Source organism: Halichoeres trimaculatus, unplaced genomic scaffold (genome assembly GCF_033239565.1).
Source record: "Halichoeres trimaculatus isolate MK-OKI-2021-1 unplaced genomic scaffold, fHalTri1.1 fHalTri1_scaffold_24, whole genome shotgun sequence".
Classification (NCBI taxonomy): Eukaryota; Metazoa; Chordata; class Actinopteri; order Labriformes; family Labridae; genus Halichoeres; species Halichoeres trimaculatus.
In genome coordinates this window covers 114,148-186,236 of record NW_027437202.1, presented here as the reverse complement: position 1 = coordinate 186,236, position 72,089 = coordinate 114,148, and the positions used below count along the sequence as shown (strand labels likewise).

The 72,089-nt window shown below is 42.3% G+C and overlaps 1 protein-coding gene and 1 long non-coding RNA gene across 2 annotated transcripts; both read right to left on the bottom strand.

Annotated features, from left to right (window-relative positions):
- Window positions 1-22,171: 22,171 nt before the first annotated feature.
- Window positions 22,172-40,447, bottom strand: LOC141786214 (uncharacterized). The gene is made up of 3 exons (XR_012597644.1): window positions 40,375-40,447; window positions 22,428-22,496; window positions 22,172-22,234 (listed from the first exon to the last, which is right to left on the bottom strand). It is a non-coding gene; the product is annotated as an uncharacterized LOC141786214 (long non-coding RNA).
- A 16,466-nt stretch (window positions 40,448-56,913) lies between these two features.
- Window positions 56,914-65,013, bottom strand: LOC141786226 (5-hydroxytryptamine receptor 3A-like). Its single transcript, XM_074664977.1, has 4 exons — window positions 64,871-65,013; window positions 63,587-63,747; window positions 57,219-57,429; window positions 56,914-57,107 (listed from the first exon to the last, which is right to left on the bottom strand). The coding sequence occupies exons 1-4, from the start codon at window positions 64,962-64,964 to the stop codon at window positions 56,914-56,916; spliced, it is 660 nt and encodes a 219-aa protein (XP_074521078.1). The 5' UTR covers window positions 64,965-65,013.
- Window positions 65,014-72,089: the final 7,076 nt, after the last annotated feature.

The window sequence follows — 72,089 nt, the reverse complement described above, 5'->3', positions numbered from 1 at the left end:
GCCCTCCACCTTTTGCATGTTGGTTTGACTGACTCACAATAAGCTGCACCAGATTATAGTGAGGATTGTGGTGTGTGTGTGTGTGTGTGTGTGTGTGTGTGTGTGTGTGTTTGTGTTTGTGTGTGTGTGTGTGTTTGTGTGTGTGTGTGTGTGTGTGTGTGTGTGTGTGTGTGTGTGTGTGTGTGTGTGTGTGTGTGTGTTGTCCCTGCACTTTCCTCTGTGTAGTCTGCCTCAACTTGCTTTGAGTTGATTTTGTTTGTTTGGATTTCTTCTAGTTTAGTTCAGTTGGTTAGTTAGTTTATCTTGGGGAGAGTCACAGTGGTTTTAAATTTTTCTACTGAATTTGTTGTAAGCCTACATAAGTATTGTAAAACTGTGTTCAACTGTGAAAATCTTAAATATTACTCCGCCCTGCCACACGTGTTTTTGCACAGTTCAGATGGTCAGTGTGACTGCGCTCTGAGAGACAGCTGTGAGCCAGAAGTCTGTCTGTGAGTGTTTTGGATAGAGGAGGGTTTCAGCACGTGCTGCTCGTTGAGAAGAACTGGTGACGCAGATCAATTCATGCTTTCACGTCTTCAAACTCCAGAGAAGTCACTAGATTTGCTGCTTGTTGCATTTTTTCAAAAAAGTGGTACATGAACTATTGGCCAGAATCATCACAGCTCAAAGAAATCAATGCTGAAACATTACACTCTGTGTGAACTGAACCTAGAGAATATATGAGCTGACTTTTATGAAGTGAAGCACTGGAATGAGGGAACTTTTCCATAATGAGCTCATTTATTGATATGTTCCTGTAGTTCCACAGCACTACATGGATTTGACCTTTAACATAGACTGGTTCACATTAGTCTACTTCAAGATGTGTTTGTGGCCTTTTTCTGGACATGAGGACCACACATTGAGAAACCACACTTTAAAGGGCCGTTTACATAACAACGGTTTTAGGGTGAAACGCAAAAGTTTTGTTGCGCTTCGGCCTCGCGTTTACAAGGAAACAGCGTTTCAGCTGTCCTAAAATGCAAACTTTTGAAAACGGCCTCTGGAGTGGAATTTCTCTGAAACGCTGCCAACACCGCTGCAGTGTAAACAGTAAGCCAGAATTTTCAGTGGAGCAGATACAACAGGACAACAGTACCGTTGTTATGATCTTTGCTAACTACCCTGTTGAGCTTGTGCTGCTCAGTCTAGTGAATCTGCTGACTGTCTTTTAACATAATGTGCATCTGTTGCTTCACTTCAGCAAGTGAACGAGAGCTCAGCCAAGCAGATTGACCCCGTGCCTGTCTGAAATAACGCTTTGCTCGATATAGATAGATAGATAGATAGATAGATAGATAGATAGATAGATAGATAGATAGATAGATAGATAGATAGATAGATAGATAGTTAGATACATACATACATACATACATACATGCATAAATACATAAATAGATAGGATATGGAGATATTGATATAAATATAGATATAGATACAGATATGTACTAACAGTGTTTATGAGGTGTTGTTATCAGTAGTTGATGACTACGGTAACTGCTCGTGCTTGGCTTTGATTTTCTTTCTCAAAGCAACATTTTCATGCTCCCTTCATCCTCTTTGACAGCTTCTATGGCCTGTAGGCCACAGATGGCAGCTTGCTGTGCATGCTGTACAATGAGAGACAGTGAAATGTCTCATCAATCCAATCCAGCCTTCAATCCAGGCTTGTTCATTCTCTTGATCACTTTCTTCTTCTGCTTCTTTCTAAGATAAAGATGTTGGTTTGTTTTCTACCTTTGTTTATCCTCCATTTCTCCACTTCCTTTAATCTCTTTACATCACATTTCAGATGTCTCTGAAAATATTCTTCCTCACAAATAAACCTGTCAGTGACAACACTTGTTGGAAAGTGACCCTGTTCTTCTACTTCCTTCTGCTTCATTATTTAGTTACTTCAATTAGAGGGAAAGTGTTTAACATGGTTCTAGTTCAGAAGATTAAAGTGTGTGCTGAAGCCTGCATTATGACACTAGGTTTACATTTACAACATGGTACAGGACAGAAAGAAATACAGTTTAAGAAGCAGAAAGCATACTGACCACACATGGAGAATCAAATCAAATAGAAACACCACTGGTTCACAACATACAATAACTTCCATCCATGCACCCTGGCGGGATATGAGCTAAATTTCTTGCCTATGAATTCTGTGATTTAGCAATTTTAGCTTGACACTTCAGTTTAGCTGGACATAGTTTTCATTTGATAGCTAAAGAAAAAGTATTGTCCAAGTTAGCTGTGTTTGTTGTTAGCCTGCTAGCTCAGTGAACATGTTGAGCACAGGTGGTCATTGCAAACTCTCTTCACTGTCACTGCTCTGTAGTGAATGAAAGTTGGTCAGCTCTCTGGGGCCCCCTTCGAGCTCGGGGCCCCAAACACTTGCCTGTCATGCTTTTTGGCATGTAGCACCACAGCATCTGTCGGTCCAAGACCAGTTCTGGATGTCTACACAACGTTCAAGTTAGGTCAGCTGTTTGGACATCTAACTATGACCCCACTTGGACGACAATGTGCAGTTCAACATTTGAACGTCGGCTTTTTGGACGTCAAGTGGACGTCTGAGCAGGAGAGAGTGAGTAAGTGAGTGAGTGAGTGAGTGAGTCCACTGAGCAAACAGACGTTCAAAGGACGTCCTTTGATGGTCCCTTTGCTCAGTGGGAAGGCTCTGTGAGGACCATCTGTTAGGGGGGATTAAAGTGACACCTGAGAGGCAGGGTACACCCTAGACTGGTCGCCAGCCAATCGCAGGGCTGACATAGAGACAGACAACCAGTCACTCACTCACTCACAATTACGGACAATGTAGAGTGACCAATTAACCTGGTGAGCGTGTTTTTGGACTGTGGGAGGAAGCCAGAGTACCCAGAGAGAACCCACGCATGCACAGGGAGAACATGCAGACTCCACACAGAAAGGCCCACCGGCCAGGCTGGGAACCAACCGGTGACTTTCTTCTGCGCAGCCCCTGATTTAGAAATTTAGAAAGAAGCAGTTATTAACTCCTGAATGACCAACAGGCAAATAGAAAAGACCAAGACTGTTTGAGGATCAGGTCTAGAGTCCTCCCAGGGTCTTTAAGGAAGCAGGACTGATCCTCCAAATCAAGCCTTTAACTCTGACCTGTTGAACATCTGGACTCTATGACTCTCTGTACTGTTGGTTTCACTCTTTAGATGTTCTAGCGGTCTTCATGGAGCCAAACTGAAAACACAGATACCAGGAACACACTGGCAGCTAGGAAATAAACAATGAAGTAAATCCGGTTCAGTGTTTTGGTCTTTGTGGTCCAGTAGCCGGGCTCCTTTTCTTCCTTCCTGCTGCTGAGAAGCAGAACCACTGTCTTCAAAATCTCCCTCAGCTCGTCACTCAGATTCTCTGAGTCCTGGATCTCCTGGGTCAGCTGGCTGCTGCTGCCCTGAAAAAACAAACCATGGTGTATTAGAGCAGTTAGAGGAAGAAGACGATGGAAAAGAGGAGTCATTGAGATGAAAGTCAACAGTGGACCTAACACTCTGTCTGAGAAGCTGCTGATGGGGGGAGGTGTTGAATGAAGGAAGAAAATGTCAAATCAGCCTTTCTGAGGCTTTCAGATGACTCAGACAGTTACACTCCAAATGATTCAACCCTGACAGGAAATGAGCTCCATGAGCAAAATGTACAAACTTCCATCTGTTAGCAACAACAAATCAAAAGCTATGCTGTCACCTAAAGCTGAGTCAAGGTTTGTTCTAGGGGCTCTGGATCTATGGAATGAAGAGAATATGGGGCAGAGAAGGATGAGGGCTCAAGACGAGAGGGTAACGGCTGCGGCCTGCAGGAAGGCAGGGCTAGACGTCCAGCCCCGTCCACAAAGGTCCAGCCCTCCCCAGGTTACTCCACCTCTTCCCATGGTGCTTTGGTGTCAAGATGGTTCATGTCGGTGAGTGAAATTACGTTGCTACAATAAATGCAATGAATGAAAAGCTTTGTTCATATCTCATGGCGATTCTGTTGCTGTATATTGCTGTTGTATAGCTTCAGGTTATTTTGGCAGGTTAATGGTCAACATTTAGCTTGTGTGGTAACATTATCCTACGCGATATTAGCGTCAGCGTTGTGAGTGTTAGCGTTAGCATTGTTGTTGTAACCATAGGTTGCAACCCCAATTTAGCGGTGTGTGTGCGTGTGTGTGTGTGCGGGGGTGTATGTCTGTGTTTGTCATTTTCATTGCGTATGTCAAAAGTGACGAACTTGGAAGTTACATGAAATAGTTACATTATGTAATGTAACAAAAACGTTATCTAATGTGTTAAAGTTGTAGTTACAACTTATTTGACTGAATGAATGAATGGGAATGTAAAAGAACACTAATGCTAATAGGCCTTGTGTGTCTTGAATCTAATGGTCAGTTGTTTCTTTTTTTGTGTGTGGATATTTCCACAGCATCCCACCCATTTCTGAGTGACTGAAGAACCTGTTTTTCCTCCAGCAGAGTACCATAGTCCATGTAGTCCTTACCGGACCCAACAAAATCATAAATGTCTTTACCATCTACAGAATCATTTATCTGGAGCAGTCCACCATGGAGGTATGGTCTAAATTTACTGATTTCATTTATTTAACTTTAACATATCATGTAATAACTTTTACTCCTACCCCTCCCTTTTCATCTCCCCATTACAAGTACATGTGCATCGTGTGTGAGGCTGTCAGTGGCTCTAATGTAATAAATATTTTGTCTTTCAGAATACCCCATCTGCAAATGCAGCCTCCAATGCAGACCTGTTGCACATAGAAAAAATGAAGTCGGGCTTCAAATAAGAACCGTTAGTTAATTAATCTTTTATTTGCCCACAGGCTGTGCAGGAAGGGGGAAGAAAGGGGAGCTGCAGGGAATCTACTCTGAATGTACTCACCCTGGCTTTTGTTCTAGTTCTGCCAAATTTGTGCTGGTGTTCCTGAGTGAAGACTCTTTGATAGCTCAATACAATTTTTATTTTATTTTTTAGAAATGTTCCCTTTTTTTTTACTTTGAAAACAAAATGTTTTGTATTATTTTGTGTGAATAATTGTTGAAACATCTGTAGTAGATGATTTATCAGTCGGTGGAGGCAAGTGTGTTGTTTTATGCTGCAGTCTGTTAGGAAGGCTGCATCATACACGAAGATGCAAGGCAGCTGGGTAAACTACTTGGTGGTGGAGACATGTACACAGAAGGTGTGAGAGGCCGTTCAGGACAACCACCAGGATCATCCACTTCATAACATCTTGATGGATAAAAAAAAAAAAAAAAAAAAAAAAAACACCAGTGGTGGACGTCTTCCCTTCTTAACTGCAGAATGAAAAGATAATAACTGTACATTTTTTGCAGGGATATCGCTCGGTCTGCTTGGAGGCTGCACCCATAGTATCATGTTTAGCCTGACCTGCTTTTGCTTTCATAATTTGATCAGAAGAGTCTGTTCATTGTTGCTAACAGCTTTTCCTTTAGTTTCCATTATTTGCTATCACTAACACTTGTTCACACATTCTGATATTAGGGCAGATATAATAAAATTAAAATAGTACAAAAGATGGTGGTGTACTGGATGCCCTCTATAGTAATGCAATTGTAGAGAGAGGGCTGGTCAGGTGGTTGGCAAAGGTAAGCTCTGTTGGTAACAATTTGAATAAATAAAATAGTCAATACCTAACTAATACAGTTTAAACAGAGGTTAATATTAATAAATTGATGTTGGCTAAATAGTGGTAAAAACTTTTTTTCACTCTGATACATCACTGGAAGATAAGTAAATTATATAATGTGATCTTTTACTGATTATTTAAAAACGTGTTGATTGATGTAGCCTACATGATTGTGAGTAACTGATTAATAAAATGACAGTCACTCACTTCTCCACCCCTTAACATTCTGCTAGACCATTCTCCTTGCGGGTTTCCGTTAGTTTGATAAACAGTGAAAAGCGTTTTGTTATTTGCAAAAACACAATGTATCGCTGCCAAAGACAAACAGTTTTCATGTTCATTCATGTTCATTGATTGTTTATTCTTTCTAAGTCAGCCTTCAGTCAAATAGTACACTGTTTCAATCGAGTTTCTGAAATCCCAACTGTCCCTGAACAAACCACAATGGCGTAGTGGATGTGGTCGGGGCTGGGCGTGTGAAGTTGGTGACATAGGTGGGGCTGAATGTCTAGCCCCACCTCCCTGCAGGTTGCAGCTCTTAGTGCTGCTCAAGACTGCAACCAAAATGGTCGCATCATACAACCTTTTTTTCAGCCTCGCGTTTGTGCGAGTGCATATGTCGTAATGCTTCCTCTATCACAGTCACTGTACGAGACGTGGTTTGGTTTCGCCCTCTATTTTACTGGCTCAGTCAGGCTCCTCCACCTCTCCTGTTCTGAAGACGGAGCACCATCGAGTACACGCGCAGCGCGTAAGAGCATCACACACCAAAGACAGACAGAACTTCACAACGACAAGCGTTTCACAATTTAAGAGCCAGCCTTCTCACTATAAGATTCACACTGCTCTAAACTCTCCTTATTGAAGAGGATGCTACATTAGAGCATGCCAGAGCTTATGTTAGAGAGATCAGGGCTAACCCCAGGAAGAATCAGCCTTTTAACCAGAGCAAGAGTTTAACTCAAGACATGTCAGGTCAACACCTGAAACATAAAATGAAAATAAGAAAACAGCTAAGGCTCTGAGAAACTCCTCATCAACAAGTGCTGCACAGTTACCTGTCTCTGTGTCCAAGGTCTCCTGCAGCATCTTTGGATCAAACCAACTAAGAGAGAGGGGTGGGTGGTTGAGTTTTCAATGCAACGCCCAAGAACAAGACTTGATTTGACTTTAAAAAATATCAGCGCTCACAGGATCAAACTTAAAGTTGGGGGATTATCAGGAAAAATCACAAGCCGGGGTAACAGCAGGAGAAAATGTTAAAACATGGGAGACTCCCTTCATGTTCAGGAGTGTTGGCAGCCTGTCAGCACTCCCAATTGGTAAAAGTAATGAGTTGATGTATGACACAGATTGACAAAGACAAAACCAAAAAAAAACATTTTCTCTATCATTTTAGATTATAAGTACGTTTTGTAATTTCATTTAAGAATTTTAGTTATTGTTTTATGTGAAGCCTCAGTTTTTATTCTTTTGTTTGAACAGAAAAATTAAATTATAATAACCTTGACATGTGAACACATGCGTGTCTGTTTGTCTCTTTATTTAAAAAGCATTTTTGTTGTCTTCTTTCACAGTTACATAAAAAAAATAACCTGTTTTTTCAGCCAGAGCTTGTTGCAGACAAACTTCATATTTATAGTTAAACATCTGGCAAAATAATAGCTAGAGTTCCTACACACAAATAAATAAACAAATCAATCAATCAATAAATGAATAAAGGGTGTAGCCAAGTCATATGCTGGTGCAACCAACTGAGAAAGTTGATCAAAGCAGTTTGACAGAAATACAGACCTGATCAAAATATTAAGACCAGTTGAAAAATGTGTGACAAAAAACACTTTGAAAAAGTAATTTATTGAAAACAAGTAAACTGAAATAGGCTGTTTATCAGCTGATCAAAACTTTAAGACCATCGCTCAAAAAATTACAATAAACTCTCCAAACCCAAACAATTTTTTTTCCTAGTAGGTCTCAGAAATGAGTAGCTCCACCGTTCTTGTTAATCACTTTAAACATTTGTTAGACATGCTTGATGCAAGTGTTTTCAGGAAGCTTTTGGGAACATTGCTCCAAGTGGTGAAGATGGCTTCACAAAGAGCATCAACTGTCTGGAACTGATGGCCATTTTTATAAACTTTCCCTGCCATCCATCCCCAAATGTTCTCTATTGGATTTAAATCAGGGGAACATGCAGGATGGTCCAAAAGAGTGATGTTATTCTCCCTGAAGAAGTCCTTCATCAAACCAGCATTGTGACCTGCAGCGTTATCCTGTTGAAAAACCAGCTGTTACCACACAGACCAGGGCCCTCAGTCATTAGGGATGGCCACTGCAACATCTGCACATAACCAGTTTGACCACCCTGCTCCACCTGAAGCTCCAGTGTTCACTGAATGAAAAGCCTCAGATCATGATGGACCCCCTCCACTGTGCCGGGTAGAAAACATCTGGATCTCCTTGTCATGCCAGTAACATTGAAAGCCATCTGGACCGTCAAGGTTAATTTTTTCTCATCAGAGAATAAAACTTTATTTCACCTTTCAATGTCCCATGTTTGATGCTCCCCGGCAAAGTCTGAAAGGGCAGTTTTGTGGTGTAGGAGACGAAGGTCTTTGGATTTGTTTTTTGTTTTTGAAACACTTTTCCCACAGATGCTGTCTGACGGTTATTGCGTTGCAGTCGGCATTAGAAAGGGCCTTATTTTGGGCTGAGGACCGCCCTGTGTCTCGACAGACAGCCAATCGGATCCTCCGGCTCAGCGCAGGGGTGCAATTTTTTGGGGTCTACTACTTGACTTTTTTGGTCCATAATGCTCAGGATCTTTCAAAAAAAATTGGAATGACAGTCTTACTGCGTCCAACCTCAGCAGCAATGGCACACTATGAAAGGCCTTGCTTATGCAGCTCGATGATCCAGTCAAGTTCAAGAAGAGACAGCTTCTTAGCTTTAGCCATCAGGAGAGCATGACCATGTGAATGTCTGACAGAAAATAAACATTTTGAGCACATTTTAGCATCAATAGCCTGTGGTCTTAAACTTCTCATGGGGTGATAAACAATCTTTTTCTTTCTTTCTTTCTTTCTTTTTTTATTATAAGTTCCAAATGTTTTTTGTCGCACTCCCTCTTCTTGGTTTTTCATATTGTTGCTCGATTTAAAACCTCATTCAGGTCTGAACGTACAAAATGCATATTATAGTGATTTTTCAACTGGTTTTAGGATTTGGATGTACTGGAAACATTCCTCACAGTGTTTGGTCTATATTGACATGATAGCATCACACAGTTGCTGAAGATTTGTTGGCTGAACATCCATGATGAGAATCTCCTGTTCCACCACATCCCAAAGGTGCTCTATTGGATTGAGATCTGGGGACTGTGGAGTACAGAGAACTCAATGTCATGTTCAATAAACCAGTCTGAGATGATTCCAGCTTTATGACATGGAGCGTTATCCTGCTGGCACTAGGCATCAGAGGACGGTGTTGTGCTTTCCACACGAACTGGACGCATGGGAATAAGATTCATGAGAGCCGCGCAAGAGAACACGTGAAGCTTTTATGCTTTTTAACACCCCATGCGGCATCAAGAGTCGAAGAAGTTTGGCTTTGTTTACAACAGCTTTACATATCTGTCCCTGAGATTTTTCAAGGTTCTTTTAACCAAATCATCTTCTCTGTCAAGAGTGGTCACGATTTCACACCATGAATTATTTCTGATCTTGGACCACTTCTGCCATCTGGCATATTCAAATATTTTTTATCTATAAGTAATGCAGAAATTTTCAGTGTGAAAAGGACCATGCGAGGGGGCGTAGGTGCAAAAAATCACGTCGTTTGTGACATGAAGCCACACGGACCCCGTGGATGCGTCAAGCATAAAGCAGCCTTTACACCACCACCACCTGTCTGAACCGTTGATAAAAGGCAGGATGTATCAATGCTTTCATGTTGCTGATGCCAAATTCTGACCCTATAATCCAAATGTTGCTGCAGAAATCCAGACTCATCAGACCAGGCAACATTTCTCCAATCTTCTATTGTCCATTTAGGTGAACCTGTGCACATTGTAGCCCCAGTTTCCTGTTCTTAACAACAGGAGTGGCACCCACTGTGGTCTTCTGCAGCTGTAGCCAATCTGCCTCAAGGTTGGACGTGTTGTGAGTTCAATGATGCTCTTCTGCAGATCTCCATTGTAACCAGTGGTTATTGTTGCCTTTCTATAAGCTGAAACCAGTCTGGCTATTCTCCTCTGACCTCTGGCACCAACGAAAGATTTTGGCCCACAGAACAACCATACCACGCTCAAAGTCCCTTAAATCACCTTTCTTCCCCATTCTGATGCTCGCTTGAACTGCAACAGGTGGTCTCAACCATGTCTACATGCCCAAATGCATTGAGTTGCCACCATGTGATTAGCTGGTTAGAAATTTGCATAAACAAGCAGTTGGATATGTGTGCCTGATAAATTGGCCTGTGAGTGTACAACTTCATACTGACCTCTTTCACCTGTGGCAGCAGCTCAGGAGGCATCCCAGCAGGGGACTGGTAAAAGACACGCACACAAGGAATGGATTTGTTCATGTCTGTAAAGAATCATGGGACAGCTCAGAGCCTGAACAAAGAGACAACTTGAAATTATAGATTCTACATGAGGAATATCTGGAGAAAGATTCTGCTGCTCCACAAATGAAGCAGCTATCTGTTTCCTCCTCTCAGTCAGAAAGCTTTCTGTAATATTGACGTTAGTTGAGCTGAATCTCACCTCTGAAGCACTTGTGGACTTTTCCTGCTTGGTCCCTGCAGTCCTCACCCAGGCTTTGGTCTTTATCTGCCTCTTGGTCCTGGGACACATGGTCCTTTTCCATCAGGTACATAATCAAAATGGTCTCCAAGAGGCTTAGCATCATCAGAGTAAAAACCCCGATACAGTAGACGGCTGAAAGAAGAAAGCAGTGACAGAAAGAGCAAAGCAATCAGTGAGCTCACAGTGAGTTAGTAGGTGCTGCTAAAGATCCATCAGTTAGTGCAGGACTCTGAGCTCTTTTACCTATGAGTGGGATCCTGTCTGAAGAAGAAGGCAGAATATCATTCAGAATCAGCTGCATCACTGTGACAGCCAGCAGCACAGTCACCTTGAAGCTCAGCTTCTCACCTCCACTTTCTGAGATCAGGAAGGAGGCCAAGTCCAGACACAGGAAGAACAGGACGGGGACTATGAAGTTGGCCACATAGAGGACTGAACGCCTCTTTATGGTCATCTGTAAAATCATGGTTAAGATCAGGTTGGTCTTTTTGTTCCAATACTTCAGTTAAGAAAGCTGAACAGTCTTTGTGCCCATTGCATATCAATGAGCTGTTCAATCAGCAGGTTAGCATCATATGGGTTATCATACAGTCCAAGGGCTCTAATTTCGTGGCGCAGCGCAGGGGGCACAAGCCTGGCGCACCATGCGCAGTGCTAATTTCGTGCAGAGCACCACCGTGCGCTGCCAATTTGACAATTTGGTAGACCGTCTGCGCAGAGATGGGTGTGACGGCGCACCAGGGGGAGGTGTTGGCAGATTCATGTTGGCGCAGTGACAATTTTATGCCAAAAAAGTGCGCTGAAAGCTCGCCAGCTCCAACCTGTTCTATCCTCGGCGCAAGGTGGAGCGCACCTTCCCCAGCTGTAATTTGGTGACAGGCGCACATGTGCGCACATGTCAACAAAGCCTCAGAGGCAGGTTTCCAGAGTGTCAGGCACATTTTAATGCAGTAAACAATCACAGTAATCGCTATTTAATATAACCATCTGAACCAGCATATACATTTGTATATATATTAATTTTCCCGTCGCATCTCTGATGTCAGATTAAAGCCGTTTGTCATAATGGAAAGTTAACCTGACGGCAACTAGAAGTTTGATGCACATCTTACAGTTAAACAATTAACAGCCTTAACATCTGATACTAAGTATATATCTGGCTTCTCTCATTTCATTTAATTCAAAGAAAAGAGGGAGAGAAAAGACGAAGAAAAAACAGACAAAATAAATGTGTGTCACTCAGGATTTACCCGTGATTTCCCATATTTCTCTGTTTTAGTCTTTATTTTTAACGTGATCTAAAAAGATGGAGTACATTATTGTAAGAAGGATGAGGCAGAGACACCGGGAGAGTATACAGTATATCACCAAAGGTTCTGCTATTTGGCGATGACAAACCAGGAGTGCAGGTGGATCAAAAGTATTCTGAATGGTTAAGCCAGCTGTGTAACTGTCTCTTAATTTTGTGCTCCTATTCATGACAAAGGAGCAGATTACATCTGTCCCGGGAGCTGGCCCACACAGCGACACGCTTCGTGTCCTCCGATGTACCCTGCTGTCCATTCTCCTGCTGCTGCAGGGACAGCGGCTCTGACAGTCTCCGCTACCAGCTCTTTCCTGCATATCTTCCGCAGTGCTGGGGATCACTCAGACCAATCAGACCCTGCGCCTCGGCCGCAGGGCATTTAAAGGCGAGGAGAGTCGCTCATTTGATTGGTGAAAACAGCGCTCGGCTGTGTTAAACCCACTCACGGCTTTTCTCCTCCCTCTCTGCCATATACGCGGAGGGAGGTGTGGACGCACAGCTCTGCACTCCTCTGCACCTTGACTGCGCCTCTCTTGGCACTGCAGGAAACTTGCAAAGTGCGCTGGTCACGCCCTGTCCGCACGGTGAAGGCCGGCGAAGGGCTACAAAATTAGAGCCCCAAGTCTTTGTTTAATGCTCACTGTTTCTCTCTTTATAGACTGAACTACACTCAACTCAGTAAGCAGTGGGGACAGTTTGGCCATTTCAAAGCAACATCAGTATTTGGAACCAAACTAGTGGAAAGGAGAAAAACTGGAGCTGTCCAGGATGAGGGGAGCTGAACAGGTGTGTGTTGATCCAAACAAGCTAATGCTCTGCAGCAGTCCATGTTGTTCAATCAATAGAATCAACATGTGAATAGAGTCTGGCCTGTTTGGAAGAGATGGACCAATGGGCTCTGTGTGTGTGTGTGTGTGTGTGTGTGTGTGTGTGTGTGTGTGTGTGTGTGTGTGTGATTGTGTGTGTGTGTGTGTGTGTGTGTGTGTGTGTGTGTGTGTGTGTGTGTGTGTGTGTGTGTGTGTGTGTGTGTGATTGTGTGTGTGTGTGTGTGTGTGTGTGTGTGTGTGTGTGTGTGTGTGTGTGTGTGTGTGTGTGTGTGCGTGGGTACAGACCTCTACTGTTGGTACTCACTGTGTAAACCAGCACGCATAATTGGAAGCCAAAATTATTGACCTCTGAGGTATCCACGGTTACGTTCACGAGAAGCCACTCTGACTCAGTCTTCATGGAATCACGAGTAAACCTTAATAAGCGATTATTGGTTAAACGTGAAAGAAGCTTCATTTGCCGTGCTGATGATGGAGAAAGAGAGAAAAGTGTGAGACTTTCCTTCCAGTTTTAACAAAGACAAGGTTTCTGCTCTTGGTGCCATGAAGTCCTGTACTAAGGGACTCCAGACCCATTGACCTTGGTGAACTGTTCTAGACCTGCTCATTTCAGTCACTTTTTTCCAGGGGGGAAGAAATGAAAGCAGCTGGACAGGCAATGTGCCAGCTTTGTGTGATGGAGGCCAGGTGGACGCTGACAGAGTTAGCAAGTGTTCTTTTACACTCACTGGCCACTTTATTGGCTACACTTTGCTGGTACCAGGTTGGACCCCCCTTTGCCTTCACAACTGCCTCAAGGTTGGACGTGTTGTGCATTCAGAGACGCTCTTCTGCAGATCTCGGTTGTAACCAGTGGTTATTTGAGTTACTGTTGCCTCTCTATCAGCTCCAACCTGTCCGGCTATTCTCCTCTGACCTCTGGCATCAACAAGGCATTTCATCCACAGAACTGCTGCTCACTGGATATTTTCTCTTTTTGGGACCATTCTCTGTAAATGCTGGAGATGGTTGTGTGTGAAAATCCCAGTAGATCAGCAGTTTCTGAAATACTCAGACCAGCCCATCTGGCACTAACAACCATGCCATGTTCAAAATCAATTAAATCACCTTTCTTCCCCATTCTGATGCTCGCTTTGAACTGCAGCAGATCCTCGTGACCATGTCTACATGCTTTGATGCATTGAGTTGCTGCCATGCGATTGGCCGATTAGAAATTTGTGTAAGCGAGCAGTTGGACAGGTGTGCCTAATAAAGTGGCCGGCAAGTGTATATATGAATCATAAACACCCAGAACATGAAAGTTAATCCTACTCTACCCTTAAAGATAAAACAAACAATAAATAACTTAATGTCAAATCATAATGTTGATGGAAAAATGAAAATATCTCACTCTAGAATAAATAAATGAAATGTGTTTTCTACATGTCCAAAGGTCCCACACAGTCGTAATTAGGCTCAAACAAACAGCTCATTGTAATAAATAATAGACATGAGAAAAAAAAAGTCAAATGTGGAGCATGTTTGGTCCCTGATCCCAAGAATCAGAGATTTAATGTTAAAAACACAAACATTCAGAGTTATACTCACACGGGTGTTGGATTGACTTGAATGTTAAGTTGCAGATCTGAGTGTCAAAGGGAAATCTGTAGAAATCCATCTTACAGGTGCTGACCAGCACCATGCCACTTCTTTGATATATCCCTCCATTAAACCTCACAGTGAGATACTGAGTGTTAAAGAGCTTATCTTTGATTGTTCTGAAAGAGAAAAAAAACAAGTGACTCTAAAAGCATGCTGTAGACTCAAACTGATGAATCATTGCATGAAAAAGTCTCTTTGTGTTTTTGTTTGAAATGAAGGCCAACAGTTTGAACAGACAGATACCTGAGTGGATATTCAGAGAAACATTTCAACTTTTTCATCGTTTGGGTCAAATGAAGCTCTGAGCTCATCTCAGTGATTAAATAATAAAAACACTTTGACGGCACAGACTGAGCTCGAACACCTCAGACAGCAGCATGGACACATGGAGAGAGGACAGGTGCAGAGGGACTTGGTACAGACCTGTGTCCTGGTAAACTCCTGGTTAAGTCCTCTTTGTCTATAGAGGTCATCTCACTCCAAGGGTTGATTCAGTGGTTAAATTTATAATAAAGCAGGATGAAGTCCAGCAGGCTGAGTCTCCTCCATGCTAACGGGCTAACTGTAGAGTGACACGGGACCATGGGTGTGTCTCAAAGCAATAAACTGCAGTATCCTCTCTCCTCTGCGTTACTGGAAGTACTTTGCCAGTCGCCATTTTGAAGACTGTCCCAAAGCGATACTTGTGCTCAGAGGAAAGAGGAGAGGGGATGAAGGAGACTGATCATAGGAGCGATGATTGAGGAAACACAAGAGCAGGCTTTGTGGAAGTCTTTTCACTGACAGACACGCCCCATATGGAATATCACTCTCTGATTGGACGCTGCAGCAGTTCAGTCTTCTCTACATGAAACTTCACATCAACAGAGTTTCATGGGAGAGAAAAGACAGGGCTAAAAAGACGTACAGAGGAAAGGCGAAAGGAACAGGAATAGAATAGAATAGAATAGAATAGAATAGAATAGAATAGAATAGAGGAACGGGATATTTTTACCGACTTATAACTTTTATCTCTCCGAGACACAGTAAACCAGGTTATATTAATAAGATAGACTCTGGATAAAGCATGAATAATTCATAAATAATCTAGTAATGATACATTTCACCAGTAAAGTGATCAGTGTGCACACAGAATTAACAGAGGGCAGGTTTTCTTCATGTGAACGTGTTAAACAGGTTAAAAACACAGACAAAGCTCTGTTACTGTTTCTATTTGATTAGAGTTATGACAGCGCACATGTGCAGACACATAAACAGCTGTTGGAGCTGACTGACAGATGATCCAGAGATGCTGTCACCACTTAGACACATGGCCTCATGTGACGCTCTGGAGGAGAGTATGTCCCATTGCAGGGGTTTGGGGTTGGTGAGGAGCATAAGGAACTGTCTGATGATACTGGATGTGATACAGCTCAATGTGTTTAAGAAAAACAAAGGTTTATAACAAAAACTGAAAGCGTTTGGTCTGAAAGACATGTGCAAAGAGCTTTTCTGGTGTGGAGGACATAAAGACAAACCTACACTTCTTCAATGGTCAAATCTGGTTTCCACAACAGCTCAGCAGGAACAATGATCCCATAAGTCCTACAGAAATCCCTCGCTTTCCATTCGATGAATTCATTTTTCCAGAACTAAAAAGAACAACATGTAAAGTTCAGATATTTGAGTCATAATTTGGTCCTTTAACAGGGAGGTGGTTTTTAAGTCTAACAAAAAGGCTTTAGAGAGAACTCACCATGTCTATCCAAAAGTAAGCGACTAATTCCTGTTCCTTTTCTTTCTGTGAGAAGAGACAAAGTCCTGATCAAGCACAAAAGGTCAGATAAACTTACATTTGATTAATATCAAAGCCAGCAACAGCTTTAAAAAAAAATCTAACATGAACCACAAGAGCAGGAAACAAGAGGTGGTGGACCTAGATGCAGACTAAATGAAAGTTTTATTAAAAAAAAAAAAATCCCAATATCAAACCCAAAAATACTGGAAAACTCACTGGAAGGCATGGCACAGCCACATGATATGAGGAGCTTAAGCAGCAGAGAGACTACATAGACAAGGGAGCAATCTGTTGTGGAAATTTTCCTGTTTCTGGTGAAGAATGAAATGGAGACTTTTTCCAGCCAGCAAGGTTTTAATTTCTTTGCGAAGAAAAAGTCAACCCGCGAGTGGTCAGAGTGAAGAAAAGACCCCAAACATGGGTAGAGTAAAACATTTATACTTGAGGAAATGCCCTCTAAGGTACTCTTAACGCCCCTCTGTCTGCTGCAGAAATCCACATCCACAGGAGATGGGGCGTCTCAAGCAGTAAAAACAAAGACAATGACATTACAATTACACGGTCAAATACAGGTTTGAAACAAGACACACAAACAAAAGGGAAACACAAGGCCAGGAGGAGAACTGAACCAACACATCTGGCAGAAACGAGCCGCAGAAGGAGAGTCAGAGTGAGAGCTGGAGCTAGAGTGAGAAGTATGGCGTAATATTTGTGTCATATGTCGAACGATAAAACACACATACACGCAAATTATCTCGTACGGCATGCACAGAGTAAACTGCCGCACGCACTTTTTTATTCCTCGCCCGCACAAATTCAACAACCGAGAGCATACAGGGAGATGCGAGCAAGTAAAAATACACAGCTTAATCACCTTCTCTGATGTTTTTTGGTTTATCTGAGGGCAGATCAGACAGCAGCAGATTGTGCACTTACTGTCTCATTGAAACACACTGGAGTGTGCATGTGCGCACAGATAAGATGGAGTGGATCGACAGCGATCTGTTACTTATATATATATATATAAAAAAAGCTCAGGAACATGTCTGTATAAACCTTCAATGTTAGTAATTTGTCTAATTTTTATATAGAGATGTTCACATTTAAAATCAAAATATCAAACAAACAAATTTGAGACAATCTTGTATTATTTTTAGTTTTCCCATTTTTAAAATCTGGACAGAAAAAAGTGTTTTTTCCGTTATTCCGTTATTCGGTTTTGGTTCTAAAGCACCCATGTGGGGGTGTGTTTCTCTTTGGTGTTGACCAATCATAAGAGGGCAGGGCTGGCCCCTTGATTCCGCCCCCAAACTGTCAAAAGTCTGTGACTCGAGCGAGCACAGTGCACGGAGAGAGAGCGCTGCAACACCCCAGTGTGCGCAAAGCAGCTCCTTCTGCGCGTGCTGTAGAGTTTCATATACCTATCACTATGCATTTTATTTAGCTCTTGCTGGGTATTTTTACTCTCTTGCATCTCCCTGTACGCTCTCGGTTGTTAAATTGTGCGGGCGAGGAATAAAAAAGTGCGTGCGGCAGTTTACTATGCGCATGTGGTATGAGATAATTTGCTCGTATGTGTGTTTTATCGCTCGCTCGACATATGACACATATATGACGCCATCAAAAAGACATCACTAGTGCTGGGGAGCTATAAGGCTAACAGAAAAACCAGTCGTTAGAACATCGAAAAAAGTGTACACCCTTGTGGGAAAAAAGACAGAGTGCATGGTGAAAACTACTACAGATCAATAGGATGGTGAGTTTGAAAAGAAGGAAAGTCCGTTACAGGGAAAACTACAAAGATAGTTGAGAGCTAACGACACAACCGTGCTGTACACAGAGTAAAGGAAAAGTGGAAATGATACCACACACTCACGTTACCGCAGAGATCCAATCACACTTGTGAACCTAATGAAACAATACACACAATTAATTTGCACAGTATATTGTTTCATTAGATTCACAAGTGTGATCAATCTCAGATTGAGCCATTGATGAGTAACTTACACATTTGGACAGTCTGGTACACGTTGCTACACATTTTGTCTGCAGTTGGTATCTGCCATGGTGTGTCCTTTCTCAGTAATTTGTCCGTTTCTCTGAGTTTGTTATGCTCATGATTGCGATTGGTCGGCTGCTTCTGAGCCCTCTCTGTAAACGTGCGCGTTCGTGACTCTCAAGACAGAACTGGGTTGAATAACTGTGGTGATCACTCACGTTGGGCTCTGGATTATGCTAATTGCTGCTGTTGGGATTAGTTTACCGTGGATGGATGTGAGTTACCCATTGTAAGTTAAACATGCTTCATGCTTTAGGCAGCAGATGGAGCTTAGGCGGCACTGCATTAAAAAGAGACATGACTTTGTAGTGGAGATCACTGCATTAAAAAAAACCGACATGACTCTGTAATGGCGATCACTGCATTGATAAAAACAGACATGACTCTGTAGTGGAGATCACTGCATTAAAAAAAACCGACATGACTCTGTAATGGCGATCACTGCATTGATAAAAACAGACATGACTCTGTAGTGGAGATCACTGCATTGGTGAAAACAGACATGACTCTGTAATGGCGATCACTGCATTGATAAAAACAGACATGACTCTGTAGTGGAGATCACTGCATTGATAAAAACAGACATGTCTCTGTAGTGGAGATCACTGCATTGATAAAAACAGACATGACTCTGTAGTGGAGATCACTGCATTGATAAAAACAGACATGACTCTGTAGTGGAGATCACTGCATTGATAAAAACAGACATGACTCTGTAGTGGAGATCACTGCATTGATAAAGACAGACATGACTCTGTAGTGGAGATCACTGCAAACAATAACAGACATGACATGGTGGACGGGCTGTCGGCATCTATTTTCTTGTGGACCTTTTTGCACTTTCTATTCACTTTCTTGCTTTTGTTTTCTTGATTGCTGCTGTGACTCCTGAATTTTCCCTCGGGGATAAATAAAGTATTTTCTATTTTTTAATTCTATTCTATGACACTGAACTTTTGGGAACTGAGGACAGTCAGGGTTACAAAATCTTTTACTAAAATTCACGAGTCATTTTTGTTAAAGAGACAAACAAAGGAAAAAAAAAAAACAGACCAGTATCAGAAAGACTGACTGCTATGCTGATATATGTGGATAACTTGTTAAATATATATATTTTTAGGGACAATCAAAAAAACTTGAGAACTGTACAGCATCTTACTTAAAGCAGCCAGCACAGGCTAAAACTAAGGAATGCCTATCAGTTTAAACTCAGCTGCCAGTTGTCCCTCCTGCCCCCTAAGCTTTGGGGTATGAGTAAACAGAATTGTAAATAACGGAATGAAAAATGACGACATTGCTTTTAAAGGGGACATATCACGCTGATCCCTGATTTAATACTTACATATAATATAATAAATTTGAAAACAAGACCTTTCACCCCCTGAATTTTCAAAAAATGATATATTGTATTTTTTCTCATATCCTGGAACGAGATTTGATGCATCCGAAAATAGGTCATTTCCAGATGGTCGCGTGATTTCAAACGTGACGACATGAGGTACCTTTCTTTCTATTGGCGTAATCTGATAAAGCAGCTCCTCCTCTGTGATGTCAGTTAGTCACACTCTGAAGCGTCCTGAGATGATCTGTGTCGAGGTGGATTTTCTTCCTCCTGAGCTGCAGAACCGTCCGGGTCTGACTCGGGGTCTTATACATAAGGACGTCTCCTACACTCTGCCATTTTATTAGTGCTATCAATGCCTTACGGTGAAGTTTTGGCAAACAGCAAACTCACTCGGTCTGCCCCATCCAATATGGCGATTTTGTAAATACTGCCATGCTGCCAAAACCGCCCCCTGGCTCTACCCCCTCCGCCCCTCTGATAGAACTGACCAATCAGAGCACAAAGGGCTGTGACGTTGTAAGGTTACTGGAGGTCATTCTCCAAACGGAGCGTTTCAACGAGATCTTCAGAATGGCCTAAAATGAGGATATTGAGAACGCTATTGTGGGGCAGTGAAGGAACTAAATGACTTGTACTGAGGGCAGAAATGCTTTACAGGCATCCTAGTCTGGCATAGAGAAAAGGAGAAACAAGCATGATATGTCCCCTTTAATGTCTTTAAGAGTACAGCGGATGAAGCTGGACTGGAATGGATGAGCTTGCTGAATTTTGTAATGTTGCTGTTTAGATCAATAAGACCTGAAAGGATCTCTGGATTCTGAGTAACATTTTTACATTTAAAGATTTCATCAAATGAAGAAATCATCACGTCTCCTGTCCACTAGTGACAGAGACATTCTCCCTCTTGAAGTAGTGGATGACTTGCAGGTCCAAGGCCAGCTATGACAGAAATAACATGGAAACATCTGAGGACACTGAACCTGGGTCTACTCCAGATTTAGTTGTAACAGAAGTTTCTATTATGAACTCAAAACGGAATACTGATGCACACCTTCCAAATATGTACCCACGCACATCTTCTGTAAAAGAACAGCCAATCACCATGTTGTACTGAGGAAAGGAACGTCTTTCCAATCATCTGGTACCAAAGAAACTTCTAACACAAGGGAATAAAAGAAACTGCTTCTGCCTTGGGAGGGAGGTTCTTCACAGGCTCTTTTGGTTTTGGGGAGGCTTGTGAAAAAGCTTTTTGGGCCTTTGGGGGGGAGGGAGGATGAGAGCTGAGTATGGGGAGATTGGAGTTAGTTGATTCACTGCAGACCATCCCAAAGAGGCCTGCAGGAGGCCTAAAGCACCAGAAAAAAGTTACGAAAAACTTTTAAAAGTTTCCACAAACAGATGGGGGCTTTGTAAGCTCTAGAATCTGGACTTGCTCATTGGTCCATGGTTTGACTACATACAGAGTGAGTTTGAGGGGCCGTTTACACGACAACGCTTTTAGGGTGAAACGCAAAAGTTTTGTTGCGTTTCAGCCGACCTGAAACGCAAACTTTTGAAAACGGCCTCCAGAGTGGGATTTTTCTGATACGCTCCCGTTGCCGTGTGATCAGTTAGCCGGCATTTTCAGTGCAAATGCTAACGTCACACTCTGTTTCGCGCACACGCATACAACAGGACAACAGTACCGTTGTTACGATCCTCGTGAACTACAGTGTTGTGCTGCTCAGTCTGATGTATCGGCTGACTGTCTTTCAACAAAATGTGCATCTTTTGCTCCACTTTTTAACTTAGTATTCCCCAATACACCAGATGACTGGCTCAACTCTACTTCGGTGGAGATCTCCCAAAAGCGGCTTCTGAACAAGACAGCTATAGCACCACCTAAAGGCCTGGTATGCTTACTACAGCGTTTTCAGTCCATCAGTGTTTCCGTGTAAACGCAGATTTTTATCACTGCATTTTCACAGCGTTTTAGCATTTTCAGATGAAACGTTGCCGTGTAAACGGGGCCTGAGATCTACTTCCACAGACATAAATCCATAAAGCAGTGATATAGCTTTGACAGAAGAAAACAAACAGTAAGTAAATGTTAAAAACACTTACCACGTCTAGAATGCTGTAGAGGTGTATATCCAATGCCAAGTTTATGGACCTTTTGTTGTCTTGGATTGGCCTGGCCAGGTAGAACTTGACTTTGTCAGTCAAATTTAAGTGGTTTATCACATCAACGTCAGTACAATGATCGGGCCAATCACCTAGAGAGTAGACAAGACATTTACATTAAGACAGTAATTTGCCCATAAAGGAAGCAGTCACTAAATCTAACTGTAGACTGGAGACCAGTCACTTCATGTTTCTTTTACTGGTTTGAATAAAATAGTTCTGTCAACTGGCTTTACCTCAAACAGCCATCTCTGCTTCAGATCAATCTAAGCCTAAGAAACAGGCCCGTCTATGTGTCAGCTCTGCTTGAGACAGGGTCTGCATGCAGAGCTGGAGGAGGCCACTGACACTTTGATACAAACCACATACACTAATGAATACTATCAAATACTCAGCAGTGAGTTGGTGATCATCTTCACAAACTGCTTCAGCAAACACCAGGAAACAAGTGGCAGCAACATCTTGTAAACACAGCAACTATTTCACTTTCCTAATATGCCATGGACATGGTTCTGAATTTACAGTACTTACTTTTCCATGGGATTGAATCATCATCACGAGCACCATCCACAGGCTCTGAGTAACTGTCAGCATTTCCGCCTCGCACAGAAAGACACATGTTGTTGTTATTTCCATGTTTATGTATTCAATCAGTGAAAGTTAATCAGAAAAGGAACTTCCTGTTTAAAGCATAAAACCAGCACCCAGACAAAAACTGGACCCAGTCTGACAGGGCCCAGACTCTGGTCTGGTTCAGCTCAGTGAAAGGCTTTCTGCTCCTAAACATACATACCCTCCAAGTGGCTCTGGTTGTAGAGGCCTTCAGAATCAGGAGGTTGAGTGTGATTGGAGCTGCTTCCACCTGACACAGAAAGAGTTCACTAGTTTTTTTTTATTTGTCATTATTTCCATGTTTATGTATTCAATCGGTGAAAGTTCATCAGATCATCTGCTGCACACTTTCATTATGCATGTTCCACAGATCAGGAGCAGCTTTTACTGTTGTCCTCAAAAGACTGGACTGAGATTTGATTTTTAAGTCCTAATATCAGTCAAGACAAATCTTCTTCATTCACGCAATGTTCAGCCTAGGGTGACGTCATCAAATCCATCTCAAAAGTCCATCCGTATGTTTGGACTTTTTACAGGTTTTTATTGCATTTTAGTATTGTTATTCATACTTTTGTGTTGTTATAGATAATATTTTAATTAGAGTTGTAAGGCACCAGACAAATACATCCAAGCTGAATTTAAGCACCGTAAAAGTTGTGCCAACTCTACACAAGGTGGCACATCGCTGGGGAGGTCAATAGCGGCGGGGAGGGTTTCTTCACCATCACGACTCTGCCTCTCTTACCGCTTCTCGAACCCTGAGGGATGAGACTTATGTCTGCGCCGCTGTTCCTGCTGCTGCACTGGCCCCACCTCCCTTGTCAGACCCAGTTCCAGCGGAGGGGACTCCCTCCGCTGCTGTTTTGGCTCCTCAGAAGACCAGCTCGAACCAGGCGGCACGGCCCACCTTATCTGGGATGGAAGGGTCTCTTAGGCTTCTACAACACAGGTGGAGCTCCAGGCATCAGAAGGCTTCAGTGCATGCGGATCCTCATCTCCTCGTCCTCTTTTCTCCCCAACCACATTAATTATCGGAGACTCCATAACCAGGTCCAACAGCTTTTTTAACGCCATAACGCACTGTTTTCCTGGCGCCACTGCCCCCGTCATCCTGGACAAACTTCTTCACTTACTCCCTTCCCTCCCCTCCTCTGTCTCTAAGATCTTGAAATCTGAAATCACTAAGATGGATTTTAACTTGCTTTTTAATGTATTAAAGGACACTGGTGTAACGTAAGCCAGGCTGGGACCTGGTTTCGCAGCTCTGACCTGGTCTCATACTTTAAACCCCCTGAGAGTCTCTCCCTGAGACACCCAGCTGATCGACGGGGATTCCCCCTCAGGCGCTGACGTCAGGAGATGAGCGCTGCTCACTGCTTTCCCTGCAGTGATTCAACTTTGGAACTCTGCCAAAGTTTCAACCCCACACCCTGCATCATCGCCGCTGTTCCAGCTGCACCTGCCGCTGTCAGAATCGATTCTACGGACTCAACTCATCGGACATCACCTCCGTGACATTCAGATGACCTGCAGTAGGCCTCCAGCTTCTCAGATGTGGTGACATCTGCAGACATCTGCAGCGGGACCCAGCCATCTCTGTCGCCCCCTCCGCTCTCGTCATCTGCCTCAGAACTTGTGTAAGACTGTCTTGCATTTATTGGTATATCGTGGTCAATGCCCCAGAGATCTTGGGTGGGTTAGTTAGTTTATGTGGGTTGGTTTATGTCATTTTTTTCCATTTATTCCAGTTTTTATGATCAGTTTCACTTTCCATTCATCAATGCATTTATCCTTTTATATCTTTTACCTGTTCATTTATTCATGCACATATTTCTTCTTTTAGTTAGTAAATAAACTTTTCATGTATAAAGAAATTGCTTTCTGTCTTTGTGTGGTTGAAATTAACGGCCTCTGTACACCGTTCAAAAGAATTCACGTTTGATGTAGCGGCCTTTTGATATTGAGACTTGATAATTAATAATTCTATGAATTATTAAATCACAAATTCGTACAGTAAACCTTTCTAGAGTTTCCCTGTTTCCCTGTCTCCAAAACTGGGTGGTGCCCCGACTTAAATTTAAACTCACCTATTGTAAGTTTAAATGTCTTTTGAAAGTTTTACTTTCGCTCCGGTGGAATGCTGGCATTCTGCTGTTAATAATCAATTAGTCATTCTTTGACACCGATTCACGCTACACTGGAAAGACAGTTCTTTATCTCTGGCCAAATCCCCACACTTGGTCACGGAGCAGAACGTTTGGGCAGGATTCTCAGTCTTCATACCTGGCTCCAGTTTACCTGCCCTGCCTACAACAGCTTTATTGACAATTTTAATCTCTTTTGGGACAGAGCATCACTTTCAACTCATGATGGGATTTGTCCTAACAGGCGGGGTAGCTAAATACTTTATCACAACATCCAACACATGGTCCACTCCTCACCAGTTTGGCAGTTCGCACCCAGCAGCTCATTTTCCCACAAACAGGCCACTCCCCCTGCCACCACTCAGTAATCTCTGGTCACCACCAAGCACCCCGGTAAGCCCCGCCCACGCACCCACCAATCCCCGCCTTCCTCTATCCCTCCACATCAGCTCCATCTGTGAATCTTCAATTCCACTCCACACAACGTCCTCACGTTGTCAACCCCCTCCTCTAAGAAATTGTACCCCCTCCTATTTACTCCACATTCCCCTGCTTCCTCGGTACCCCACCCTGTTTTTAACAGTACATCTACAAATTTTGGTCTTTTAAACATCAGATTATTCAACAACAAAACATTTTTATGTCATGACTTTATTTCACAAAACAGCCTCACTACCCCCCCTGATTTTACTCACCTTCATCAGCTCTCTGGTCAGGGAGGGGGGGTGGCTGGCATTTACAAAGAGATTTTTAAATGCACCCCCAATCACATTCAGCACTTTTAGTTCTTTTGAGCACCTTGCATTCTTTTTCATACAGAAAGACCCTGTTCAAATTTTAATTATTTATAGACCCCCAAAATATACACTGTTTTCATTCAGGAGTTAGTTCATGTTTGCTGTCCTTCACAACCCTTGTCTGTTGATTTTATTGAAACTCTGGATTCCTTTAATCTAACTCAGACAATACAGGAACCAACCCACGTAAAGGAACATTGCCTAGATTTGCTTTTATTTACTGGACTTAGTCCAGCTTCGGTTTTAACTAAGGAAATCTGTGTGTCAGATCACAAACCAGGGGCGTCAGAAGCTTTTTAAATGTGGGGGGGACACACTGGTATGTCTAACGTTTCCATAGCAAAACACCTGTATTGTGGGTACATTTAGACCTACTTTCCGCTTCTTTGTTAAAAATTTTCGAATGTCTATTATGTCTGGGGAAGGAGCAAATATTGCAACAATTCATTATCTTACTTCTACTTTTCATCATTCTTAGCTGAACAATATAGCGTGGCCTCGTGTTAATATTCAGGACTAACATTACCTCCTGTGTCAAGCAGCCTGCTGCTCTCTCTCACTGCCTGAGATGCACCGTCCCTCACTTCATGCTGTGGTAGTTGAAGGTTGTCTGGAAAACATGGAGTGGTTTAGGGTAGTCGACTATGTATTTTCTATTTCTATCTTGTCTTGATGTTGGGTTTCTGCTAATAAAATTTTATTAACATTTACGGGTCTAGACCTGTAAATGTTTTTGTAAAGTGTCTTGAAATAACATTTGTTATGATTTGGCGCTATATAAATAAAGATTGATTGCTCGATTGATATTAGCGATTAAGTGGAATAGATTCTTTTACGAGGCAATAGAAACCAATATTGGATGAACCAATATTTAATGTTAAATGTGGGGGGGTCCAAATGACTTGCTTTTATTTACTGGACTTAGTCCAGCTTCGGTTTTAACTAAGGAAATCTGTGTGTCAGATCACAAACCAGGGGCGTCAGAAGCTTTTTAAATGTGGGGGGGACACACTGGTATGGGTTCCGGTGGTTAATTAGATGATATTTGCTGCATTCTAATGTATTTTAACAGGTAGTTTAACATCTAATTTTTACTTTTAAGACACATTTTTCAGACTCAACATTAAGTTCTCATTTAAATGTCAGCCTTTACCACACTGTCATAAAACTCACTGTCATGCCTAAGATAATGAGATGAATATGACAAAATTTACCACCAACAATGACTTTTTGGTTACATGTAGCCTTTTACAACACAAAATTACTCTGTCGAGCAGAGAACTTCAGAGAATGAACCAATGTGATGATGTTAACAACCAACAGTAACTTTAGTCAGTGAATATGTTTAAGAACAAGAGCAGTTTTGTCAATGTAATGGTGGCACATACAAACTGGTTTATATGTATAAATTGTGCCACTTAATAACTTGTGCCTCTTTCCTACACAAAACACCTAGAATAACATACATCTCTCTCTCTCTATTGCTTTGCTTGCCATGAAGCCATGGCAGAATGAGAAAAGTAAATAAAAGCTTGAAGATGTCTGAACAAACGTTTGTTCTAAGGCAGCTGTATTATTCATTCAGATTATAGACATTGCAGTTAGATAATATTTGTTCTAAATTGTTGCACATAGAGAGAAAAACACTTACTTGAGTTTGCATTTATATTTGACCTTTTTCAATAAGCTATTTGGTGTGTTTCATTTTTGTTACAAAAGTTCACTTTATTGATGTTCATTAACTTTTATGCTGTTATTCATTGCAGATTTTTATAAAAACTGCACTATTTTAATTAAAACATGTTCGGAAATTTTCCTTTTTTTAAGTGTCACTTATTTTCTGTTAGGGTTTTACATGTTTTATATGTTAGACATAGGGAAAAATGGTCTAACGTGCAAATTAGTCTAGAAAAAACAATGAATCATGAGAAAATCACCATTATGAGTTTATATTAAAAAAAATTGTGATTTGATATTTTCGCCATATTGCCCACCCCTAGCTACAATGATTATTCATTCATACATACAGTAACTTTTGATCTGGAGCCCATAGAAACTAAATACAAGAAACTTCAACTAATCAGCAATCATATTATATGTTTGTAGAGCTGTGTGGAGTAATGTAAAGTCATCTTGCCCAAACCCATCCTGTAACTTCCAGCCCAGCACCGTAAATAGCTCACCTCCGTGACTGAAGTCTGTGCACTGTCCCTCACGTCACAGGCTGCTGACCCTGCTTCTGCTCCTGCCTCTGACTCGCTATCAATCTGCTGTCAAACGGGATCGGGATGGATTCATTAAGCACTGTTTTTTTCTAAATATAGAATAAGTCAGCTAACGTTTCCATAGCAAAACACCTGTATTGTGGGTACATTTAGACCTACTTTCCGCTTCTTTGTTAAAAATTTTCGAATGTCTATTATGTCTGGGGAAGGAGCAAATATTGCAACAATTCATTATCTTACTTCTACTTTTCGTCATTCTTAGCTGAACAATATAGCGTGGCCTCGTTTTAATATTCAGGACTAACATTACCTCCTGTGTCAAGCAGCCTGCTGCTCTCTCTCACTGCCTGAGATGCACCGTCCCTCACTTCATGCTGTGGTAGTTGAAGGTTGTCCGGAAAACATGGAGTGGTTTAGGGTAGTCGACTATGTATTTTCTATTTCTATCTTGTCTTGATGTTGGGTTTCTGCTAATAAAATTTTATTAACATTTACGGGTCTAGACCTGTAAATGTTTTTGTAAAGTGTCTTGAAATAACATTTGTTATGATTTGGCGCTATATAAATAAAGATTGATTGCTTGATTGATATTAGCGATTAAGTGGAATAGATTCTTTTACGAGGCAATAGAAACCAATATTGGATGAACCAATATTTAATGTTAAATGTGGGGGGGTCCAAATGAAGAATTTTGAAATCTGGGGGGGACACGACCCCTTCACATTGAATGGTGGCGACGCCCATGTCACAAACTGATTTTATTCCAGCCTTCTTTTGTTGATCATACTCAGGGGCGTAGCTACAATTAGGCAAACACAGGCAGTTGCCTTGGGCCCCAAGATTTCCAGGGGCCCCCAAAGCATCTCTTAAAAACTGATTTATGAAGTTCTCTTCAATTGAAAGCATTTCTTTTTTCTTAATCTTACTTCACATGCCTCAAAATAAATCAAAAGACAATGGGCTCTAATTTCGTGGCGCAGGGCAGGGGGCGCAAGCCTGGTGCAAGTCTGGCGCAGCCTGCGCAGTGCTAATTTCGTGCGGCGCACCGCCGTGCGCTGCCAATTTGACAATTTGGTAGACCGTCTGCGCAGAGATGGGTGTGACGGCGCGCCAGGGGGAGTTGACGGTGCACCAGGGGGAGGTGTTGGCAGATTCATGTTGCCGCTGTGACAATTTCGTGCCAAAAAAGTGCGCTGAAAGATCGCCAGCTACAACCTGGTCTATCCTTGGCGCAATGCGGAGCACACCCCACGCAGCTGTAATTTGGTGACAGGCGCACATGTGCGCACATGTCAACAAAGCCTCAGAGGCAGGTTTCCAGAGTGTCAGGCACATTTTGATGCAATAAACAATCACAGCAATCACTATTTAATGTAACTGTCTGAACCAGCAGATACATTTATATCTATATTAACAGTCCCATCACATCTGATGTCAGATTAAAGCCGTTTGTCATAATGGAAAGTTAACCTGACGGCAGCTGGAAGTTTGATGCACATCTTACAATTAAACAATAAACAGCCTGAACATCGGATACTGAGTATATCTGGTTCTCTCATTTCATTTAATTCAAAGAAAAGAGGGAGAGAATAAATGTGTGTCACTCAGGATTTACCCGTGATTTCCCATATTTCTCTGTTTTAGTCTTTATTTTTAATGTGATCTAAAAAGATGGAGTACATTATTGTAAGAAGGATGAGGTGGAGACACTGGGAGAGTATACAGTATATCACCAAAGGCTTTGCTTGGCGATGACAAACCAGGAGTGCAGGTGGATCAAAAGTATTCTGAATGGATAAGCCAGCTGTGTAACTGCCTCTTAATTTTTTACTCTGGATAAAGACAAAGGAACAGATTAAATCTGTCCCGGGAGCTGGCCCACACGGTGACGCGCGTTGTGTCCTCCGATGCGCCCCGCTGTCCATTGACCTGCTGCAGGCACAGCAGCTCTGACCGTCTCCGCTACCAGCACTCTCTCCCCGGTGCTGGAGATCACTCAGACCAATCAGACGCTGCGCCTCGGCCGCAGGGCATTTAAAGGCGAGGAGAGGCGCTCATTTGATTGGTGAAAACAGCGCTCGGCTGTGTTAAACCCACTCACGGCTTTTCTCCTCCCTCTCTGCCATTTGCGCGGAGGGAGGCGTGGACGCGCAGCTCTGCGCTCATGTGCGCCTGTACTGCACCTCTCTTGGCACTGCAGGAAACTTGCAAAGTGCACCGGTCACGCCCTGTGCGCACGGCGAAGGCCGGCGCAGGGCAGGTGCGCCTGCGCCTGGTCTAAGAAATTAGAGCCCTTTATCTTTAATGATGGTTTTGGGTACTCCCCCTCCCTTCTTATTCAACGAGCTATTCCATGTTACAACACATCTGAACATTTGATTCAGGAAGACAGTGGTAAAAAACACTTTATCCCCAAATCAAACTATTTGAGTTGGGGATAAACATTATTGTACACAATCTCTTTTTTAGAAAAATTACTCACTGGACAGGGGGTCAAATAAAAATACATTAACTTTAAAATAATAGTACCAAAAAGTATGGTAACTGTAAATATCACCTCTTTCAGTAGATTTTTTTCCAGTTTTATGTTATGTGTAACCTATGTTTACCGCTAAGGTTTACTTTACCATAAACTTAAGGATAACATAAGAAGAAAAGGCTAATGAAATCAGAAGATCTAAACTCAAAAAGAGGGAAATAAATAAGGTGGCAATACTTAATAAGGCACACAGACAGTAAATGAGGGTTTCAAAAAATGTTTTTGTATTCTCAACATAAAATGAAAAATAAAATGAAAACAAAAGAGGAAAGAAAATTTTTCAAGTTCTTCAGTTCTTTCTGTTTAGTAAGTTCACTTCACTTTGTCAATCCACAAAAGGTTCAAATAAGGCACACTTCATGTCATCAGTTGTTATGATTGTCCACCGGATTCAAAGTTCATAATAAAAAAAAAAATGTTTTCTTCTTCAGAGATACGATCGTCCAAAAGCTAGAAAATAGTCTCTTTCAACTAATAAATCTTATCTGATGTGGTCCTTGTTTCACAGATAGATCCAATGTCCTCATTTGTCGGCTTCAGCTCGCCATCCATCCACACCAGAAGGAAAAGGAAACTCAAAACATGGCCTGTATAAAAATAAGGCCAAACTTAAACACTCATACGCATAATAAATTAACAAGTAAATTACATAAGTGAACAAATGATCAAATAAATAACAGTTAAATAAAACATTAATAAATTTACTCGTCTAGCTTTTTTTCCTTGATCTCTATAGCCCCACACTGCGTATCACGCAGCTAGTTGCTCATTCATTCTCACACTCGCACATGGTAGCCAAACTTTTGTTAGCATTAGCTTTAACCCATCGATACGTTATGTGATGGTTCTGGATACATACTTCCGTATTTAGTGAGGTTTTGAGAGCGTTGGAAGTTAGTAGATGTAGTCAAAAGTGCACAGCCACACAGGTCTGGGGTCTTCACAGTGCTCTCGTTTATTAACAAACGGCATAACCTTACCAAGCCCGGTTATACGGCTACTATTCCATCATACAAACAAAATAGCAAGTGCATATCCATACATCACTTGTGAGTCCAGTGATAGAAAAAGGAGTACGAGCTCTTGGACTCAGGGATGCGTCCATAACGAGAGTGCCACTCAGACTGAAAACAAAGATGACAACCGCGGCCTCTGGTGACGTTGCACCGTGTTTCTTAAAGGTACATCACACAACACCTCAACTGTTACATATTCCCCCCTGGTAAGACTAAGGCTGACCTCAGCCGTACGCTCTGAGACAGTCCGAACTTAAAATACTCCCATACATGCTAAAGTATTTAAGATGTCCAAACCAAACAGGGTTGCAATCTGTGAAGCAACACAGTAACCGACATACATGTCAGAATTGAATAATGTGTAAGTCCATAAAAGTGTTATCAGCAAAATGAAAATTAACTTAAACAAACAGCATAGTGAATTCCCCATGTTTTTTTTTTTTTGTTTTTTTTTTGACTAGTGACTCTTAAATGAAACAAGTCCTTAACTATTTCAATACAATGAAACAGGTTGAAAACAAAACAACATTCACCAATTCTTTAGTACGTTGAATAAACAACAATATCAGTAATGCTGTTGTTGAACATGAAAACACACACTTAATAACTTTAAAAGCATTACCTCAGGTCAAGTCTGTCGGTGTGAAAAACATTAGTCCACCTGGTGTCTGACCATCCAGAGGTCACTCTGGGGGCATGTCTTGGTCTCAAGTTGTAGGGTTCAGCAGGTACAGGAACCATGTCAGCCAAAGGTGAGTTTTGGGTTTGGGAGTCATGAGTCACTGAGGCAGCGTCAGCCGCTGAAGTCGGTGTAGAGTGAGCTCCATTAGGGTCAGTGTTCCAGTCATTTTCGTCATCAGGGAGAGACAAGGGGGTGTCTGAGGTTTCAGGGACGGGGATGCCCGAACTGCTTGGCTCTGGGACATTCAGGTCAGGGGGCAGGTCACTGTCCACAAACTCAGGGCTCTGGCAATTCGCAGGCACATGACTTGTACGTCCACGGGGAGAGGCTGTGTCCCATGTATGAAATGGCAGTAGATTCACCACATGGAAAACTCCTGCATCTGCTCCTGTGTCATTCCTGGAGAGTCTGTAGTTCACATCAGACAGCTTCTGGGAGATGCGGTAAGGGCCAGTGTAAAGTGGGGCCAACTTTGCAGTAAAATTGGTCAGCGCATCTGATCTGGGGTGAGATTTAACTCTAACAAGGTCCCCAATGTTGTAGGAGGCATGACGGCGTCTCAGGTCGTAGTAGTGTTTTTGACGTTTGTGGCTCTCATTCAGCACAGCTCGAGCATGGTCATGTGCTTCCTGAAGTGAGGCTTTTAGGCTTTCAGGATAGGGGACACCGGGGTCATCAACACCATCACTGGAGGGTTGAGTGACCAGGTCAAGGGGAGTGTTTAATTCTCGTCCATATAACATCATGGAGGGGCTTAGACCTGTGCTTTCATGATGTGCCGTGCGCAGTGCAAAACAAATCTGGGGAATGTACTTGTCCCATGCAGTATGTTTGTCTCCCACATAGGCACGAATGGCTGTTTTGAGAGTTCGATTCACTCGTTCAGTGGCGTTTGTTTGTGGATGATAAGCTGTTGTAAGTCTGTGCTCAGTTCCCAGTGTTGAAACAACATGCTCAAACAGTTCACTCACAAATGGTGTCCCTCTGTCAGAGATGAGAAATGAGGGGGCCCCATGTCGAGCAAAGACATCACTGATGAACTTGTTGGCTGCAACTTGTGCTGTAGCCTCTCTCACTGCACTGACTTCGATCCATTTTGAAAAGTAATCCACAAAGACAATGATGTAGGCATTACCACTTGATGTGCGTGGCAGAGGTCCAACATAGTCCACACTGGTGTACTCCCATGGTCTCTGAGGTTGAATGGGGACCATGAGGCCAGCTGGCTTTCTTTGACTTGGCTTAGTGGTCTGGCACACTGAACAAGAGACCACATATCTCTTGACATCAGAGGCCATGTTTGGCCAGAAGAACCTGAGTCTCAGGCGAGCCAGGGTTTTTGAAGCACCCAGGTGTCCAGCTGTTGGGTGGTCGTGGTAATACTTCAGCAGAGTACCACGGATGGCAGTGGAGGCATAGAGCTTCATTTGTTTGAGTGGATGCAGACCACATTTAGTTTTTGGGTCGTGAAAGTAGAGCAGCCCATCCAGAACAGCATAATGAGAGAGATCATTATTGTCCACATTCTGGCTGCTTTCCTCCAATTTACGGAGCAAATCCCCAGTTACGGGGTCATCCAGCTGCAGCTGTCGTACATGTGAGCGATCTGCCAATACTACCAAAGGCAAGGTGCGAAGGTCAAGGCTTCCAATGACAGCATGAGCAGGTAAGAGATCCATCGGAGCATCTGTAGCTGGGAGAGGATTCCGTGAGAGTGCATCAGGCACTTTGTTACGTTCACCAGGTTTGTGAACAATGTTGAAGTCAAAGTCTTGGAGGCGAAGGGACCATCTGGCAAGCCTGCCAGATGGATTTGGGCGAGACATCAGCCACCTCAGGCTACTGTGATCAGAGTAAATGGTGACATGTAACCCCTCTATGTACGGCCTGAAGTGTTCCAAGGCCCAAATGACAGCCAAACACTCCTTTTCTGGGGTGGAGTATGGTTTTTCGGCCTTGTGTAGCGCACGGCTAGCATATGCTACAGCAACATCTTTGCCTTCATCATCTTTCTGCATTAGTGCAGCACCAAGTCCAGCATCACACGCATCAGTGTGAATGAAGAAGGGATGCTCAAAGTTGGGGGACCTTAGAATAGGTGCAGAAGTGATGCATTTTTTCAACAGGTCCAAGGCTGCCTGACATGTGCTGTCCCAGCTGAAAGGTGCATCCTTTTTTGTAAGTGCAAAGAGTGGCTCTGCATGACGAGCATAACCCTCCACAAAGCGTCGATAGTAACCTGACAGGCCAAGGAACTGTCGCACATGCTTTGCAGAGGTAGGCACTTTAAAGTCCATCACAGCCTTGACTTTGTCAGGATCAGGGTATATGCCAGATGGAGTGACACGATAACCAAGGAAGGTGAGTTCACTGAGGCAGAACTGGCATTTGCTTGGTTTCAGGGACAGGCCAGCTGGTTTTAACCTTGCCAAGACCTCTTCCAGATCTGCTAGGTGCTGTTCAAAGGTTGGAGAGGCAACAACAATGTCATCAAGGTAAACTGCGCAGGACTTGTAAATGAGGCCAGCCAGGACTGTGTTCATAAGCCTCTGAAAAGTCGCTGGAGCATTACAGAGGCCGAAGGGTAGAACTCTGAACTGGAACAGTCCGCAGTGTGTGACAAAAGCTGTTTTTGATCTTGACTCCTCAGCAACAGCCACTTGCCAATAACCTCGAGCAAGATCTAGAGTGGAAATGAACTTTCCTCTGGATAGGAAGTCAAGGGATTCATCCACACGTGGCAGTGGATATGAGTCTTTCACAGTCAGTTGGTTGAGACCTCGAAAATCAACACAAAACCTTGGCTCATGTTGGGGTCTGTTCACGATGACAACGGGGGCAGACCATGGCCCTGATGCTGGCTCAATGATGCCTTCCTGTAACATCTTCTGAACCTGTTCTTCGATTACTTTCTTTTTTACAGGTGAAGTTCGATAAGGAGGAAGGTTGACAGGCTTTGCATCTCCTGTATCAATAACATGTTCAGCTAGTGATGTGCGGCCCAAGTGACCATCAAATAGATCAGCGTAGTTTTCAAGCAACCTCAACAGTTCAGCTTTCTGCTCTTTCACCAAGCTAGCTTCATCAACTTTGTCATTTAGGGCTGATGGTGAAACATCAAGAAACATCATAGTCCCTGATTCAAAGTCACAAGTGTCTGACCTGTCATCCTCAAGACCATCAGGGAAAGGTTGTTTGTAGTCCATGAACACTGTTCTGGTAGGTACATGTATGATCAGTGAGGCACGTATCGCAAAGTCCATTCCCAAAACAATGGGGGAGGATAGTTCAGGGATCACCACAAATCTCTGGTAGAAACGCTTTCCCATAAATCCAATGGTAAGCCAGGTGATTCCTAGTGGGTCACAGTACGTGTTATTTGCCAGGAGAATGGGCAAACCTGACCAGGCTGTAGTAACTATTTTGCTTTGATTGCTTTCTGAAATCAAGTCCGCCCTCACAGCTGAAAGTGAGGCTCCCGTGTCAAGTGTGGCATCCATTGCTGCACCTTTAAAGTTCACTTTGACTCTCAATGGGGTGTTCCATGGAGACTGAGACGTTTCATCCTCAACGTGATTGAGCGCAGGCTGCTCATCCGAAACAGGAGGTAGGGGAGGCGGGGTCAGTGCCTGGGGGGAGGGTTGCCTCTGCGAAATGACCTCCCCCCTTGGAAGTTTCCCTGCCTCCTACTAGAGGGTCCCAGATCTGATGCTGAGCCACCCTCAGAAGTACTTGCTCCATTAGTGTTGGAGTTCAGGCCTTGAGGCTCAGTCTGCGGAGGTTCAGGTGTGGACTTGGGAGGACTCTGGGGACCCTTTTGGGTAATGGAGCAGTTAGGGCAGGTGCGAGATGTAAAACCTGGCATGGAGCATTTGAAGCAGTGGGTGCCACCATCATTAATCCTCTTTACCTGAGAACGAGGAAGCTGCATGGTACTGGGGCCAAGAACAGAGTGGAGTTCATGTGCTCTCAACATCAGGTCAATGATCGAGTCAACGTGTGTGCCAAAAAGAGCAACTCTGTATTTCTCCTGAGCGTGCTTACAGATCAGTTCTATTTGCTCTATATCAGATGGGGGGTTCCTCAGTTTCTTGAACTCACTGAGCATGTGGGCTACAAATGTGGGTAGGGGCTCCTCAGGACCCTGGACGCGGTCAAGGATGCCTCTCATCACACGCTCTTGGTTATCAGAGGGGAGGAAGACAGTTCTGAATAGCACACAAAAATCTGTCCATTTGACAACATGGTTATTGAGTACACTGAACCATTTTTTTGCTTCTCCAGACAGGAAGCGTGGCAGCTCCCTAAGGATTTGAGCGTCTGACAGTTCAAGAGAGGACCTGTAAGTACTAACGGATTGCAGCCAGTCTTCTGGGTGGATCACACCGTTTCCAGCAAACACAGGAGGCTCCAGTTTAGCTTGGTGTAAAGCAGCTGCTAGGACCCTGGTTGTATTAGCAATGTCGAGAGAGTTTGACTGTTGGTGGTCTGCATACTCTGAAACTTTAGCATGAGATTGCGATGCCACATTGGAGAATGGAGGTACCTCAGTAAGAGAAGCAGGACATTGAGGGGTTGAGGTAGCCAATGGGATGGGGTTGGGGGGTCATCAGGGGGCTTAGTAGCAGCTAACTTGTCATTTCTGTCCCAGTGTTCCAGAAGTTTCCCCTGTAGATCAAGAGACTCATGTAGGCACTGCTGAAGCATGTCGACTGAGGCCTGTAAGCTTTTCACTTTGTGTTCAAGGTCGGCGCTTACATGTCTTGTAACAGGCAGTCTCGGGAGAGCTGCAAAGTCAGTGTCATCTTGGGGGTCTTCAAAGTAAATAAACTGAGGAAACTTAGCCATGATGTTAACTATCAATGTCGTCTATAGTCTCTAAAGTTTTTCCCTTTTTTCAAAAAAACACTTAAGCCACTGCAGAAAATTGAAAACACAAATGTACTTAAACATGCAAAACCAAAAGGATTTTTTATTTTTTTATTTTTTTATTTTTTTTAAGCAAACTGCAACCTTGCAGTTGCAGAGATATATAGAAAAAAACACCAGCAAATTATCAATTAAGGCTTTGCAAGTGCAATATGAAGTAAGAATATTGCCACAATATAAGAGAAACAGACTCAAAAAGTTACTTCAACCGAGTATAACCCCAATAAATTGTTATTTCTTATTAATAAAGCAACTATATTGATCACTCTCAACTCTCAAATATTTATGAGTTTAACAACGCAGTCAGAGTCCTTATGTTCATTACTCACAGTACTCAAATCACTCTCTTGTCCGTTTATCCCACGATCGCGGCAGGCATCAATCCACAGTTCAGTTCAGCTCCAAGAATCCTTAAAGTTTCATAGTTCATCCAAAGCCGGTAGAAATACAGAACGGGAATCCACACACGCAGCCGCCAGGCAAAAGGTGAGGGACAGATCCGGTGGCAGAGAAAAAGATCCAGCTCCAACCTCAACTGGACGTCCTCCTCCGTGCAGCAGGTCCAACGATGCCTGGAAATTCCCGCCGGCAGGCTGGTTCCCTCTCTCCTCCGTGCAGCAAAATGTGGTCCGTCAAAATCCTTGATGTTGCCGACGCACGCGGTGAGCTAGCGCTAACGGCTAACGGTGTTTACTCTCTTTCTGAGTACTGGAAATGGCTCGTAGACTCCGGATGATTTAGGAAGGTCCAAGGAAAAGATGTTCGGGCGCCAATTGTGATGGTTCTGGATACATACTTCCGTATTTAGTGAGGTTTTGAGAGCGTTGGAAGTTAGTAGATGTAGTCAAAAGTGCACAGCCACACAGGTCTGGGGTCTTTACAGTGCTCTTGTTTATTAACAAACGGCATAACCTTACCAAGCCCGGTTATACGGCTACTATTCCATCATACAAACAAAATAGCAAGTGCATATCCATACATCACTTGTGAGTCCAGTGATAGAAAAAGGAGTACGAGCTCTTGGACTCAGGGATGCGTCCATAACGAGAGTGCCACTCAGACTGAAAACAAAGATGACAACCGTGGCCTCTGGTGACGTTGCACCGTGTTTCTTAAAGGTACATCACACAACACCTCAACTGTTACAGTTACCTACTCATACTCATTCATACAACAACACACATACCAACAGATGAGTGTACACTGTATTAGATTCATGCCAGTCACTATAATTAACTTACCAAGTCCAATCAAAATCTATTTTTAATACATCGGCTTGTCTCGTCCAGCACAACTTGGCAAGGTATAAGTTCAGTTTTTCCACTTCTTCGTCTTCTAAGTTCAGTTAGCACGTTTAAGTTCAAAATATAAGTTCAGTTAGCACGTTTATGTTTAGAGCATAAGTTCAGTTACTCCGCGTACTATTCAACAAGCTTTACTATAGATCAGATCTCAGATGATTCAATCTGGAGTCAAGTCGAGTCTCTCACACTATCAGCTGCGCCGTCTTATAGCTACACTTCCTGATTCACGCTGAATCCAGGAACGTGATAGGACAATTCACTTGCCGCGAGATCTACAAATAACGCGAGATCTAATGTAACACGAAAATTAATATAGAGTTGAAGAACAAAGTAAAACTATAGAACTGGCAGAATTTTAACAATGCACATTCACCTTTACAAAAGTATCTAAAATAGTGACCTGGGTTACATATGCTTGATATTTACACATTTGTTCTTTACTAATTTTTTTTTTTTTTTTTCAATATTTACCTATTGTAATGTTTTTCACTTCATACTTTCTTGTTTGTTACTGTTACTCTGTAAATTCCCCACTGTGGGACAAATAAGCTGTCAATTGACCATAAAAGATTTCAAATCCAGGACAAGGTGGATTAAATTATGGATTCACTTTTTTCAGAATCAAACTAAAGTACAGAACTTGAGGAAATACATTTAGTTGCGTTAAGTTACCATGTACAAGATTAGCACTGTCTCATGCCTTGACTCTGGGAAAGAGACAGTGGACCCAGGGAAGGCCAGTCTAGCTCTGAGGAAGATGAGTTACAAGGACATGGAGGGCCCCATTGAATGGGTTTGCCTTGAGCCCCCAAACCACTAAATACACCCCTGATCATACTCCTGTTCATTGAAGGGTTTTTAATCCAACGTCTGCCAGCAAGTTTACCAAGCTTATTGTTTCTGCATCTTTAACTGCCTTCAACCCAGAGGAGCCCCCTCGCAGCCTCAGATCCTCTGGCGTAGGCCTTCTGGTCATTCCAAAGTCTTGGCTCAAAACCAAAAGTGATCAAACTTTTTCCATCAAAGCTCCTCGACTTCGGAACGACCTGCCAGAGGACATAAGGTGTGCAGAGGTGCTTCCTTTACGTCTCCTTTAAAAACTCACTTTTATAGACTTGCTTTTATGTGATGCCATCTTTTTGTCTTTTTGTCCTTTATCTTGTCTTCTTTAGGGGCGTCGGTGGCGCAGTTGGAGAATGCGCTTAGTCGGTGATCGGAAGGTGTCCTTGGGCAAGACACTTAATCCCATGTTGCTCCCACTGCTGCGTCAGTGGTGTGTGAATGGGTGTGAATGGGTATGAAAGGGCGTAACTGTGTTAAATGTACTGATGGATAGCTACCATAGTAAAGATTGGATCCATCAGTGAGTGAATGTGAGGGCGAATGGGTGTGGATGGGTAAGTGTGACCTGTGATGTAAAGCAGCTTTGAGTGGTCCATGACTAGAAAAGCGCTATATAAGCTCAAGTCCATTCCATTTTTATATTTCATCTCTTTTATTTCTGTCTTACCTTGGTGTAACTGTTTTACCATTCATTATTTTATCTTCACTATTATTATAATTTCATCGTTTTATTATTCTTTTTACACTCTTATTATTGTCTTTTTATACCTGCTGTCCTGTTCTCTGCTTCCATATGCCTTTTATTTCCTTTTTATTGTCTTTTTTTTTTTGGTGATTGATGTTTTTACCTTTTATCTTGGTCCTTATGCTCTCATTTTATATTGCATGGTTCTTGTATTGCCTGAGTTCATATGGGTTGAAGCTTGTGTTCCATGTTAAATGCTTGTGTTTGCTATTATGTTCATGACTGTCAAAGCATTTTGTAAACTTCTGTTTTTTGAAGTCTTATACAAATAAAATTATTATTATTATCATCATCATTATCATTATTATTATCAATAATATGGTGCTGCATGGTGGCTCAACGTTTCGCACTGCAGCCTTACAGCAAGAAGGTCAGAGGTTCGATTCCCAGCTTGGCCGGTGGACCTGTCTATGTGGAGTTTGCATGTTCTCCCCGTGCATGTGTGGGTTCTCTGGCTTCCTCACACAGTTCCAAAACATGCTCACCAGGTGAATTGATCACTCTAAATTGTCCCTAGGTGTGAGTGTGTGCGTGAAAGGTTGTCTGTTTATGTGTCAGCCCTGTGATTGACTGGTGACCAGTCCAGGGTGTACCCCGCCTCTCACCCAATGCATTCTGAAGTTGGCCTTCCAATGATTCTACAGCTGTTAGCCTCCCACTGAGAAACAAAATCCCTTTCTTTATACCGTCCAATTGGCTCTGGTTGTAGAGGCCTTCAGCATCAGGAGGCTGTGTGTGATTGGAGCTGCTTCTACCTGACACGCTCACAGAGCTCACAGCTCACTGACACACCATCAACACTTTGCTTCAATGAAATCAACTCTGCATGAATGTTTGTGAATAGTTGGAATCAAAGTGTAGAGCTCCACAGCAGCATGCTTCAAAGAGAAGAGAGCCAGCTTACCTGTGAGGAGGAGCAGAAAGAGGAACCCTGCAAACATCCTGACTGTGGAACGTCTCCAGTCACTAAGGATCCCTGTCCCTCAGACTCTCTGCAAGATTCTGACTTTACACATCACTGCCTTGTTGTGGAAGAGGGCAGGCCACACCTACAACAAAAGCTTTTTTTCTTCCTCTAAATGGCATCAAGCTCAACCATTAGCACACTGTGGGTAAATCCATTTTCTCCTCCAAACAAAGCAGTTTACTCCTCTGCACATCCTCTGTGGTGGCTCCAAAGTTTACCAAGAAAAGCTTTTTAATGGAAGAGCTTTACCCAGCAGCTTCCACACAGTCATGTGTCATTCCTCTTCAGTGCTTTTGATCTTTGAATTGAAAGGAAATGGTGTTTTAAATTTATCTCCAAGTGACAATCTTACTGTTTTTGCCTTACTGCAATATCTGTTAAAAGGAGCAGGTACTCTATAATTGTGCACTCTTTTTTTTTTTTCCTGACTACCGCCTTCTACAAATAGAGAGGGTACTCTACAGATATTATTTGTCCCTCAAAGCCATGCTCTAATTCTCTGACGCCTGGATATCTCAGTTACCTTTTCACCATTCCCAGAGTGTTGGTTAATCGAAGAGATGATGACCAGGATGCATCCAAGTTCTTGGTTAACTCAGATTTTATGATAACAGCAAGTCAAGAACATGCGACAGAGCTCTGGGTTCCTCTTTAGCTCTCCCTAACAGCCCTGATACAAATCTCAAAGCCTTCCTTTGAAGAAGAACTTTGGGTTACTCTCTCTTGAACCCTTCTATAGTTTAAGATCAGCCTATTCTAGACATTCAGTTTCAAATCTGAAATGTTGTTATTTTTGGGGTGAGCCAGTGATGTCTCCTCTCATTTCCCAGCATCATCCTGTGTTTTCCTAATAAAGGTTAAATGTACACTCACACACATCACACACTTTCATGCTGCCTTATTAAAAATGTTGTCTGCTGCCAAGGTACTTTATATCCTACTCCCCTTCAACTCAAGGCCTGCAGCTGCATCTCCCAAGTTTCACTTCAGCACACACACAGCACATTCAACAGTTATATTATGCAGTTATTTTCTGAAAACTCAACAGAAACCCTCAGCAGTCATTAGATAAGTAGATGGGTAAACAATATTAATCATTTAGCTTTAAAACAAAACCTTTCATGTTAATGGTGTCCACTCTTCCTTCGTACTGAGTGATCTGTAGTCTCTCAGGAGCCCTCAACCTCCTGCAAGTACACACATTATCTATTATATGGCTGCAATAAGCACAAATTAATATAAGAGCCGTGAGAGTAACACTATATTCAACGCTACATCTGTGTGCGCGAGTGAACTCAGCGTAAGCACTGCACTGATCATCATCACAGACTCCACAAGCTGATCAGGATGAAGTTTAAAGCAAATATAAAACACAGAGTGACAGGGGCACTTCTGCTTACGCTGACCTTATACACAGAAAACGTGCATCTGTAAACACAGATGAATGATCAGGGAGCGTGGAATTGTTTTTCTCCAGTAACTCTGCATCTTGTGCGTCTTGTGCGTCTTGTGCGTCTTGTGCGCGTTCGAGCAGAGCTCCGCTGTGCGCGATGCTGAGAGCTGAGAACTGTGAACGGCAAATACCCACCAGAGCTCTCTCTTTTATTATTTTAGACCGTGACATGATTTCAACCATGAGTGTGAGTTCGTTCACATGAGAACACGGAGAGATGATTTGCTTCTGAAAGATAAGTGTTTGATTCTGGGCAGTGTCAAAAATGTCTGTGGCATTCTGAAAGTTTTAGTTTCGTATAAGAGCTATGTGCAAAGTAATTTAAGCCTGAAACATCGGAAAAAGAAAAGATCATAATTCAGAAGGTATGGCGGTTTTTACTTTGTCGTGGCGGTGTGCCCCGATCCTATACATGTAGCGGAAACCCAGCCATACGATGCGTTCTGGGAGCACTTTTTTAAAATAAAGATTGAACATGAAGGACTGAACTGAATACAAGAAAAACATGTTGGAGGCTCCACAGTCCTTAACACAGCATCTATAACATGTTGAAACGTTTTTATTTTTTCAAAATTTAATCCCCACCCCCACAAAAAATCAAACTATTTTGGAAAAGCTTTGGCGGCCCACTTGCAGTACCTTCGCGGCCCACCAGGGGGCCGCGGCCCACAGGTAGGGAATCACTGTTCTATTGCATTTGAACACATGAGTTCTTGCCAAGATAGTCAGGCATTGGTCAAAACCTCTTGCCTGGCCACTGGCATGTGCAGTCTTTACATCACTGACATGTAACATTTAGAGTTGAGCCTTGCTGAACTTAAGTCTGTGATCCTGGATCACAGACTATCTCACAGAGAGGCCACAGTTTGTCAGGTTGGGAAACTGCGTCTCTGGGACGGTCATGAGCAGTACGGGGGCTCCGCAAGGAACTGTTCTGGCTCCATTCTTATTCACACTTTATACTGCAGACTTCAAATACAACTCTGAGTCCTGCCACATCCAAAAATACTCCGATGACACTGCTATTGTGGCGTGTATCCAAAATGGACAGGAATCTGAATACAGGGATCTGATAAAAGCTTTCTGTGACTGGAGTCATAGAAATTGTCTCCTACTGAACACCTCAAAAACAAAGGAAATGGTTGTGGATTTCCGAAAGTCTGGGCTCTGCCATCAGCCAGTTAACATCCATGGGGTGGATGTGGAGGTGGTGCCAACCTACAAATATCTTGGTGTACATCTGGACAACAAGTTGGACTGGTCCCTTAATACAGATGCACTCTTTAAGAAGGGGCAGAGCCGTCTCTTTTTCTTAAGGAAGCTCAGATCAATTGACGTCTGTGGTAAGCTGCACATGTTTTATCAGTCCGTGGTAGCCAGTGCTTTGTTTTATGGTGCAGTCTGCTGGGGAAATAGTTTAAAGCAGAAGGACAAGAGGCGACTGGAAAAACTGGTGAAGAGAGCTAGCTCCGTGGTTGGATCCAGTTTGGACTCACTGGAGGCTGTGGTGGAAAGGTATACACAGAAGAAAGTGGAGGCTATCATCCGTCACTCTGATCACCCACTTCACACCATCATAATCCAGAGAAAAAGCAGCAGGGGACGTCTTACCTCTGTGCGCTGCAGGACCGAGAGATACCGAAGATCGTTCCTCCCTGCAGCCATCAGAGTGTACAATTCTTTTCTTGGAAGAGAGCCCAAACAACATGAATTTCCCTTCGGGGATTAATAAAGTATATCTTATCTTATCTTATCTTATTAAAAAAAAAAAAAAAAAACATAACAATCTGAAATCACATATTCTCTTACACAGTCTTATCACAACACTTCTTTAACAACATATTGTTACTATCTCAAGGTCACAGGTGTAATATAGGTTAATTTTAGATGGGGCAAGGCTTGCCCCTGCTCTTTCACTGCATTTATCTGTCTTTCAAGATTCAATCTCTGCATTCTGGCGGTAATTTTTCACTTTATCCATAAACAAAAGTTGTCTCATGTGAGCTTGCATTAATAAAGACAAATGAAATCTTGTTTTGACATTACAATAATTTATTGATAGTGAATCATCAGTGTTAGAGCTGCATGTGTTGAAGAAACAGGGGCTGAGAGATGGAGGGGAAAGAAAAGAAAAGAAAAAAAAAACTCAAGAAGGTCTCAAGGACAATTTTCATTTGCCGTAATTATTTTTTAGTGGCTGACCTGTTAACAAGTAAGGTACCAGTGCTGGTATGTCGTTGTTGCCAGAGTTACATGGTGACAGTTTGAATGTGCTCACAGTTCTGTCAGAACAATGGCTGCATACAGTCTCTCAAACTTGTGATAGCAGTTGGTTGCTAGTCTTCATCCTCTGATTCAGGGCTGGTGAAGCCATCCCACTCCTCAGCGTCCACCTGCAAATCGAGAAGATCTCTTTCCATGGCAGCTCCCCCACTGTACAAATTCACAGCCTCTTTGTGTTCTAGTTTGTCTGTGTGCAACCTCTGACTGAGGACACTATGGAGACCATGTGCTGCATCCATAGTTAGTTCACCAAAATCTGTGTGAAAATGAGAGGAAAACAAAAATGAATTACACAGTAGCAAGGTGCAAGAAAAGTAAAGGTAATTTACACCCTACAACAACAAATAAACACTACAAGGCATAATTGCATCATAAACAAGATTATGTTAGAAATAAATGTGATACTTGGTTAATGTTTGATATGGTGCTTAACAAGTAGTCAATTGATTGGAAATTCATTGTTGTTTACCATATAATGAAATTCTCAACAATGTTATGGGAAAAAAAGACTTCTGCTTTTTCACTTCAGCATTGTTGTGTTTCACAAAGAAAAGCCATGTATCATTCAGTGTAGAAAAAATAACCAATACATACTTCCACTTTTAATGCTCTCTGAAGTCTGTGCCCTGAGTGTTTCAACTACTTGGATTTCCTTTAGTAGGTATCTGATGTGCTGAGACATATCTCTAACCAGGATGATCTGCTCCTCCATCAAGCGCTGCAGCAGCATTACCTGGTCAAAAACAGACCTTTTCAGCCAGAAGCTGTTGCCTAAGGTTAAGGAAAGGAAAGGACAAGTGAGCCAAAAATCATACACAGTACACAGTACACACACACACACACACACACACACACACACACACACACACACACACACACACACACACACTATACTGTATATATTTTATAAGAGTGTATTCATGACCCAGTGCCATTGTATTTGGATGGAGATGTGAAATTTTGAACAGTTTAACAGTGCTGATGTCACCAAACCCTTTTCTGTCCTATATGTTTTACTCTGAGTTGTGTTTTGAAAAAGATATTGAGTAAAACTGATATCGTTTAGAGCTGCTGTCTGTTATTTTGGAAAGTGGGATCAGTGAAATCTGGAATTCCCACGCAAAAAAAAAATAATATTCAGCAAAAAAAAAAAGATTTTCTCTCAATACGAAGGAGGATCACGGCATGGGAAGTAGACTTTGTCATACCTCCATGTTGTCCCTCCCATGGTAGGATGCAGCCATCAGTCAGACTGCAAGCTAACTCAACGTCAATCCGACCTTCCTCCACTAAGGCATTGTATTGCAAAACCTGTTCTCGAAGCTTCCTCTTTAGCTCTGTCATTTTCTTCCTTTGCCTCAGTCTTGCTTGACTGCTACCTGCAAAGTCAAATTAAATGAAAAATGAGCCAGATTTGTTTCCAGAGATTTTCTACTGAAGTCCACATAAAGCTCACACAGACACTCCACAGCAACTACAAAAAGAAACAAAATCATTACAACTACTGGGAGTTTCGTACTATCAGTGATATTCTTATAATCATGCTTTGAAATAACTCTGTTTGCTGACTTACCATGCAAGCAGTAAAGATCCTGCTTCTTCCTTAAAAGGACCCTCTCTAAATAGGGGGAAAGACATTGAGAAGTGATCAGTAACGGCTTTAGCCAACTTATGTTGTGAACATTGAAGTCAGTCATTAACATCAAAACATTAAGTATTTTATGTTTTACCTGTGACTACCCATTATCTCACATCACACACCCACTGCTGTTCAGTCTCCTGGTCAAGGTGGTGTGCAGTCAGGATGTTGCTCAGGGCAGCAGCTTGCACCTTTGCCCTGTCTGTTGTCTTTTTAATAGAGAGAGGGGGAAAAAAAAAGAAAAAAAAAGAATCAGACAAAAGCTCCACAATACAAGCACCGTGTGTTTGTAATCAGGATAAGAAAGAATATAGAAATCTATATAAATGTGAGGTAAACCTCAAAATACAGGCAAATGAGAGAACTGTTATTACCCTTACTTTGACATATCTCTGTGCTAATGCCTGATGAAGGCTGACTCTCTTTCTTCTATTCCAACCCATGGACTGTTGGGTCAACAAGTTGACTCTTCCGAATTAAAGCAGAAGAATACACAAGGTAACATTTAGTGAATGAAAAACCTGACAAAATTAGACCAGTTTGTACAGTATGCTGAACAAATGAAATGTGTTGTACTGTGTCCAACATAGGTCAGCTTTATATATATATATATATATATATATATATATATATATATATATATATATATATATATATATATATATATATATATATATATATATGTGTTAATGTTTATTTCTGGTGTGTTGTTCTTTGCACTCTGTTTCCTCAACATTGAATTCGCTTAAATAATTTTTACAGTGGAGTAAAATGATAATTTCTGTGGAGATGGAACAAAGAAACAGTGTTTTTAAATTCTCTAATATATAAAGTACAACTGCCTTAATCGCCAACTGTGTTGAGAGTGCAATACAGTACTAACCTGCCTTTGTCATGTACTTATTTACCAGAGCTGCCCGAGAGAGAAAGCTGTTCACCTCTAAGGCAAATATGGCAAGTTATGTTTAGTGTCCTTTACATAACTTGTCAGCTATAAATGAATTGGAAACAAATATAATCTAATATTTTTTTCCTGATAATTATTTGTAAGTAAGATTATAACATTCACATTGAAAAAAAATAATAATAATTCGAAAAACATTTGAAATTAACATCAGGGCCTGTACCAATCCAAGATTTGGTCTGTAAACTGTTGAATATGAGATGCCCCACAAGGCCATCTCAATTTAGTAACAAAGAATAAGAGAGATATTTTAGACATACATTTTGGTTTTATTTAAAATCCAATTTTCCTAATTGCAGAATTTTATTTTTATAGTCCAATGAATTGTTCACCGTTAACTATTTTATATACAATAGATGGTCTGGATGGTTTGAGAGAAAAACCATGCATTTGTCACTATAAACAGACACTTTGCTTTTCTGTAAATATGTCCAGGCCTATCTTTCATCAGAATTCCAAGCCAAACAATTTGATCTCCACTTCTTCTCCTACAGAATTTCCAGCTCCATCCTGGCTTCTGCCACCCCATCTCACCTGCAGGACATATGCATCATCACTCTAATATTTGAAAAATCATGTTAGAAATGGTCTAACATTATAAACTTAGGGGGAAAATTCCCCCGCACAAACAGCTGAAAAGCAATTGATTGAGGTTAACATTGAGCACATTTAATTTGATCGGCCTGTCGACCATTTCCCTGTAGTCACTGCAATACCAGAATATAATCACAATCATTTACCTCGCATTTCACAGTATGGGCCTTAGCATGCATAACACTAAGAAATGGCTGCATTTCTGTTAGTGGCTGAAGCTCTGGTACCCCCTGCACAACTTTTTTTCAAGTATGGCCAGTGTCTAAAAAAAAGAGAGAGAAAAAAAGTTGTCACATTTTGTGAATATTGAAATGCCTTTTTCAAAGTGACCTGACAACAAGAAGAATCTATAATCAAACAGTGAAAAGATGAGGCACTGGTAAAGAGTTTGACATAAAACAGGATTACCTGCATGTCACATCCATACAAAACAAAGTCACATTGGCCTTCTTTGCTACATCTCTTGGTATGAACATGGGGTAGGCAAATATTTCACCACAGAAGTGGTTAAGTCCCCGCAAGAGAAAGCCGTGCCTGCATTAAACAGAACAAAAACCTGGTGGTTAATCAGCAGATCCAGAAAAGCCCTGCTCAAGCACCTATCTCTATCATCTGAGTGCAAAGAACAAAATACAAATCTTGCCGTTACAAAGGAAGGATAATAACACAAAACCAAAAGTGTGAATAGCTTATTATTCAAAGAAATTAATCTTGCAAGCAGGCATACAGCTCATACCTGCAGACGGCAACTTGAAGACCCTCCTAGTTTCAGGCGACCCTCCTCCTCCTCCGATACTTTTTTTTCTTATCCCCAAGGGGAAATTCAGAAATAATGATTCTTACCATGTACCATTAGATCCTCATCAGACGGAGATATACACGACTGACAAGGTAATTAATGCCTGTTATATGATAGGCCAATGCCTGTTATATGATAGGCCATATAAAATGATGTGTTTTTGACGTGAGGAGTCAGGGGAGAGCCCTGCTTTTTAGATGAGTAAATAAGGGCAGTTAAGGATGTTGGAGTGCGCAGCTGTCCTGCATCACAAACAAAACTCCACGGGAGCCTCCTAATGTCAAACTCGTCGAGTTCGCCTGACAGTTGCATCTCACCAGAGTGCGGTTGCTTTCACACCAGCTGGTGCGCACCAGAGTGCGGCCAGAGCCGAACCGAGATCACCTCCTCTGGCCGCGCCAGTTTGGTGCGCACCAGAGTCTGATTTTGGTTTCACACCAACCCAAACGGGACCAAATATAGGTCGATCTAAATTTGGGTCGACCTAACACTGTAGGTGTGAAAACACCCAAAGTCTCAGCAGTTGGTCCTTAATAGATTAGGTTACATTTTTATGGGATATTCGATAAACCATAAGGATAATTTGCAAGTTATGTTTTAATGTAAATAGTCCTTGCTAATTGCTAATGCTAATTTGTAGACACATTGTTTTTATCAAAAAGAAGACAAAATCACTTCTAGCATTGATCCTGGGCAGAATCAACACCTAACATGAAAACTTACATTTTAAAAAGGGAAATAATCCTCATTTGGGTAAAAAAAAATATTCTGTTTTTTTTTTAGATAAATTCAATCACTATAAAGACTCATTGGCAGCTATTTACATGAATACATATTGCAAATGATCCTTGGGGTTTCTTGACTGTAGAGTATTTAATAAACATCCTTCCTGCTTAAAATGGGGATCTTTGGCAACATTTTACAGTCCTTGTTCTCGACAGGGAAAAGTCTTACCTTCCTTGAATAGCCATCTATGCCCCCAAAGATAACCAAGTTATACCTAGGTTAGAAGATAAGAATCAACTCCTAAGCACACTATATAACATCTCTAACAGCACAGGTCTCACAATACAACATCTCTGAGGTTGTAAGCAGAACAATGTCAGTTAATGGCACTGTAATTCGATGAAGTTCAATGTGATCTATTATTCTGGTTGATATAATACAATTCACAAAATACCAGATACACAACTAGACATAAAAATTTAATGAACACCTCAAATACAGATTGTGGGCAGACATACCTAATAAGCTTATGATTAGTGTCAATGTGCACCATGTATTTTGGGTAAGGAACCGTGTAAGTCCTTCTCACCACACAACCCAGGTGGGTCATTCGGAAGGGTACACCCTCGCTGTCAACACGATGCATGGATGCATGGATACATGGATGCATGCACTTGGTCCTATTGGACTTTGTGTCCCAGTGCCAGCAGAGCACCTTGGACTACTCTGCTCCCAGCATCTGGCATTGTGCTCTTAATTCTGGTGATTAATGAATCTAATTCATCATCACTGCATTAAAACCAAACATAAAACAAAATTCTGCTAGCAGACAAACTGTAACCCTCCCAGGTTAAGGGGCTGCATCTCCAAGATGTGTACCAGTTGGTCATGCAATCTCTGAAGGATGTCACGCTTCAATGAATCCTAGGAGAAAAAAATAAAATAAATGAATGATGCTTCTATGGAGCCTTGTACTGTTCTAACCCTCTTTGTCGTCATGTGCAAAACTTAAGAGGTTTATGACACGGTTACAGGGTCCTGTCCAGCCAATGACAGGGGCTAAAGAGTAAACTTTATGATGCCTGGGTGTACATGCACAGGGGTAGTTTACACACTAACCACTAATCTTAGGATATTATAAACATTCCCATTTATCCTTAACTTAGAATGTAATGGACACTGTAACTTCTCATAGCAGCATTAATACAATCAGTAACCTTCTCATGGCCTCTCTCACTCTACCAAGATATGTAGCACTGCCACTGTTGGATAAGGAAGCTGTCAAAAGATTTGTGTGTGTTCATGCAAAAATCTGTGTACATATTAGAAATGTGTGCATATTCGTCTACAGTTGTGCATTCATGCAAGGTTTTTTTAAACTGTTATTTAAATTTTAAAGTCCCTGTAAATCAAATTCAGCCATTTTCTTCTAAACACAAAAAATATATGACAGTTTGTGGCTAGCCAGGTAACCAGTCAAGTCACCTCCAATTTGCCTGTGCATAGTTGCAGTGCCCACTTTACTCCCGACAGTTAGAAAAACTATCACATAGCAAAGTCTGGATTTCTAAAGAGTCCATTGCTGGGGCTGAACCGACCCTCTCCATATCGCCGACCGTGTGCGCCATCAGGGCCACTGGCATTATGTACTCCCCGCTGACCCCCTCCATCCCGCTGACAGCAGGTGCTGTCATCTCCGGCACTGGTATTACTTGCCCGCCAGAGAGCAGAAGTGTGTGCTTATATTTCACAAAGTGCATCCAGACTTGCTCATTTCAAACTGTAAAACAAAAAATTATTATGGTCCTCTAAGTGGCTGTTACCAAGAGGCTGACGAGAGGATGTGTGAGTGTATTGAGAAATGTAACAAAGGCATGCCCATCACCAGAGCTGTCATCAGAATTACATTTGAAACACAGATCTGAGTGATTGTACTTAAAGCCAGAAAAGAAAGCAGACTCTATTAGTTCAATGATTGTCTCAGAATTTCAATAAAATACATTTATAAAGTAAATTTTGGTGATCAGTTTTTTTCTGAAGATTGGTCCTGAAAAGAGGGGGTTGTCTTATAATCATGGTCATCCTATATTCAGGTCAATACGGTAGTTTCTTTTTACTTTCTCTTATTAATTTAGTATAAGTCACCAATTGGGTTTGCTTGTTTGGTTTTGTTTTGTGATTCAACTATTCTTTTTTTTTTCCTTTTAAAAAATGACTCTACTAGTTTGGGAGGCTACACACCCCGAGTGAGGGCTCTCCACCTCTTACATGTTGGTTTGACTGACTCACAATAGGCTGCACCAGATTATAGTGAGGATTGTGGTGTGTGTGTGTGTGTGTGTGTGTGTGTGTGTGTGTGTGTGTGTGTGCGTGTGTGTGTGTGTGTGTGTGTGTGTGTTGTCCCTGCACTTTCCTCTGTGTAGTCTGCCTCAACTTGCTTTGAGTTGATTTTGTTTGTTTGGATTTCTTTTAGTTTAGTTGGTTAGTTAGTTTATGTTGGGGAGAGTCACAGTAGTTTTACATTTTTTTATTGAATTTGTTGTAGGCCTACATTAAGTATTGTAAAACTGTGTTCAACTGTGAAAATCTTAAATATTACTCCGCCCTGCCACACGTGTTTTTGCACAGTTCAGATGGTCAGTGTGACTGCGCTCTGAGAGACAGCTGCGAGCCAGAAGTCTGTCTGTGAGTGTTTTGGATAGAGGAGGGTTTCAGCAAGTGCCGCTCGTTGAGAAGAACTAGTGATGCAGATCAATTCATGCTTTCACGTCTTCAAACTCCAGAGAAGTCACTAGATTTGCTGCTTGTTGCCTTTTTTCAAAAAAGTGGTACATGAACTATTGGCCAGAATCATCACAGCTCAAAGAAATCAATGCTGAAACATTTCACTCTGTGTGAACTGAACCTAGAGAATATATGAGCTGACTTTTATGAAGTGAAGCACTGGAATGAGGGAACTTTTCCATAATGAGCTCATTTATTGATATGTTCCTGTAGTTCCACAGCACTACATGGATTTGACCTTTAACATAGACTGGTTCACATTAGTCTACTTCAAGATGTGTTTGTGGCCTTTTTCTGGACATGAGGACCACACATTGAGAAACCACACTTTAAGGGGCCGTTTACATAACAACGGTTTTAGGGTGAAACGCAAACGTTTTGTTGCGCTTCGGCCCCGCGTTTACAAGGAAACAGCATTTCAGGCGACCTAAAATGCAAACTTTTGAAAACGGCCTCTGGAGTGGAATTTTCCGAAATGCTGCCAACACCGTTGCCGTGTAAACAGTAAGCCAGAATTTTCAGTGGAGCAGATACAACAGGACAACAGAACCGTTGTTACAATCTGTGCGAAACTCTGTTGAGCTGTGCTGCTCAGTCTGGTGAATCTTCTGACTGTCTTTTAACATAATGTGCATCTGTTGCTTCACTTCAGCAAGTGAACGAGAGCTAAGCCAAGCAGATTGACCCCGTGCCTGAACTATCGATAGATAGATAGATAGATAGATAGATAGATAGATAGATAGATAGATAGATAGATAGATAGATAGATACATACATACATACATACATACATACATACATGCGTACATGCGTACATACATACATACATACATACATACTTACATACATAGGATATGGAGATATAGATATAGATATAGATATGTGCATATCAGTGTTTATGAGGTGTTGTTATCAGTAGTTGATGACTAACTGCTCATGCTTGGCTTTGATTTTCTTTCTCAAAGCAACATTTTCATGCTCCCTTCATCCTCTTTGACAGCTTCTATGGCCTGTAGGCCACAGATGGCAGCTTGCTGTGCATGCTGTACAATGAGAGACAGTGAAATGTCTCACCAATCCAATCCAGGCTTCAATACAGGCTTGTTCATTCTCTGAATCACTTTCTTCTTCTGATTATTTCTAAAATAAAGATTTTGGTTTGTTTTCTACCTTTATTTATCCTCCATTTCTCCACTTCCTTTAATCTCTTTAAATCATATTTCAAATGTCTCTGAATAAATTCTGCCTCACAAATAAACCTGTCAGTGACAACACTTGTTGGAAAGTGACCCCGTTCTTCTACTTCCTTCTGCTTCATTTTTTAGTTACTTCAATTAGAGGGAAAGGGTTTAACATGGTTCCAGTCCAGAAGATTAAAGTGTGTGCTGAAGCCTGCATTATGACACTAGGTTTACATTCACAACATGATACAGGACAGAAAGAAATACAGTTTAAGAAGCAGAAAGCCTACTGACCACACATGGAGAATCAAATCAAATAGAAACACCACTGGTTCACAACATACAATAACTTCCATCCATGCACCCTAGCAGGATATGAGCTAAATTTCTTGTCTATGAATTCTGTGATTTAACATTCTTAGCTTGACACTTCAGTTTATCTGGACATAGTTTTCATTTGATAGCTAAAGAAAAAGTATTGTCCAAGTTAGCTGTTTTTGTTGTTAGCCTGCTAGCTCAGTGAACGAGTTGAGCACAGGTGGTCATTGCAAACTCTCTTCACTGTCACTGCTCTGTAGTGAATGAAAGTTGGTCAGCTCTCTGGGGCCCCCTTTGAGCTTGGGGCCCCAAACACTTGCCTGTCATGCACCAAAATGTCTGTCGGTCCAAGACCAGTTCTGGATGTCTACACAACATTCAAGTAAGGTCAGCCGTTTGGACGTCTAACCATGACCCCACTTGGACGACAATATGCAGTTCAACATTTGAACGTCTGCTTTTTGGACGTCAAGTGGACGTCTGAGGAGGAGTGAGTGGGTAAGTGAGTGAGTGAGTGAGTCCACTGAGCAAACAGACGTTCAAAGGACGTCCTTTGATGGTCCCTTTGCTCAGTGGGAAGGCTCTGTGAGGACCATCTGTTTGGGGGGATTAAAGTGACACCTGAGAGGCAGGGTACACCCTAGACTGGTCGCCAGCCAATCGCAGGGCTGACACAGAGACAACCATTCACTCACTCACTCACAATTACGGACAACGTAGAGTGACCAATTAACCTGGTGAGCGTGTTTTTGGACTGTGGGAGAAAGCCGGAGAACCCAGAGAGAACCCACGCATGCACGGGGAGAACATGCAAACCCCACACAGAAAGGCCCACCGGCCAGGCTGGGAATCGAACCGGTGACTTTCTTAGTGTGAGGCTGCAGCGCTACCCGTTGCGCCACCTTACAGCCCCTGAGAAATATCATTTAGAAATTTAGAAATAATCAGTTTTGAACTCCTGAATGACCAAAGGGGAAATAGAAAAGAGTAAGACTGTTTGAGGATCATGTCTTGAGTCCTCACAGGGTCTTTAAGGAAGCAGGACTGATCCGCCAAATCAAGCCTTTAACTCTGACCTGTTGAACATCTGGACTCTATGACTCTCTGTACTGTTGGTTTCACTCTTTAGATGTTCTAGCGGTCTTCATGGAGCCAAACTGAAAACACAGATACCAGGAACACACTGGCAGCTAGGAAATAAACAATGAAGTAAATCCGGTTCAGTGTTTTGGTCTTCGTGGTCCAGTAGCCGGGCTCCTTTTCTTCCTTCCTGCTGCTGAGAAGCAGAACCACTGTCTTCAAAACCTCCCTCAGCTCGTCACTCAGATTCTCTGAGTCCTGGGTCTCCTGGGTCAGCTGGCTGCTGCTGCCCTGAAAAAACAAACCATGGTGTATTAGAGCAGTTAGAGGAAGAAGACGATGGAAAAGAGGAGTCATTGAGATGAAAGTCAACAGTGGACCTAACACTCTGTCTGAGAAGCTGCTGATGGGGGGAGGTGTTGAATGAAGGAAGAAAGTGTCAAATCAGCCTTTCTGAGGCTTTCAGATGACTCAGACAGTTACACTCCAAATGATTCAACCCTGACAGGAAATGAGCTCCATGAGCAAAATGTACAAACTTCCATCTGTTAGCAACAACAAATCAAAAGCTATGCTGTCACCTAAAGCTGAGTCAAGGTTTGTTCTAGGGGCTCTGGATCTATGGAATGAAGAGAATATGGGGCAGAGAAGGATGAGGGCTCAAGACGAGAGGGTAACGAGAGGGTAAGGCAGGGCTAGACGTCCAGCCCCGTCCACAAAGGTCCAGCCCTCCCCAGGTTACTCCACCTCTTCCCATCGTGCTTTGGTGTCAAGATGGTTCATGTCGGTGAGTGAAATTACGTTGCTACAATAAATGCAATGAATGAAAAGCTTTTTTCATATCTCATGGCGATTCTGTTGCTGTATATTGCTGTTGTATAGCTTCAGGTTATTTTGGCAGGTTAATGGTCAACATTTAGCTTGTGTGGTAACATTATCCTACGCGATATTAGAGTCAACGTTGTGAGTGTTAGCTTTAGCATTGTTGTTGTAACCATAGGTTGCAACCCTAATTTAGCGGTGTGTGTGCGTGTGTGTGTGTGTGTGCGGGTGTGTATGTCTGTGTTTGTCATTTTCATTGCGTATGTCGAAAGTGACGAACTTGGAAGTTACATTAAATAGTTACGTTATGTAATGTAACAAAAACGTTATCTAATGTGTTAAAGTTGTAGTTAAAACTTATTTGACTGAATGAATGAACCAGAATGTAAAAGAACACTAATGCTAATAGGCCTTGTGTGTCTTGAATCTAATGGTCAGTTGTTTCATTTTTTGTGTGTGGATATTTCCACAGCATCCCACCCATTTCTGAGTGACTGAAGAACCTGTTTTTCCTCCAGCAGAGGAATACCATAGTCCATGTAGTCCTTATCGGACCCAACAAAATCATAAATGTCTTTACCATCTACAGAATCATTTATCTGGAGCAGTCCACCATGGAGGTATGGTCTAAATTTACTGATTTCATTTATTTTACTTTAACATATCACGTAATAACTTTTACTACTACCCCTCCCTTTTCATCTCCCCATTACAAGTACATGTGCATCGTGTGTGAGGCTGTCAATGGCTCTAATGTAATAAATATTTTGTCTTTCAGAATACCCCATCTGCAAATGCAGCCTCCAATGCAGACCTGTTGCACATAGAAAAAAAAAATGAAGTCGGGCTTCAAATAAGAACTGTTAGTTAATTAATCTTTTATTTGCCCACAGGCTGTGCAGGAAGGGGGAAGAAAGGGGAGCTGCAGGGAATCTACTCTGAATGTATGCACCCTGGCTTTTGTTCCAAGTTCTGCCAAATTTGTGCTGGTGTTCCTGAGTGAAGACTCTTTTATTGGTCAGTGACTATTTTTATCTCAATACAATTTTTATTTTATCTTTTAGAAATGGTCCCTTTGTTTTACTTTGAAAACAAAATGACAACAAGTTATCAGTTATATTAAACATATACTCAACGAATACTTATCCTTCCTCTAGTTCTTCCAGACTGAGTAAATATGTTCATGACTAAATAATAACTGTAGTTATCATTGAAAAACATTCTACTTTTGTATCGAAATTTATTGTCATGTTATGCTTTCCTTTTAGGAGTGGACAGGGAAGAAGAAGAATTTCAGTCAAATGTTCATGTTTTGTATTATTTTGTGTGAATAATTGTTGAAACATCTGTAGTAGATGATTTATCAGTCTGTGGAGGCAAGTGTGTTGTTTTATGCTGCAGTCTGTTAGGAAGGCTGCATCATACACGAAGATGCAAGGCAGCTGGGTAAACTACTCGATGGTAGAGACATGTACACAGGTTTACAACAGCTTTACATATCTGTCCCTGAGATTCTTCCAGGTTCTTTTAACCAATCATAGAGAGAATCACAGCAGTTTGACAGAAACATAACATCATGCCGACCTCTTTCACCTGTGGCAGCAGCTCAGGAGGCATCCCAGCAGGGGACTGGTCAAAGACACGCACACAAGGAATGGATTTGTTCATGTCTGTAAAGAATCATGGGACAGCTTAGAGCCTGAACAAAGAGACAACAACTTGAAATGATAGATTCTACATGAGGAGGATCTGGAGAAAGACTCTGCTGCTCCACAAATGAAGCAGCTGTCTGTTTCCTCCTTTCAGTCAGAAAGCTTTCTGTTAATATTGATGTTAGTTGAGCTGAATCTCATCTCTGAAGCACTCGTGGACTTTTCCTGCTTGGTCCCTGTAGTCCTCACCCAGGCTTTGGTCTTTATCTGCCTCTTGGTCTTGGGACACATGGTCCTTTTCCATCAGGTACATCATCAAAATGGTCTCCAAGAGGCTCAGCATCATCAGAGTAAAAACCCCGATACAGTAGACGGCTGAAAGAAGAAAGCAGTGACAGAAAGAGCAAAGCAATCAGTGAGCTCACAGTGAGTTAGTAGGTGCTGCTAAAGATCCATCAGTTAGTGCAGGACTCTGAGCTCCTTTACCTATGAGTGGGATCCGGTCTGAAGAAGGAGGCAGAATATCATTCAGAATCAGCTGCATCACTGTGACAGCCAGCAGCACAGTCACCTTGAAGCTCAGCTTCTCACCTCCACTTTCTGAGATCAGGAAGGAGGCCAAGTCCAGACACAGGAAGAACAGGACGGGGACTATGAAGTTGGCCACATAGAGGACTGAACGCCTCTTTATGGTCATCTGTAAAATCATGGTTAAGATCAGGTTGGTCTTTTTGTTCCAACACTTCATGTAAGAAAGCTGAACAGTCTTTGTGATGTGACGTCCAAGGCCTGTTGTGTGTGTCCAGCCCTCCTCTCCTGCTGCTGGAGTTTGCTGCCCTGTTGCAGGTAGCTGTGGGAGGAGTTTAACCTGGAAGAGAATGGGTTCCTGATGCAGCACACCTGAGGCTGGGCTCAGGAGGTTTTAAAAGCTAAGGTGCCCTTCAATAGCTCTCTTCCCTGACCTGCAGACTGCCTTCACCTGTGTTTGTATTTTCTGTTACAGGTTTTGATCTACTTTGGAATACACGCTCACACACTCACTCAACACTGCACACACGCACTGATTCTACATATACTGATAGTCATCTCTTGGTAATTTATTTATCTTATTAAAGAATTTTTGCAAATCATTACAGACTATGTGTGGTCTCCCTCTTTTGTCACACTCTTTTTGAGTCAGGTTTGTGACATTGCCCATTGTATATCAATGAGCTGTTCAATCAGCAGGTTAGCATCATACGGTTATCATAGAGGCCAAGGCTCATACTAAGTGTGACGTCAAAAATAGTATGTGGTGCGTTCACATTAAATAGTATGAAAAGATTGTGTGCGAGAAATACAATTTTACAATCTGTAAAAATTTTAAGTATGGGAGGTGGGCATACTAGTCGCACTGACACGCCCCATAATGCATTGCGAGCCCCATATTTATAAACGTAAATACAGAATGAGATGACAAGATGAGAAGCAACTAAAATGGGCTTAGCTCTACAGGGAAACCTAAACGTAAGTACAAAGAAATAAAGTGCCTGAGGCGATGTACGGATCGTCTTCAGTGTCTGCGAGCAGTAAACATTTTTTTTAATTTTTTGAAGAGTGATGAATTCGTCTTGAGACCAGTGTTAGCTAAAAATCATCCACTAGCGAACTTCCCGTTTTCAAAATAAAAGCACCCGTTTTTCTCCTTTAAGTTCTTTAACGCTTTTGGCTGGGTGACCGTGAGAGGGAAACATAGCCGCAAGCATAAAAATCGCACGCCGGACAACCGTAACGTTCACATTTCCAATAAATATGCCCCTCTTAGCAACACACCTGCTAAGAAACTCAACACTCTAGTGATTGGTGACTCGGTAGTACGGAATGTGAAATTAGCGACGCCAGACACCATAGTTCAGTGCCTCCCGGGAGCCAGAGCGGGCGACATTGAGGGCAACTTAAAACTGCTGGCAAAGGATAAACGTAGATTTCGTAAGATAGTTATACATGTCGGCGTTAATGACTCCCGACGTCGCCAGTCGGAAGTCACAAAGATTAATGTGGAGTCGGTGTGTGCTTTGGCCAAAACTATGTCTGGCTCCGTAATTTTCTCTGGCCCCCTGCCAAACAGGGCAAATGATGAGATGTTTAGCCGTATCTCCTCATTCAACTGCTGGCTGTCGAACTGGTGTCCAGATAATGGCGTGGGTTTTATTGGCAACTGGCGATCCTTCTGGGGCAAGCCTGGTCTAATTAGCCTGAGATGGCGTTCATCCCACTCTGGATGGCGCAGCTCGTTTAACTAGAAATCTGGCTGATTTTATTAGTTTACCCATCTGACAACTCAGAGTGGAGACTAGGCAGCAGAGCAACAGTCCTATACGCTCCTCTGCGTTTCCCTTAGTGCAGTTTCCCAGCCACTCCTGTTGTAAACATAGAGACTGTGTCGGTTCCCCGACCGAGACCCTTTTTCTATAACAATAAAAATAACAATAACAACAATTATTATTATAACAACAACAACAATACTACTACTACTACTAATAATAATAATAATAATAATAAAGGAGTGAATTATGATAATCTTATAAAAATTAAAACTTCCGGTGCGGATGAACCTCATGACGTTAAAGTCAAATGTGGTTTGTTAAATATTAGATCTTTATCAACCAAAGCTGTGCTAGTTAATGAACTTATATCAATTATCACATTGATTTACTTGCTCTGACTGAAACCTGGCTGTGTGAGGGCGAATTTGTTAGTTTAAACGAGTCCACTCCTCCCAGTCACCTTAATACTCATAACCCTTGAGACACAGGCCGTGGGGGGGGAGTGGCAGCTATCTTTAACTCTAGCTTTAATATTAGCACTAGACCTAAACTAGGCATTAGCTCTTTTTATAAGTCTTTTTCTCAGTTTCTTGCATCCAGCTGTAAAAACCGCGCAACCGTTTTTGTTTGTTATCGTCTACCGGCCTCCTGGCACGTACTCTCAATTTCTCTCAGACTTTTCAGAGTTTCTTTCTAATATCATTCTTCTTTTGGATAAAATTATCATTGTCGGTGACTTTAATATTCATGTGGACGTCGTTGACAATAGTCTTTGTATTGCCTTCATGTCTTTACTGGATTCTTTTGGTTTCACACAGTATGTGAACCATCCTACTCATCGCTTTAACCACACCTTGGATCTTGTTCTTGCTTATGGCGAACCTGTCAACTTGGCTGTCTTACCGCAGAATCCTCTTCTGTCGGATCATTTCTTCATTACTTTTGAATTCTTGCTGTCGGATTTCTCACCTGCGAACAAAATCATCTTGTCCAGGAACTTGTCTGACAGAGCTGTAGACATTTTCAAGGAAGCTATTCCTGCTGCCTTGAATTCTTGCTCTACTTTTGCAGAGAGCTCTTGTGCTCCCTCTCAGCTTGATCAGCTTGTTGCGGATACCACGGGTTCTCTTCAAGCCGTCCTCGATTCAATTGCTCCGCTCAGACAGAGGACTCTCAGACGACATCGTTCCGCTCCGTGGTACAACGCTCAAACTCGTGAGCTCAAACAAAAATCGAGGACATTAGAAAGAATATGGCGTTCGACTAAAACAAACGAATCCTGCTCGCGTTCGAAAAATAGTCTAAATGAATATAGAAAGGCTTTGTGACTGGCATGTGCAACTTACTACTCGACTCTTATAGAAGAGAATAAAAACAATCCTAGATTCCTTTTCAGCACTGTAGCCAGGCTGACAAACAGTCATAGCTCTACTGAGCCATGCATTCCTCTATCGCTTAGCAGTGAGGACTTTATGAGCTTTTTTAACAATAAGATATTAAAGATTAGAGATAAAATTAGTAACGTGTTACATGCAACCGCGATAGAACCTTCGATCGATGGCGAATTTGCGGAAACGTCGCTTAGAGCGAATACACTCCTGGACTGCTTCTTGCCTGTGGACTTGTCAGAGCTGGATTCAACTGTCTCTTCAGCCAAACCATCAACTTGTCTTTTGGATCCCATCCCAGCTTGGCTGCTGAAGGAAGTCTTTCCCTTGGTCGGATCTTCTTTACTAAGGATGATTAATGCGTCTTTACTGTCGGGCTACGTGCCCCAACTTTTTAAAGTTGCTGTTATTAAGCCTCTTCTTAAAAAGCCTACACTTGATTCAGGCTCTTTTGTCAACTACAGACCGATATCTAACCTCTCTTTCGTTTCTTGGAGAAAGTTGTTGCGAATCAGCTCTGTGATTTTCTTCATAGCAACAGTCTCTTTGAGGTCTTTCAGTCTGGGTTCAGAGCCCACCACAGCACTGAGACTGCGCTGCTGAAAGTAACCAGCGAATCTACTTTTGGCTTCGGACAGTGGTCTTCTTTCTGTGCTTGTCTTGCTTGATCTTAGTGCCGCTTTTGACACTATTGATCATTGCATTCTTCTGCGGAGATTAGAGAGTCTTCTTGGTATCTCAGGAACCGCTTTAGCCTGGCTTCGATCGTATCTTTCGGATCGACATCAGTTTGTTCATGTGAACAACGTCTCTTCTTCGCACACCAGGGTGCAATATGGAGTTCCTCAAGGTTCAGTGCTCGTACCGATTCTTTTCATCTTGTATATGCTTCCTCTCGGCACTATATTGAGGAAACACTCCATAAACTTTCACTGCTGTGCAGATGACACTCAGCTTTACCTGTCAATGAAGCCTGAAGAAACCAACCGCTTATCTAAACTTGAAGCATGCCTCAAAGACGTAAGGTCCTGGATGAGCAGAAACTTCTTACTGCTGAACTCAGAGAAGACTGAAGTCATTGTTCTTGGACCTAAACATCTCAGAGAAGCTTTCTTGAACAACATCGCCGCCTCTGACGACATCAGCTTGGTTTCCAGCACCACTGTCAGGAACCTGGGAGTTCTTTTGGATCAGGACCTGTCCTTTAACTCTCACATCCAACAGGTCTCAAGGACGGCATTTTTTCATCTTCGCAATATCAAGAGAATTAGACACATCTTGTCTCGGAGCGATGCTGAGAAACTAGTCCATGCTTTCGTTTCTTCTAGGCTGGACTACTGTAACTCTCTTTCATCCAGCTGTCCTAATAAGTCTATTAGGACTCTTCAGCTGGTTCAGAATGCTGCCGCTCGGGTACTGACTTGGACTGGGAGGAGAGAGCACATCTCTCCAGTGTTAGCGTCTCTACACTGGTTACCTGTAAAATCTAGGATAGAGTTTAAAATTCTTCTTTTGACTTACAAAGCGCTCAATGGCATCGGGCCATCGTATCTTAAAGACTTAATCGTTCCGTATACTCCGTCTAGGTCTTTGCATTCTCAACATGCAGGTCTGCTCGTTGTACCTAGGGTCTCAAAAAGTAGTATGGGAGGTCGAGCCTTTAGTTATCAGGCTCCTCTTCTTTGGAATAACTTACCGGTTGAGGTCCGGGGAGCAGACACGGTCTCAACCTTTAAGTGTAGACTTAAAACTTTTCTTTTTTATAAAGCTTACAGTTAGAGCTGGATCAGATCTGAACCAGCTCTTAGTCATGCTGCTATAGGTTTAGACTGCTGGGGGGAACTGACACACAGGGCTCCTGTTTCCCTCTCTATCTGTCAGTCTAACTTCTAGTCTTACTGTCCTGTTATAGTTACTGACCATACACCTCTATGGGAGGATTTGAGTTTGTCTTGTAGGTTCCTGGGGATCGGTGAAGTAGATGGCCTGCTGCTGTGCTCCTGTCCGACACCAGCTGCTACGGCTTTGGATTGTTGCTGGGAGTGGCCTGCTGGTTTCTCCTTAACTGTTGCCACAGCGCCAAACTTCAGACTGCGTCTGTCTCTCTCTCTCTCTCCCTTTCTGTGTGTGTGTGTGTGTGTGTGTGTGTGTGTGTGTGTGTGTGTGTGTGTGTGTGTGTGTGTGTGTGTATATGTGTGTGTCTGTGTGCGTATGTGTGTATCCCACCCTGTAAATGTTTTTGTAAAGTGTCTTGAAATAACATTTGTTATGATTTGGCGCGATATAAATAAAGATTGATTGATTGATTGATTGATTGATTTTGTAAATTTGGCTCTTGTTTTGGAGCGGACCAGAAGACTGTCTGTGTCTTCGATAGCATATTGGCGCTCTTAACAGAATGTCCGAAATGTCGAAATTAAATTTGTATCCGTGTGTTTTGTGGCCCAAATGACCACATTTTGGTATTCTACGTGAGGACTTTCTCGCCTAAAATGTTCTTAAAACTTTCAAATATGGCGAATCAACTGAGATATTTGATAGCCTGGTGTGCTTCCATAGACTTATGTGTGCTTCTAATTTTTGTCGTCGGAGGTTTTGAAATGCATCATGGGAAACCGAGTAGTATACTACAGTGTAAACGGTTGGCACTCTAATCATACTTATAGTATGTAGTATACAGTATATACACAACGACCATGTAGTGTGTAGTATGTTAGTATGCCATTTCGGACACAGCCCAAGTCTTTGTTTAATGCTCACTGTTTCTCTCTTTATAGACTGAACTGCACTCAACTCAGTGAGCAGTGGGGACAGTTTAGCCATTTCAAAGCAACATCAGTGTTTGGAACCAAAGTAGTGGAAAGGAGAAAAACTTGAGCTGTCCAGGATGAGGGGAGCTGAACAGGTGTGTGTTTATCCAAACAAGCTAATGCTCTGCAGCAGTCCATGTTGTTCAATCAATAGAATCAACATGTGAATAGAGTCCGGCCTGTTTGGAAGAGATGGACCAATGGGCTCTGTGTGTGTGTGTGTGTGTGTGTGTGTGTGTGTGTGTGTGTGTGTGTGTGTGTGTGTGTGTGTGTGTGTGTGTGTGTGTGTGCGCGCGCGCGCGCCTGTGTGTGTGTGTGCGTGGGTACAGACCTCTACTGTTGGTACTCACTGTGTAATCCAGCACGCTTAAGAAGAAGCCAAAATTGTAGACCTCTGAGGTATCCACCGTTACATCCATGAGAAGCCACTCTGACTCAGTCTTCATGTAATAACCAGTAAACGATAATATGTCATTATTGGTTAAAGCTGAAAGAAGCTTCATTTGCCGTGCTGATGATGGAGAAAGAGAGAAAAGTGTGAGACTTTCCTTCCAGTTTTAACAAAGACAAGGTTTCTGGTCTTGGTGCCATGAAGTCCTGTACTAGGGGACTCAAGACCCATTGACCTTGGTGAACTGTTCTAGACCTGCTCATTTCAGTCACTTTTTTCCAGGGGGAAGAAATGAAAGCAGCTGGACAGGCAATGTGCCAGCTTTGTGTGATGGAGGCCAGGTGGACACTGACAGGGTTAGCAAGTTTTCTTTTACACTCACTGGCCACTTTATTGGCTACACTTTGCTGGTACCAGGTTGGACCCCCCTTTGCCTTCACAACTGCCTCAAGGTTGGACGTGTTGTGCATTCAGAGACGCTCTTCTGCAGACCTAGGTTGTAACCAGTGGTTATTTGAGTTACTGTTGCCTTTCTATCAGCTCCAACCTGTCTGGCTATTATCCTCTGACCTCTTGCATCAACAAGGCATTTCATCCACAGAACTGCTGCTCACTGGATATTTTCTCTTTTTGGGACCATTCTCTGTAAATGCTAGAGATGGTTGTGCGTGAAAATCCCAGTAGATCAGTAGTTTCTGAAATACTCAGACCAGCCCATCTGGCACTAACAACCATACCATGTTCAAAATCAATTAAATCACCTTTCTTCCCCATTCTGATGCTCGCTTTGAAATGCAGCAGATCCTCATGACCATGTCTACATGCTTTGATGCATTGAGTTGCTGCCATGTGATTGGCCGATTATAAATTTGTGTAAGCGAGCAGTTGGACAGGTGTGCCTAATAAAGTGGCCGGCAAGTGTGTATATGAATCATAAACAGCCAGAACATGAAAGTTAATCCTACTCTACCCTTAAAGATAAAACAAACAATAAATAACTTAATGTCAAATAATAATGTTGATGAAAAGATGAAAATATCTCCAACTCTATAATGAATGAAAGAAATGTGTTTTCTACACGTCCAAAGGTCCCACACAGTCGTAATTAGGCTCAAACAAACAGCTTGTTGTAATAAATAGTAGACATGAGAAAAAAAAGGTCAAATGTGGAGCATGTTTGGTCCCTGATCCCAAGAATCAGAGATTTAATGTTAAAAACACAAACATTCAGAGTTATACTCACACGGATGTTGGATTGACTTGAAGGTTAAGTTGCAGATCTGAGTGTCAAAGGGAAATCTGTGGAAATCCATCTTACAGGTGCTGACCAGCACCATGCCACTCTTTTGATGTATCCATCCATCATACCTTATCGTGAGATACTGAGTGTTAAAGAGCTTATCTTTGTTTGTTCTGAAAGAGAAAAAAAGCAAGTGACTCTAAAAGCGTGCCGTGGATTCAAACTGATGACTCATTTGATGAAAAAGTTTCATTGTGTTTTTGTTTGAAATGAAGGCCAACTGTCAGGATTCAAAAAAAGGACTCAGGCGCAGAGAAAAACCAGGACAAAAAACGGAATCCAAGCAAAAGTTCTTTACTTAATAACTCAAGAAAACTCCTAACAAGGTCTGTTCTAAAATTCCAAACAAGGTCATTCCAAACAAGAAGTTCAACAGGCTTCAGAATAAAACAGTCTTCGGAGTACAACAAAACCCCAAAAAGACAAACAAAACTCTTAGGCTAAATGGCGTGACCCAATGATGCAACTCAGACAATCTGACAGAAAGCTGGAGAACAGACATGGCATATATACCCAGGTGAGGCTGATACTCTCTCAGTCACAGGTGAGTGATGTCAAAGGGCGGGAAAAGAACAAAGACAGGAAGTAAAACCACACATCACACAAAGCAACAGGATTTACAAAATAAAACAGGAATTGAACACAAAATACACTAATGATGAAGAGAACATTACAGCCAACAGTTTGAACAGACAGATACCCAAGTGTGTATTGGGATAAACATTTCAACTTTCTCATAATAGGCTAGGCGCTACCCAAGTAGCTGCCTGTTGCAGCAGCTCTCTCGTCTTTGTCTGTTTCTTGTCATTTTTTTCGTCTCTTTTTCGTAATCTTTGTATTTGGAGTGGATCATCACTTTGTATGGTTCATTGTCGGTCACGGACACCAAACTTTTTGTGGCTTCGGCGATATTTTTGACTACTTTTCTCCTGTGTTTGTCTGGAGATCCTACATGTAACCATGGCTGCATTGTTTACATGCGAACTCAGCTGTTAGCAGCCTGTAGCATGCCAATGCTAACTGGTGTAGGGCTTGATGATTTCCCTCGAGCTGAGGAGGAGGTGGTGAGGACGACGTGCCGGTTCTCGGGTGTGAGCTGGGAGATGACAACGTGGACCTGTCCTCCCATCCATCGTTGTTGGGAACGTGGGATCCAGCCCCGGGGGATGGACGAGCTAGCCGTGCTAACCCAGCGGCATCGTGCTGTTCACGGACGTGGCTGACGGAGCTGACATCGGACGCCAGCGACACATCGGAGGAGCTTCGCCTGCTGTGAGCAGACAGGATCCAGGAGACAGAGACTGAACAGAATGCTGGGGAGGCTCAGTCCTGGACCCTGTAGAGGTGGAGACTGGCTGGAGAGTGGTGGACGAGTGGTGGACGGGAAGTCGTCATCTATTTTCTTGTGGACCTTTTTTCACTTTCTATACTCTTTCTTACTTTTGTTTTCTTAAATGCTGCGGTGACTCCTGAATTACCCCTCGGGGATAAAAAAAGTATTTTCTATTCTATAATATGAGTCAAATGAAGCTCTGAGCTTATCTCCGTGACAAAACGATAAAAACACTTTGACTGCACAGACTGAGCCCTAACACCTCAGACAGCAGCATGGACACATGGAGAGAGGACAGGTGCAGAAGGACTTGGTACAGATCTGTGTCCTGGTAAACTCTGGATGTGGCTTAAAGTATTACCAGTCTGTCATCCAGATAAGATCTCCCTACAAGTTCAAAGGGGGACCTTTATGATAATAATAATAACAATCAACTTTATTTGTATAGCACTTTTCAAAAAAAGTTACATAGTGCTTTACATCATAAAAGCAACCAGTAAAAATAAAGAAATGTGAGGAAAAATATTAAAATACATAAAAGACTAATGCCCCGGCCACACCAAACGCGAACACGCGAATTTACTCGCGCGAATCGCCTTTCACGCACCGCGTGAACGCCTGAGTCTCGCCGCTGGACTTTTCTGACAAGCTGAGGGGCGAACGTGCGTTAGCGCGGTACTGCGCATGCGGAGTAGAGAGCTCGTTCATTTAAAGACCGAAAGTCCAAAAGAGCAGCTGAAAAACAATGAGCTGTGGTTTCCAAAGCATGACAGGAGAGTGTGTGAAAGCTTTGGAGATCACAATCAAGGCCTGCTGCCTCTCCCTGGTAATCCACCAGCCCTGCTTGGCTGTTCCCTGCGATCTCATCCTCGATCCCCCGAACCTCCGACCCCCCGAACTCCCGACCACCCGAACCCCCGACCCATGTTCCCGGAGGTCTCCCTGGAGATAATGAAGGGGTGCAGGAAAGAGAGGACCGCAGAGAACGTCCATCTTTTCCCTGGCTCTGCCCCTGCCCCGCTCTTTCCTCCTGTCTATCAGGCTCAAAACTCCGCTGAGGAAAACACAGTCGGACTCAGTGATAGCCCGTGCAGGCAAATCCAGCTGGGAACGAATGTTTTCAGAACTTACCTTCAAAACCTGTCTCCTCAGAGACTTTCAACCAAGCCTGCTCCTGTTCTTCCGGTCTCTGTAGAGTACACACCTCGTATCGTATAACTCCGGATGATGACACACCGCACAGATTGTTTTCTCCTCCATCCTCCGGCGGAGTTGGAGCGGAGCAGGCGGCAGTTGCCCCCTAGCGTCGTCAAAACAATGACGTCGTGGCGGAATATTTTGAACTCGAGCGAATTCGCGTCTACCGCCCAAACACGCCAAACGCGCCGCCCGAGGCGAATCGGCGGCTTAACGCGTCTTTGCATTGACTTTGTATGTAATCACGCTGCAAATTCGCGTTTGGTGTGGCCGCACCATAAGAAACATCACCAATAAAAGAAAAGTATACATCTGTTAAAATAAAAGCATTAAGGATTGAAACAATTAAAGCAACAAAGGATAAAAAATCTAAAATGATTTAAATACTGCCCCTGATACTGTCACTTAAAGATAAATAAAAGTAAAAGCAGCATTTTGACGATTAAAACACGCTTAGCTAAAATCTCTGATAAAAGCACATCTATAAAAATGTGTCTTTAAAAGAGATTTAAAAGAGGATAAAGTGTCTGCCATTCTGATTTCCTTAGGCAGGTTGTTCCACAGTGTGGGAGCTCTGACAGAGAAAGCCCGGTCACCTTTGGTCCTCAGCCTTGACTTCAGGACAGCAAGGAGAGCCTTGGCTGAGGACCTCAAGTTGCGACCAGGCACATATGGACTGAGGAGACCATAAATGTAATTTAGTGCAAGACCACAGCGTGCCTTAAAAGTCAGCAATAAAATCTTAAAATCATTCTGTAATTTATGGGGAGCCAGTGAAGAGAGGCTAAAATGGGAGTTATATGTTCTCTCCTTTTGGTTCCTGTGAGGAGTCGTGCTGCTGCATTTTGGACTAGCTGTAACTAGTTTTAGAACTGAAACACCAGTAGATCTCTGCTCTGGCTTGATAATCCACATTCTTGCTTTAAGTGGATCTTTTCAGACCTGTTCAATCCTCTTTGTCTTTAGAGCTCTTCTCCTTTTAAGGGTTGATTGAAATTTGCCTTTCCACATGAAAAATGAAGAATCAGTGAAATAGCAGCTTCCACTACCACCTGCTAGCTGTGACAGCAGCAGAAACTGTCCTAACAAAAACAACCTTTCAGAATTATAAGAGTGCTGTAGGGCTACCACATCAGTTATAAATATACAGATTAAGGGTTTTACTGGTCTGAAATATCTAAAGAAATATTTTAAACATTCTGTTCTAAACCAGTCTCCCAAACTTTAGTTGAAATGGGTAAAAATTAGATGAATTTCGTTCAATGCCTATTTGTTCATTTATCATGATGACTTCATGAACATCAAAATAAAATTAGATGAAAGCTCTTGAGCCAAGAAAGAAAGCATGGCCACTGTGGCAACAAAAAGTAAAAGATCAATTAAAATGCAGGAATTAAAAATTCATTCAATTACAGATCAATCATACACAGAGCTGCTTTTAGCATCAGCAAAACTCTTGTTTAAGAAGACTGTTTAGTACAGCTTTTCAAACCCAAAAAGATTACAAATTCACAGTAAACAGGGTACACACTGTGGCCTTGGAGAATCTGGTGAAAGAAAAACCCAACTTCAAATATCCGTCGTTATCACTGTGCAAAATACGTAGGGGTCTGAGACCCCAAAATTGATATATGAGACCTGCTAAAAGGCTCAACGGCAACATTTCCAGAGGTCTCTTAAGAAGTACATTTCGCCATACATCGTTTAGCTGAGTTCATATGTTAACATACGTGTGTTTGTGGACACATGCCCCTGAGGGATACGTGAGTGTCCTGTTTGGTTGCAGAGCAGAGCAGTTGTCCTGTAGCTGCCTGCATGGTTGCGCGTTCACAACTCTCCTCCGCTCTCTACAAAGCGCATGGCAAAGTTCCATCCCGATGCACACAAAGGATAAACAAACACGTGTGTACGCACACACAGAGACGAGCATGCAGACAGCATCAGGGAAAATAATGATGAAACTACAGTGCATTTGTTTCCATAATTTTTGCACTCAGTGCTAATTCAGACATGTAGTTTCTCTACTTGGGCCTCCCCTGGACCTCTTTAGCAGCCCCCAGGGGAGGCGCGCCTCACAGTTTGAAAACCACTGATGTAAATAAATGTGAAGTTAGGTCCAGAGTTTATCCAAGACTGTTGTGGCTGACCAAGCTTCACAACCTACTCCTACCACAACCAGCATTTACCAGCAAAACAGTCAAAAACACAAACACTGGTCCTGAATCACGTCTCACAAGAGCAAGAGTGGAGCCACATATTTCTGTACAAAACTCTTTAAGCACTTACTAGCTCCAACTACGTGTCTTCCTCTTGAATATTTAATTAGCCATCATCAACTCCCAGTTCTCATGCATGCTTCAAATGGGCTGTGAAGTGGGAGTGAGTGCTTCAAATTGGCAGCTCAGCCCCACCCCCCACTCTCTGCTCCACGTACTCTACTTATGCTGCATTTGTATTCAGAACTGGAAAGTCTGGAGTGGGAATGGCATCACCTCCGAATTTAGCATTCCAGTTGGCAAGTCAGAAAAACTTGCCATAACAGTAGTATTTCTGTATATCAACATTAAATAATACTATATACATGGCTGACTTATTGCAACAAACACTAGTCAGAAATTCTAAAATTAAGAGAATCTAACAGGAGCTTAGCTACTATTTACCCTGGAACCTCAGAATATCCAATTTAGAACTCAGGGATGGTGTGGGTGCTCCCGCTTCCACGTTGGAAATTCTGACCTTGGTGGGGGGGCATTCCAGTTGGGTGTTCCCACTCGGAACTTGGAAATTCCAACAAATGCAGCACTGGAATAATGGCCACTTATCAACTTCATGCACACCGAAAATGTGCTGTGATAGAGAGAGAGTGCTTCTGATTGGCTGCTAAGCCCCATCCCCACTCCAAGTCCCCGCTGCACATGTGCAGTGAAATTTGATCCTTCTCCTTTGTGTGTGTGTGTGTGTGTGTGTGTGTGTGTGTGTGTGTGTGTGTGTGTGTGTGTGTGTGTGTGTGTGTGTGTAAATTATCCTTGTTTTTGCAGCTAGGTCCTGACCGTATGAGAGGCAGATTTTGCAAGATTTTAAACTGCAGTTATAGCGCAAAAACCTTGATGGCTCTGAAAAATCTGACAATGCATTGAATAGCACAAGGCTTTGATGAACACATATATAAGTATTTTAATCCCGTACTGTTAAAAATTAGCAAGTTACAGCGAGTTAAAAACGGGGTACTGTTTTACGTCCATAGTGATAAATCGGGGAGATTATTAGCTAATCAACTCAGAGGATTTAAAGCAAAGGGTCATATTACAAATATTAAAATGGAAGATGGCAACATCACCTCAGATCATGCTAAGATTAAAGATACATTAAGGAATTATTATTTCCAACTGTACACCTCTGAATTCCCAAGCAAGACTAAAATAATGGATATTTTTTTAGACCAACTCAATATTCCCACGCTTTCCTCTAACAGTAAGATGAGGCTAGATGAACCCATAACAAAAGAAGAGATTGATGCTATTTCGTCATTGCATTTTGGAAAATCCCCGGGACCCGACGGGTTCCCTGTGGAATTTTTTAGGGTATTTTCCTAATTCCTTTATTCCTAATTACACCATAACTTAGCATAGTGCTGTCCGACTCATTCATGCAGGGTAAACTTCCAACTTCATTTTATGAAGCATGTATCACTCTCATTGCAAAAAAAGATAAGGAATCTAACAGAGTGTTCTTCATACAGACCGATTTCTCTACTTAATGTTGATGTTAAAATTTTGGCCAAGGTTCTGGCCCGAAGATTAGAGAATCTCTTACCATCGATCATATCTGAAGACCAAACAGGCTTTGTTAAAAACCGACACTCCTACTTTAACTTACGGCGGTTATTCAATATCCCAATCCTCCCCCCTGTGCTCCTGAGTGTATCCTCTCTCTAGACGCTGAAAAAACGTTTGACTGGATAGAGTGGGTATATCTGCTTGCAACTTTAAAAAAATTTGGCTTTGGTCCAAACTTCATATCCTGGATGAAGATATTATATTTAAGTCCCATTGCTTCAGTCCTTACTAACTCCCAGTTGTCACAGCCCTTTAATCTCCACAGGGGAACCCGTCAAGGATGTCCCCTAAGTCCCCTCTTATTTGACCTGGCCATAGAGCCATTGGCAATAGCAATCCGCAGTAGCAAGGATATTTCTGGAATAAGGAGGAATGGAGTGGAACATAAGGTGGCCCTTTATGCAGACGACACGTTGAGTTTTATTTCATATCCAGGTACTTCCATACCCGCAATGTTGTCTTTACTGCAGGAGTTTAGCCAGTTCTCAGGATACAAATTAAATTTAAATAAATCAGAAGTCTTTCCTGTCGGTGAGGTTGTCCCAGTGTCAGACTACTTCAACTTCCCTTTTAAGATTGTGGAAAACAAATTTACTTACCTTGGGATTACAGTTACAAAAAAGCACAAGTGCCTTTTCAAAGAAAACTTTCTCTCTCTGTTAAACCACTTCAGGAGCCGTCAAGGAGATAGGACGGAGGAAATGTGAAGTTATCGCTTTGGGTCTTTTTCAAACCGTCGCCTACACACTCTCCCTACCCACTACCTCTTCATTTGTGCATCCTTGCAGAGGGTCCG

What these genes read in the sequence shown, in the direction of transcription:
- LOC141786226 (XM_074664977.1), bottom strand. Translation starts at nt 64,964, where the DNA reads ATGGTGCTGGTCAGCACCTGTAAGATGGATTTCCACAGATTTCCCTTT. An exon ending in CAAGTCAATCCAACATCCGT is followed by an intron (nt 63,748 to 64,870) that starts GTGAGTATAACT and finishes CTCCATCATCAG; the next exon opens with CACGGCAAATGAAGCTTCTT. An exon ending in TAAGCGTGCTGGATTACACA is followed by an intron (nt 57,430 to 63,586) that starts GTGAGTACCAAC and finishes ATGATTTTACAG; the next exon opens with ATGACCATAAAGAGGCGTTC.